Genomic DNA, 69,322 nt, shown 5'->3' with positions numbered 1-69,322 from the left:
AAATCAAAAGCACCTTTTATTCTAGCTATGTCTTCGTAAAACAGCAACAAAGGGGAAAAGCCAGCCATTCTGGAATTAATTGAGCGCACAAAATTCGTCGCGTCACACTCCAAAACAACCTTGCTGAAGCCCATTTCACTGACCAGCATCAACCCAAACTTAGCCGCAGCTACCTCAGCAATCTCCACCTCCCATCTCGCCTTTAGCCTCCTAACCCCCGCAACTAACACCCTACCAGACTCGTCCCAGAAAACCAAGCCCAGCCCAACTCCTCATCTTGCCACAATGTGAGCATCCGTATTCAGTGGCGGATCTCGGAATTTAAGTATGGGGTACGAAATTGGAGTTAAAAAAAAAAAAAAATCCGAGCATAATTTTTTTTTTTTTTTGCCAACTAAAACTTGAGTTTTTTTTAGGGGAACTAAAAGTTAAGTTATTAATTCATTTCAATATCGACATTTTAACCTTATACTCTATTGGAGACAAAATTTTATAAAAATTATAAATGATATTTAATTCAAGGAGTAGTTAAGAGATCATGTGTCTCATACAACCGGTCTCTTAGTGTTTAAAGTCTACTCGCCACAATTTTTTTCTAGTGTACCTAAGAGAGCGGTTGTTTGACAAATCCGGTCTCTCAACTTTGTAACTTTTTATATTTTTGAGAATGGGGGTATATTGTACCCCAATGTACCCCCCTAGATCCGCCCTGTCCGTGTTCACATTGACGCATCCTGGATGAGGAGGCACCCACCTAGCTTCCCCTACCTGCACCGTACTTCCTGATGGTTTGAAAACCACTTTCGCATAGGCAATGTAGTCGCTTACGATTTTAGAAAAGCTCGAGACCAGCTGTGTTGGGCCAACATCCTCGCTCCTATGCACCTTAGCATTCCTACAAAACCAGGCAGCCCACCAATGTACAAAACATACGGAGATCATCCCGACTAGTATGATTTTCCACCCACTCAAACCTGTCCGCGAATGTCCCTACAGGTGCCTCTAGAAGCAAGCCCAGGAACGAACTTTATGCCCATATCTCATGAGCGGCACTACACTCAAACAAGGAGTGTATTATCGTCTCACTCTCCATACCACACAACGGACATACGCTTGAGTCAACAATGTGTCTGAAATGTAAACGCTCTTTCACCGCCAAGCTCCCTTTGCAAGCTCTCCACACAAAATGTCGGAGTTTCGGAGGCCTTGTTACGTCCCATACCCGATTCCATAGATTCTCTTCCTGTGGCCCGTATAACGTCGACCAAGTTTGGTGATGCTGTAAGGTTATGAACAATATAATTCATGCGGAAAAACCATAAAAGGCAGGAATCCAAATTAATTTCCACATAGTCAATCAGCATAATTTAGTATACATACTATGTGATGCGTGCGTTCCATAGCTGCTCCCGAACCAAACAAGAACAAATAAAGGATTCCAAGTGTCGTCCCTCCGTAACCGACTAGAATATTCCCTAAGATTTTTGTGCACTCGAAAAACTCACAAATGTGATAGGCAATTAAATATTAAACTCTCCCTTGAATCTCTATTATATAAGCCAAGAGGGGAGGGACAGTTTAGTAACTACACTTTTCGTGTCCCCAAACAAAAATACCAAAATACTGAAGGAGGCTATAAAGGCAACGCTCAGGTAATCACCTATCAAACGAAGTCTAATCTCAAGATCGCAAGATTGAGATTGTCCTCCCATAAATCGGGATGAGATGCTTAAAAGTTGTACAAGGCCGCTCGGAGAGAAAGAAACTGTAAAATGCATGGCCATGCTCAGATGAATCATAGGCTATGATTATCTGTTTATTTGATCAGTTGAACTCTGAAACCGAGAAACACCTCTGGACGTAATAAGGATGACATCTCTTACCTTATGTTCAAGAGCAAGCATCGAGCGACAAAGGAATTAGGAAATGCACACTTGTCCCTAAGGACAAGTGGGAGACTGAAGGAAATAATGCCCTTGGTCCAAGTTTGCATTTAATGATAAGTCTAATAAATGTGGTTCAATATTAATTAAACAAGTTAATAATTCAGTGAGATCAAGTGACCTGATTGCCTAGCTAGAGGCCGCTTCAGTTCAAGTGGAATTAATGATATTAATGTTAGGTTATGATTCATATGACAAAACATAAATCATGCGGAAAAACCATAAAGCCAGGAAATCATATTATTTACACATAATCATTTAGCATAGTTTAGATGCATACACTTTGTTGCGTGCCCTCCCTAGCTGCGCCCGAACCGAACAAGAACAAGTCTTTAGGACTCCAAGTGTCGTCCCTCCGTAGATAGTACAGCACGCCCGGATCCGCCTTAAGCTTGACCAACTAGAATCGCCCTTAAGGTAGCTTAGGAATTTCGGCTATTAGGTGCAAGTGTATGGCTGATTTTTCTTCAAAATCTTACCTATAGAATACTTCAATTGTATCTATAAATTATGACCCAAGGCATCTATTTATAGAGGTATGGAAAAGGAACTGGAATCCTACTAGGATACGAATTAATTAAACTAGAATCCTAGTAGAACTCTTATTTAATTAATTTATCCTTTTAGGATTAGGAATTTAATCATATATCGAATCCTGGTAGCTTTAGGATTCGTATAGCACGTACACGAGCACCGTACGAGCACCGCACACTCGTGCAGGCCTTGCGGCCCACGCTGAGCGCACAACGCTCGGCCCATGCTGCTGCCTGTGTCCGCGCGCGCGCCCAAGGCCTTGGCTGAGCCTGGCCTTGCGCTGGGCCTGGTTGAGGCTTGGCGTGTGTTGGTGATGCGTGTGGCTTGCTGGGCGATGGCCTGGCTTCGTGCTGGGCCTTCGTCTAGCGAGCCTCGTCCGATGCTAATTCGTACGATACGCTTTCGATTAAATTTCCGATTCCGGAAATCATTTCCGATACGTACAATATTTAATATTTCCGATTCCGGAATTAATTTCAGTTTCAGAAAAATATTTAATATTTCCGTTTCCGGAATTATTTTCCGATTCCGATAATATTTCCGATTCTGACAATATTTCCGTTTCCGGCAATATTTCCGATTCCGGCAATATTTCCATTTCCATTAATATTTTCCGATACGTACCATGTTTCCATTTCCGGAAACATTTACGACTTGGATAATATTTATATTTCCGATACGATCCATATTTCCGTTTCCGGTAATATCATCGTTTCCGGAGTATTCATTTCTTGCTTGTGACGATATCAGCTCCCACTGAAACCAAGATCCGTCGATTCCGAATATCCATAGATGGAGTATTTAATGCCATTAAATACTTGATCCGTTTAGGTACTATTTGTGTGACCCTACAGGTTCAGTCAAGAGTAAGTTGCGGATTAATATAATTAATTCCACTTGAACTGAAGCGGCCTCTAGCTAGGCATTCAGCTCACTTGATCTCACTGAATTATTAACTTGTTAATTAATACTGAACCGCATTTATTAGACTTAATATTATATGCATACTTGGACCAAGGGCACTATTTCCTTCAGTCTCCCACTTGTCCTTAGGGACAAGTGTGCATTTCCTAATTCCTTTGTCGCTCGATGCTTGCTCTTGAACATAAGGTAAGAGTTGTCATCCTTATTATGTCCAGAGGTGTTTCTCGGTTTCAGAGTTCAACTGATCAAATAAACAGATAATCATAGCCTATGATTCATCTGAGCACGGCCATGCATTTTACAGTTTCTAGCTCTCCCAGTGGCCTTGTACAACTTTTAAGCATCTCATCCCGATTTATGGGAGGACAATCCCAATCTTGCGATCTTGAGATTAGACTTCGTTTGATAGGTGATTACCTGAGCGTTGCCTTTATAGCCTCCTTTTACGGTGCGACGGTTGGTCAACGTCAAAGCAACCAGTTCTCAAACAAGTAATCTCAAATCACTCAGGTATTGAGGATTTAGTGTCTAATAATTTTAATGAAATTTACTTATGACAGATTTTCATCTCTTACAGTAAAGTTTCATAGGTCTTTCCGATACTAGTCTTTCCAAAGTAAGTATCTATGCAAATGATTATGCCATTGCCATGTCCACATAGTTCAAGAAACAGAACTACTAGTCATCTTGCATTCTAGTCGTCTAACGTTTTCTATGCGTCCAATTTTATAGAAAACTCCGACCAGGGACCATTTCAACTTTTGACATTCAAGTTCACTTGATAGACATTTCTTAGTCACAGGACTGATCCTGACAGTCTATCTTGAATATATCGTCAAATTGAAGGGACTCATCATTTAATAAACCACAAATTAAATGGAAAAATGAATTCTATTCATTTATTGTGAATGATTAACCAATAATGTTTTACAAAGAATTAAACTCTAAAACTTTAAAACATTAAATAAGGACATCAAAGCCATTCTCCAATATGCTTGATTCCCATAGCTGCAGTGTGCGAGTTGTGCTTCGCCTGCGGCAGAGGTTTAGTCAATGGATCTGATATGTTGTCATCAGTTCCAATCTTGCTTATCTCGACTTCATTTCTTTCAACGAACTCTCGTAGAAGGTGAAATCTACGAAGTACATGCTTGACTCTTTGGTGGTGTCTAGGCTCCTTTGCCTGTGCAATAGCTCCGTTATTATCACAATACAGGGCTATTGGTCCTTTAATGGAGGGGACTACACTAAGTTCACCTATGAACTTCCTTAGCCATATAGCTTCCTTTGCTGCTTCATGTGCAGCAATGTACTCCGCTTCAGTTGTAGAATCCGCAATGGTGCTTTGCTTAGCACTTTTCCAGCTTACTGCACCTCCGTTGAGGCAGAAGACAAACCCAGACTGTGATCTGAAATCATCTTTGTCGGTTTGGAAACTTGCGTCCGTATAGCCTTTAACAATTAATTCATCATCTCCACCATAGACCAGGAAGTCATCTTTGTGCCTTTTCAGGTACTTCAGAATATTCTTGGCAGCAGTCCAATGTGCCTTTCCTGGGTCTGACTGGTATCTGCTCGTAGCACTGAGTGCGTACGCAACATCCGGGCGTGTACATATCATAGCATACATTATTGAACCAATCAATGATGTATATGGAATCCCATTCATTCGTCTACGCTCATCAAGTGTTTTTGGGCACTGAGTCTTGCTTAGAGTTATTCCATGAGACATGGGTAGGTAGCCTCGCTTGGAGTCTGCTATCTTGAACCTATCAAGCACCTTACTGATATAAGTGATTTGACTAAGTCCAATCATCCTTTTAGATCTATCTCTGTAAATCTTGATGCCCAATATGTACTGTGCTTCTCCTAGATCCTTCATCGAAAAACATTTCCCAAGCCAAATCTTGACAGAGTTCAACATAGGAATGTCATTTCCGATAAGTAATATGTCATCGACATATAATATTAGGAAAGCAATTTTGCTCCCACTGACCTTCTTGTATACACAAGATTCGTCTGCGTTCTTGATGAAACCAAAGTCACTGACTGCTTCATCAAAACGTATATTCCAGCTCCTGGATGCATGCTTCAATCCGTAGATTGATTTCTTTAGCTTGCATACCTTTTTAGCATTCTTTGGATCCTCAAAACCCTCAGGCTGTGTCATAAACACGGTTTTGACATCCATCTGCCATATTTCGTAATCGTAATATGCAGCGATTGCTAACATTATCCGAATAGACTTTAGCATTACAACTGGTGAAAAGGTTTCATCGTAATCCACACCGTGGACTTGCCTGTAACCTTTTGCAACCAATCTAGCTTTGAAAACTTCAAGTTTCCCATCCTTGTCCTTTATCAGTTTGAAAACCCATTTGCTTCCAATGGCTTGGTAGCCATCTGGCAAATCGACCAAATCCCATACTTGGTTTTCAGACATGGAGTCTAATTAAGATTTCATGGCTTCATGCCATTGCTTGGAGCTAGGGCTCGTCATAGCTTGTTTGTAAGTCGCAGGTTCATCACTTTCAAGTAATAGAACTTCATAGCTCTCGTTCGTCAAAATACCTAAGTACCTTTCCGGTTGAGATCTATATCTCTGCGATCTACGCGGGGTTACATCTCTAGATTGACCATGATTCTCACCAGATACTTCTAAAGATCTATGAGTTTCATCTTGAATGTCATCTTGAGCATTCTCTAGAGTTTGTTGTTCGACTCGAATTTCTTCGAGGTCTACTTTTCTCCCACTTGTCATTTTGGAAATGTGATCCTTTTCCAAAAAGATACCATCTCGAGCAACAAACACCTTGTTCTCAGATGTATTGTAAAAGTAATACCCCTTTGTTTCCTTTGGATAGCCCACAAGGATACATTTGTCAGATTTTGGATGAAGTTTGTCTGAAATTAATCGTTTGACGTATACTTCACATCCCCAAATCTTAAGAAAATATACTTTTGGAGGCTTTCCAAACCATAACTCATATGGAGTCTTTTCAACAGCTTTAGACGGAGCTCTATTTATAGTGAGTGCAGCTGTATTTAGTGCATCTCCCCAAAATTCTATTGGAAGTTCGGCCTGACCCATCATTGACCTAACCATGTCTAGCAAGGTTCTGTTCCTCCGTTCCGACACACCGTTCCATTGTGGTGTTCCAGGAGGAGTCAATTCTGATAGAATTCCATATTTTTTCAGATGGTCATCAAATTCATAGCTCAGATATTCACCGCCTCTATCAGACCGCAGTGCCTTAATCTTCTTGCCTAATTGATTCTCTACTTCACTCTTAAATTCCTTGAATTTGTCAAAGGATTCAGACTTATGCTTCATTAGGTAGACATAACCATATTTACTGAAGTCATCAGTGAAATTGATAAAGTAGCTGAAACCACCTCTAGCATTTGTACTCATTGGTCCACATACATCTGTATGGATTAAACCCAATAGTTCAGTTGCTCTTTCTCCAACTTTAGAGAAAGGTTGCTTCGTCATTTTGCCAAGTAAACATGATTCTCACTTACCATAATCCTCTAAGTCAAATGGTTCTAGAATTCCTTCCTTTTGAAGTCTTTCCATGCGTTTCAAGTTAATATGGCCTAATCGACAATGCCACAGATAGGTGAGATCTGAATCATCCTTTTTGGCCTTTTTGGTATTTATGTTATAAACTTGTTTGTCGTGATCTAATAAATAAAGTCCATTGACTAATCTAGCAGATCCATAAAACATCTCTTTAAAATAAAACGAACAACTATTGTCTTTTATTAAAAAGGAAAATCCCTTAGCATCTAAGCAAGAAACAGAAATGATGTTTTTAGTAAGACTTTGAACATGGAAACACTCTTCCAGTTCCAAAACTAGCCCAGAGGGCAACGACAAATAATAAGTTCCTACAGCTAATGCAGCAATCCGTGCTCCATTTCCCACTCGTAGGTCGACTTCACCATTGCTTAACTTTCTACTTCTTCTTAGTCCTTGAGAATTGGAACATAAGTGTGAGCCACAACCTGTATCTAATACCCAAGAAGTTGAATTAACAAGTGTACAGTCTATAACGAAAATACCTGAAGATGGAACGACTGTTCCGTTCTTCTGATCTTCCTTTAGCTTTGGACATTCTCTTTTGTAATGGCCTATTCCATCACAATAAAGACAGCTTGATGTGGACTTGTCCTTCTTTGATGTAGCATTGCCCTTGGACTTTCCACTTTTCTTGAACAGTCTCCCTTTAGCCTTGAGTAAATCTTTGGCTTCGCAGTCTAGTATTATCTCAGCCCTTTCTGACAAGGTGAACAAATTCTGCAACTGTTTCCTCTTTTGGTTCACTTAGGTATAGTTTCTTGAAGCGACCAAACCCACTGTGCAGTGAATTGAGCAAGATAGAGACTGCCATCCTTTCGCTTATTGGTGTTCCTAGCAGACTTAGGCGACCCAAATATGAAAGCATAAGATCCACATGGAACCTTAGTGGGACGCCTACCCTTTGTTTAGTGCAAAGGAGCTGAACATGTGTTTCTTGGACCTCCATCCTATAACACCTGTTGGGAGAACTAACCTTTAGACCAGACATTGATTCAATCAACTCATGGACGTTCAGGTCCCTGTCCTCCGTGCTTCCACGACAGATATCCCTCAGATTCTTGATGAGCGTAAAAGGTTCATAAGCTACAAACCTTCTAGCCCATTCATCAGGGATATTGTTCAACATGAGACTCATAACCTTTTTGAGATCCGCATCCCAGGCGGAAAATCTTTCAGGGGTCATGTCTCTGGCATAGTAGCTTGGCATGGGATGTAACAGTACATACTCAAGTCCATTGAGCCTGACTATTTCAATTATCTTAGCTTCCCATTCAAGAAAATTTGTTAGGTTCAGCTTGACCATAAGCTCAGAACCCATGATGATGTTTTGATTGTTGTTTGCCATAGTTAAAACTACAATTGAAAAGAATAAACAAATAAATAACCATTCACAGTTTCTCTTAATAAACTTAAATTCTAGCATACATGCATAATTCAATGTTCATTAAGCATTTTATTCAAGTTATGTGTTCCGGCAGGTGTGAATAAAATGATTCCAAGACCCTAAAATCCATTGAAGAATTAAGCACATTATGTATTTAGACTCAATTCCAAAATCTTTTAGGTAAGCAAAAGCCTTTTGCTAATAGTCTAGAAACTATTCTTGGTTGATAGGTACGTCTAAGAACTTATTAGGTAAACCTATCGATTTTGCCACGGCATAAAAGGACTCCTTACTTATATCGTTGAGTTTCACCAAAACTAACATGTACTCACAATTATTTGTGTACCTTACCCCTTTAGTATCGATAAGTAACACCTCGCTATGGCGGAAAACTAGTACTAAGATCGATGAAAAAAGGATATCCAAGTAAGTGTTATTTTGGCATGGCACCTTTTAACTCAATTTTTAAGTTTGGAACTTAAGGCTCTTACTATGTTGGTTAGATTTTAAGTGAACTAAAATCCTTAATCATGCAACATAATCAAGCTTTGATCTCATGCATATTTAAGACATATTTAAAAGCAATAAATAACTTAAAACATGTATAAGATAAATGTGATCTAGTATGGCCCGACTTCATCTTGAAGCTTCAACTTCAAAGTTCGTCTTGAAAATCTCCGTGGGAGGCGCCATTTTCTTCAAATAGGATAAGCTATAATTAAACTAATTACAACTATTTGATGGTACGCAGACCATATTTGAATTGAAAAACAATTTTGGTACTTTAGACCAATTACATTCAAATTAATGGTACGCATACCATATTTTCTATCCTATTTGGGCCATACTAGTCACTTCATAACCTGCAAAACAGTACATATACAATATATACCATTCACCCATTCATTATCATGAATGGCCCACATAGCTGGTTAGTAAAACACGTTATGCATCACATAAATATTTGCAGCAATTAATTAAGGGCACCAATAATCTACCAATTATTCAGTCCTTATTAATTCTAATCAAGTTGTTTAACCTTAAAGGATTTGTAGACCTAATCAAGAGTTTATGACTAAAAATGCTCCCACTTAAACCAATAAATTCATATGCTTTACTAATTTAATTATCACATAAAGGATTCAATAATGTATTTCTAGTCTAACCGGAAACATACAAATTTAATTAAAATTTAAAGCTCATATAAATTTATAATTGAATCCACTTATTTAATTTATTTTCAGTCGAACTTAAATTAATTCAAGGTTTTTTAATTTTAGTAAAATAATTAAAATAAATTAAAATTTATAATATTATAATATTCAAAATTAAAATCCAAGAAAACAATTTAAATTATTAATTTTAAAATTAATTAAAATTATATGAACTGAAAATCTCAAATTAAAATTTAAAACTTGATAATCGTAACATGACGAGCACTTGGGCTTGCGCCCAAGCCCCGTGGCTCATCGCAGCAGCAGCCACGCGCAAACGCAGCAAGCCAAGCCACGCTTGCGCGCGGCCTGCTCGCCCGCATGCATCGCAACAACCACGATGGGAGTGCTCGCTCGCTCGCGCGCAAGCAAGCCCTCCAGGCCACGCGTGTTGGTGCGCGGAGCAGCGATCGCTGGGCGACCAGCTCTCGCCCTAGCGCGCGCGCGCCTCTGCTTGTGCCATGCCTTCGCCCTTCGCCCATCGCCACAGCACACAGCACACACGCACAGGCTCCCTTGCCTCGTTGCTCGCTGCATTCGTACCGCATGGGCGGCGAGCTCCCTTGCTTGTCGTCGTGTGCCCGCACTATACAAAACCCCTTAAGGGTAACACGTAGCTTCCATTGCTTTGTGCGTGCAACATTAATGAGCGTTTTTATAAAAATTTAAAATTTTTTAATTCAAAATTAATGACAAATTAATAAAACATATTAATTTCATAATTTTAGGGCTAAAAATCGAAAATTTATTAATCAATTAATTTCCGATTAACATGGATTCAAATCTAGGTCATAAAAATTAAAAATTTAACATAAATTGACAATTTTTATGGTGGATTTTAATCATGGATACCTAATTAAATTATTAATTAATCATGAAAATCAAATCAATTCTAAATTATTCGAATTTCAACAAATTAATCATAATTACAAATTAGGTTGTATAATTAACAAGTCTAGGCATTCATAATTGTTAAACATATACAGTAGGTCAATCAAAAACTCAATATTTATCAACAAGAATCGCAAATACTTAATTTAACATCTTAAATTTACAAACTTTTGCGTTCGAAAAACTAAAACCTTCGAAAAGTCATAGTTAGGCTTCGAATTTGGGAATTTTGGGTTCGGCCGAAAAATATTCTTTTTATCAAAAATTTAGAATGCCTTTTACATGCGGAATTGACACAAAAATCACTCGATTTGGATGAGTAACGAAGAAACTGCCGAAAAACTGCGTACATATAATAAAATAAATGCAATTTGCAATTAATTAACAATTACGAAAATTAATCACCCCTTTTAATTCTTTGCAAATTTGTAAAATTTAACCATGTTTATGCAATTCAGATTATGAAAATAATAAGAGGCCCGTGATACCACTGTTAGGTTATGATTCATATGACAAAACATCAATCATGCGGAAAAACCATAAAGCCAGGAAATCATATTATTTACACATAATCATTTAGCATAGTTTAGATGTATACACTTTGTTGCGTGCCCTCCCTAGCTGCGCCTGAACCGAACAAGAACAAGTCTTTAGGACTCCAAGTGTCGTCCCTCCGTAGATAGTCCACAGCACGTCCGGATCCGCCTTAAGCTTGACCAACTAGAATCGCCCTTAAGGTAGCTTAGGAATTTCAGCTATTAGGTGCAAGTGTATGGCTGATTTTTCTTCAAAATCTTACCTTTAGAATACTTCAATTGTATCTATAAATTATGACCCTAGGCATTTATTTATAGAGGTATGGAAAAGGAACTGGAATCCTACTAGGATACGAATTAATTAAACTAGAATCCTAGTAGAACTCTTATTTAATTAATTTATCCTTTTAGGATTAGGAATTTAATCATATATCGAATCCTGGTAGCTTTAGGATTCGTATAGCACGTACACGAGCATCGCACGAGCACCGCACACTCGCGCAGGCCTTGCGGCCCACGCTGAGCGCACACCGCTCGGCCCATGCTGCTGCCTGTGTCCGCGCGCGCCCAAGGCCTTGGCTGGGCCTGGCCTTGCGCCGGGCTGGTCGAGGCTTGGCGTGTGTTGGTGATGCGTGTGGCTTGCTGGGCGATGGCCTGGCTTCGTGCTGGGCCTTCGTCTAGCGAGCCTCGTCCGATGCTAATTCGTACGATACGCTTCCGATTAAATTTCCGATTCCGGAAATCATTTCCGATACGTACAATATTTAATATTTCCGATTCCGGAATTAATTTCCGTTTCGGACAAATATTTAATATTTCCGTTTCCGGAATTATTTTCCGATTCCGATAATATTTCCGATTCTGACAATATTTCCGTTTCCGGCAATATTTCCGATTCCGGCAATATTTCCATTTCCATTAATATTTTCCGATACGTACCATGTTTCCGTTTCCGGAAACATTTACGACTTGGATAATATTTATATTTCCGATACGATCCATATTTCCGTTTCCGGTAATATCATCGTTTCCGGAGTATTCATTTCTTGCTTGTGACGATCTCAGCTCCCACTGAAACCAAGATCCGTCGATTCCGAATATCCATAGATGGAGTATTTAATGCCATTAAATACTTGATCCGTTTACGTACTATTTGTGTGACCCTACGGGTTCAGTCAAGAGTAAGTTGCGGATTAATATAATTAATTCCACTTGAACTGAAGTGGACTCTAGCTAGGCATTCAGCTCACTTGATCTCACTGAATTATTAACTTGTTAATAAATACTTAACCGCATTTATTAGACTTAATATTATATGCATACTTGGACCAAGGGCACTATTTCCTTCAATTAATCCATAGCTTACTCTTGACTGAACCCGTAGGGTCACACAAATAGTACGTAAACGAATCAAGTATTTAATGGCATTAAATACTCCATCTATGGATATTCAGAATCAACGGATCTTGGTTTCAGTGGGAGCTGAGATCGTCAAAGGCAAGCAAGTGAATACTCCGGAAACGATGATATTGCCGGAAACGGAAATATGGATCGTATCGCAAATATAAATATTATCCAAGTCGTAGATGTTGCCGGAAACGGAAACATGGTACGTATCGGAAAATATTATTGGAAATGGAAATATTGCCGGAATCGGAAATATTGCCGGAAACGGAAATATTGTTAGAATCGGAAATATTATCGAAATCGGAAAATAATTCCGGAAACGGAAATATTAAATATTTGTTCGAAACGGAAATTAATTCCGGAATCGGAAATATTAAATATTGTTCGTATCGGAAATGAATTCCGAAATCGAGAATTTAATCGGAAGCGTATCGTACGAATTAGCATCGGACGAGGCCTGCCAGACGAAGGCCCAGCACGAAGCCGGGCCATCGCCCAGCAAGCCAAAGCGCAAACACACGCCAAAGCCTCGACCAGGCCCAGCGCGAAGGCTAGGCCTAGCCAAGGCCTTGGGCGCGCGCGGATTCAAGGCAGCGGCGAGCTGGGCCTTGCGCTGTGCGTGGGCCGCAAGGCCTGCGTGCGGTGCTTGTGTGCCACTCGTGTGTGTTACTCGAATCCTAAGGCTACCGAGATTCGTCATATGATTAAATCTAATCCTAATAGATAAATATTATTTAATTAGAGTCCTAGCAGGATTATAATTAAATAAACTAGTATTCTAATAGGATTATAAGTCCTTTCCATAAACTCTATAAATAGGTGCCTAGGGTCACAGATTTATACAATCAATTGAAGTATTCAAAGGTAAGATTTTGGAGCAAAAAATCAGCCAAACACTTGTAGCCTATTAGCCGAAAATTCCTAGAACCTTAAGGGCGATTCTAGTTGGTCAACCTTAAGGGGGATCCGGACGTGCTGTGGACTATCTACAGAGGGACGACACTTGGAGTCCTAAAGACTTGTTCTTATTCGGTTCGGGCGCAGCTAGGGAGGGCACGCTACAAAGTGTATACATATAAACTATGCTAAATGATTATGTGTAAATAATATGTTTCCTGGCATTAAGGTTTTCCGCATGATTTATGTTTTGTCATATGTATCATAATCTAACAGTGGTATCACGAGCCTCTTATTATTTCCATAATCTAAATTGCATGAACATGGTTAAATTTTACAAATTTGCAAGGAATTAAAAGGGGTGATTAGTTTTCGTAATTAATTGCAAATTGCGTTTATTTAATTATATGTACGCAGTTTTTCGGCAGAATATTCGTTACTCAACCAAATCGAGTGATTTTTGTGTCAATTTCGCATGTAAAAGACATTCTAAAATTTTGACAAAAATATTAATTTTCGGCCGAACCCAGAATTCCCAAATTCGAAGTCTAACTATGACTTTTCGGAGGTTTAAGTTTTTCGAACGCAAAAGTTTGTAAATTTAAGATGTTAAATTAAATATTTGCGACTCTTGTTGATAAATCTTGAGTTTTTGATTGACCTACAGTATATGTTTAACAATTATGAATGCCTAGACTTGTTAATTATACAACCTAATTTGTAATTATGATTAATTTGTTGAAATTCGAATAATTTAGAATTGATTTGTTTTTCATAATTAATTAATAATTTAATTAGGTATCCATGATTAAAATCCACCATAAAAATTGTTAATTTATGTTAAATTTTAAATTTTTATGACCTAGATTTGAATCCATGTTAATCGGAAATTAATTGATTAATAAATTTTCGATTTTTAGCCCTAAAATTATGAAATTAATATGTTTTATTAATTTGTCATTAATTTTAAATTAAAAATTTTAAATTTTTTATTAAAACGCCCATAAAAGTTGCACGCACAAAGCAATGGAAGCTACGTGTAACCCTTAAGGGGTGTTGTATAGTGCGGGCACGCGACGACGAGCAAGGGAGCTCGTCGCCCGTGCGGTACGAATGCAGCGAGCAACGAGCTATGCGGCACGCAAGGATCTAGGCCTAGGCATGCGAGCAGGGCAATGGGAGAGGGCTATGACACACAGCAACAAGCACTATGCGTGTGGGCAGCAATGCGCTGCGCCACGACGCACCAAGCTCGCCAAGGGGCAGCAGCCACGACGCAACACGAGGCTGCGTGTGTGCGTGGCATGGGGCGTACGTGCGTATGGCTGTGCAGGCTATGTGCAACGGTCAATGGCACGGGGCATGGGCCTCGTAGCTCGATGGGGCTTGGGCGCAAGCCTAAGTGCCTCGTCTTGCAAACTATTGATGCCTTTAAGTTTTAATTTTAAATTTTCAGTTCGGAAATAATTTTAATTAATTTTAAAATTAATAATTTAAATTGTTTTCTCGGATTTTAATTTTGAATATTATAATTATTATGAATTTTATTTATACTAATTATTTTACTAAAATTAAACCTTGAATTAATTAAATTTTATTTAACTGAAAAATAAATTAAATAAAATGGATTCGATTATAAATTTATATGAGCTTTATATTTTAATTAAATTTGTATGTTTCCGGTTAGACTAGAAATACATTTTTATGTTTAAAATTAGTAAAGCATATGAATTTATTGGTTTAAGTGGGAGCAATTTTAGTCATAAACTCTTGATTAGGTCTACAAATCCTTTAAGGTTAAACAACTTTATTAGAATTAATAAGGACTGAATAATTGGTAGATTATTGGTGCCCTTGATTAATTGCTGCAAATATTTATGTGATGCATACAATGTGTTCTTACTAACCAGCAATGTGGGCCATTCATGATAATGAATGGGTGAATGGTATATATTGTATATGTACTGTTTTGCAGGTTATGAAGTGACTAGTATGGCCCAAATAGGATAGAACATATGGTCTGCGTACCATTAATTTGAATGTAATTGGTCTAATGCACCAAATCCGTTTTTCAATTCAAATATGGTCTGCATACCATCAAATAGTTGTAATTAGTTCAATTATAGCTGATCCTGTTTGAAGAAAATGGCGCCTCCCACGGAGAAATTCAAGACGGAGTTTCCAATCCATTTTCAAGACGGACTTTGAAGTTGAAGCTTCAAGATGAAGTCGGGCCATACTAGATCACATTTATTTTATGCATGCTTTAAGTTATTTATTGCTTTTAAATATGTCTTAAATATGCATGAGATTGAATCTTGATTATGTTGCATGATTAAGGATTTTAGTTCACTTAAAATCTAACCAACATAGTAAGAGCCTTAAGTTCCAAACTTAAAAATTGAGTTAAAAGGTGTCATGCCAAAATAACACTTACTTGGATAACCTTTACATCAATCTAGTAATAGTTTTACGCTCAGCGAGGTGTTACTTATTGATCCTAAAGGGGTAAGGTACACAAATAATTGTGAGTACATGTTAGTTTTGGTGAAACTCAACGATATAAATAAGGAGTCCTTTTATGTCGTGGCAAAATCGATAGGTTTACCTAATAAGCTCTTAGACGTACCTATTAACCAAGAGTAGTTTCTAGACTATTAGCAAAAGACTTTTGCTTACCTAAAAGATTTTAGAATTGAGTCTAAATACATAATGTGCTTAATTCTTCAATGGGTTTTAGGATCTTGGAATCATTTTATTCACACCTGCCGGAACACATAACTTGAATAAAATGCTTAATGAACATTAAATTATGCATGTATGCTAGAATTTAAGTTTATTAAGAGAAACTGTGAATGATTATTTATTTGTTTATTCTTTTTCTATTGTAGTTTTTACTATGGAAAACAACAATCAAAACATCATCATGGGTTCTGAGCTTATGGTCAAGCTGAACCTAACGAATTTTCTTGAATGGGAAGCTAAGCTAGTTGAAATAGTCAGACTCAATGGACTTGAGTATGTACTGTTACACCCCATGCCAAGCTACTATGCCAGAGACATGACCCTTGAAAGATTTGCCGCCTGGGATGCGGATCTCAAAAAGGTTATGAGTCTCATGCTGAACAACATCCCTGATGAATGGGCTAGAAGGTTTGTAGCTTACGAACCTTTTACGCTCATCAAGAATCTGAGGGATATCTGTCGTGGAAGCACAGAGCACAGGGACCTAAACGTCCATGAATTGATTGAATCAATGTCTGGTCTAAAGGTTAGTTCTCCTAACAGGTGTTATAGGATGGAGGTCCAAGAAACACATGTTCAGCTCCTTCGCACTAAACAGAGGGTAGGCGTCCCACTGAGGTTCCATGTGGAGCTTATGCTTTCATATTTTGATCGCTTGTGTCTTCTAGGAACACCAATAAGCGAAAGGATGGCAGTCTTTATCTTTCTCAATTCGTTGCACAGTGGGTTTGGTCGCTTCAAGCAACTATACCAAAGTGAACCTTGAGAAGAAACAGTTGCATAATTTGTTCACCTTGTCAGAAAGGCTGAGATAATACTGGACTGTGAAGCCAAAGATTTACTCAAGGCTAAAGGGAGACCCTTCAAGAAAGGTGGAAAGTCCAAGGGCAATGCTAAATCAAAGCAGGACAAGTCCACATCAAGCTGTCTTTATTGTGATGGAATAGGCCATTACAAAAGATAATGTCCAAAGCTAAAGGAAGATCAGAAGAACGGAACAGTCGTTCCATCTTCAGGTATTTTCGTTATAGACTGTATACTTACTAATTCAACTTCTTGGGTATTAGATACAGGTTGTGTCTCACACTTATGTTCCAATCCACAGGGACTAAGAAGAAGTAGAAGGTTAAGCAAGGGTGAAGTCGACCTACGAGTGGGAAATGGAGCACGGATTGCTGCATTAGCTGTAGGAACTTATTATTTGTCGTTGCCCTCTGGGCTAGTTTTGGAACTGGAAGAGTGTTTCCATGTTCCAAGTCTTACTAAAAACATCATTTCTGTTTCTTGCTTAGATGCTAAGGGATTTTCCTTTTTAATAAAAGACATTAGTTGTTCGTTTTATTTTAAAGAGATGTTTTATGGATCTGCTAGATTAGTCAATGGACATTATTTATTAGATCACGACAAACAAGTTTATAACATAAATACCAAAAAGGACAAAAAGAATGATCCAGATCTCACCTATCTGTGGCATTGTCGATTAGGCCATATTAACTTGAAACGCATAGAAAGACTTCAAAAGGAAGGAATTCTAGAACCATTTGACTTAGAGGATTATGGTAAGTGCGAATCATGTTTACTTGGCAAAATGACAAAGCAACCTTTCTCTAAAGTTGGAGAAAGAGCAACTGAACTATTGGGTTTAATCCATACAGATGTATGTGGACCAATGAGTACAAATGCTAGAGGTGGTTTCAGCTACTTTATCACTTTCACTGATGACTTCAGTAGATATGGTTATGTCTACCTAATGAAGCATAAGTATGAATCCTTTGACAAATTCAAGGAATTTCAGGGTGAAGTAGAGAATCAATTAGGCAAGAAGATTAAGGCACTGCGGTCTGATAGAGGCGGTGAATATCTGAGCTATGAAATTGATGACCATCTGAAAGAATGTGGAATTCTATCAGAATTGACTCCTCCTGGAACACCACAATGGAACGGTGTGTCGGAACGGAGGAATAGAACCTTGCTAGACATGGTGAGATCAATGATGGGTCAGGCCGAACTTCCAATAGAGTTTTGGGGACATGCACTAAATACAGCTGCACTCACTATAAATAGAGCTCCGTCTAAAGCTGTTGAAAAGACTCCGTATGAGTTATGGTTTGGAAAGCCTCCAAATGTGTCTTTTCTTAAGATTTGGGATGTGAAGTATACGTCAAACGATTAACTTCAGACAAACTTCATCCAAAATCTGACAAATGTATCCTTGTGGGCTATCCAAAGGAAACAAAGGGGTATTACTTCTACAATACATCTGAGAACAAGGTGTTTGTTGCTCGAGATGGTATCTTTTTGGAAAAGAATCACATTTCCAAAATGACAAGTGGGAGAAAAGTAGACCTCGAAGAAATTCGAGTCGAACAACAAACTCTAGAGAATGCTCAGGATGACATTCAGGATGAAACTCAGAGATCTTTAGAAGTATCTGGTGAGAATCATGGTCAATCTAGAGATGTAACCCCGCGTAGATCGCAAAGATATAGATCTCAACCAGAAAGGTACTTAGGTATTTTGACGAACGAGAGCTATGATGTTCTATTACTTGAAAGTGATGAACCTGCGACTTACAAACAAGCTATGATGAGCCCTAGCTCCAAGCAATGGCAAGAAGCCATGCAATCTGAATTAGACTCCATGTCAGAAAACCAAGTGTGGGATTTGGTCGATTTGCCAGATGGCTACCAAACCATAGGAAGCAATTGGGTTATCAAACTGAAAAAGGACAAGGATGGAAAACTTGAAGTTTTCAAAGCTAGATTGGTTGCAAAAGGTTACAGGCAAGTCCACGGTGTGGATTACGATGAAACCTTTTCACCAGTTGCAATGCTAAAGTCTATTCGGATAATGTTAGCAATCGCTGCATATTACGATTACGAAATATGGCAGATGGATGTCAAAACCGCTTTCTTAAACGGCGTTTTAACAGAAACTGTGACACAACCTGAGGGTTTTGAGGATCCAAAGAATGCTAAAAAGGTATGCAAGCTTAAGAAATCAATCTACGAATTGAAGCAGGCATCAAGGAGCTGGAATATACGTTTTGATGAAGCAGTCAGTGACTTTGGTTTCATCAAGAACGCAGACGAATCTTGTGTATACAAAAAGGTCAATGGGAGAAAAATTGCTTTTCTAGTATTATATGTCGACGACATATTACTTATCGGAAATGACATTCCTATGTTGAACTCTGTCAAGATTTGGCTTGGGAAATGTTTTTCGATGAAGGATCTAGGAGAAGCACAGTACATATTGGGCATCAAGATTTACAGAGATAGATCTGAGAAGATGATTGGACTTAGTCAAAGCACTTATATCAATAAGGTGCTTGAAAGGTTCAAGATGGCAGACTCCAAGCTAGGCTACCTACCCATGTCTTATGGAATGACTCTAAGCAAGACTCAGTGCCCAAAAACACTTGATGAGCGTAGACGAATGAATGGGATTCCATACGCATCATTGATTGGTTCAATAATGTATGCTATGATATGTACACGCCCAGATGTTGCGTACGCACTCAGTGCTACGAGCAGATACCAGTCAGACCCAGGAGAGGCACATTGGACTGCTGCCAAAAATATTCTGAAGTACCTGAAAAGGCACAAAGATAACTTCCTGGTCTATGGTGGAGATGATGAATTAATTGTTAAAGGCTATACGAACGCAAGTTTCCAAACTGACAAAGATGATTTCAGATCACAGTCTGGGTTTGTCTTCTGCCTCAACGGAGGTGCAGTAAGCTGGAAAAGTGCTAAGAAAAGCACCATTGCGGATTCTACAACTGAAGCGGAGTACATTGCTGCACATGAAGCAGCAAAGGAAGCTATATGGCTTAGGAAGTTCATAGGTGAACTTGGTGTAGTCCCCTCCATTAAAGGACCAATAGCCCTGTATTGTGATAATAACGGAGCTATTGCACAGGCAAAGGAGCCTAGACACCACCAAAGAGTCAAGCATGTACTTCGTAGATTTCAACTTCTACGAGAGTTCGTTGAAAGAAAAGAAGTTGAGATAAGAAAGATTGGAACTGATGACAACATATCAGATCCATTGACTAAACCTCTGCCGCAGGCGAAGTACAACTCGCATACTGTAGCTATGGGAATCAAGCATATTGGAGAATGGCTTTGATGTCCTTGTTTAATGTTTTGAAGTTTTAGAGTTTAATACTTTGTAAAACATTATTGTTTAATCATCCACAATAAATGAATAGAATTCATTTTCCATTTAATTTGTGGTTTATTAAATGATGAGTCCCTTCAATTTGACGAAATATTCAAGATAGACTGTCAGGACCACTCCGGTGACTAAGAAATGTCTATCAAGTGAACTTGAATGTCAAAAGTTGAAAATGGTCCCTGGTCGGAGTTTTCTATAAAGATGGTCGCATAGAAAACGTTAGACGACTAGAATGCAAGATGACTAGTAGTTCTGTTTCTTGAACTATGTGGACATGGCAATGTCGTAATCATTTGCATAGATATTTACTTTGGGAAGACTAGTATCGGACAGACCTATGAAACTTTACTGTAAGAGATGAAAATCTGTCATAAGTAAATTTCATTAAAATTATTAGACACTAAATCCTCAATACCTGAGTGATTTGAGATTACTTGTTTGAGAACTGCTTACTTTGACGTTGACCAACCGTCGCACCGTAAAAGGAGGCTATAAAGGCAACGCTCAGGTAATCACCTATCAAACGAAGTCTAATCTCAAGATCGCAAGATTGGGATTGTCCTCCCATAAATCGGGATGAGATGCTTAAAAGTTGTACAAGGCCACTCGGAGAGAAAGAAACTGTAAAATGCATGGCCGTGCTCAGATGAATCATAGGCTATGATTATCTGTTTATTTGATCATTTGAACTCTGAAACCTGGAAACACCTCTGGACGTAATAAGGATGACATCTCTTACCTTATGTTCAAGAGCAAGCATCGAGCGACAAAGGAATTAGGAAATGCACACTTGTCCCTAAGGACAAGTGGGAGACTGAAGGGAATAATGCCCTTGGTCCAAGTTTTCATTTACTGATAAGTCTAATAAATGTGGTTCAGTATTAATTAAACAAGTTAATAATTCAGTGAGATCAAGTGAGCTGAATGCCTAGCTAGAGGCCGCTTCAGTTCAAGTGGAATTAATGATATTAATCCACAACTTACTCTTGACTGAACCCGTAGGGTCACACAAATAATACGTAAACGGATCAAGTATTTAATTGCATTAATTACTCCATCTATGGATATTCAGAATCGACGGATCTTGGTTTCAGTGGGAGCTGAGATCGTCAAAGGCAAGTAAGTGAATACTCCGGAAACGATGATATTGCCGGAAACGGAAATATGGATCGTATCGGAAATATAAATATTATCCAAGTCATAGATGTTGCCGGAAACGGAAACATGGTACGTATCGGAAAATATTATTGGAAATGGAAATATTACCGGAATCGGAAATATTGCTGGAAACGAAAATATTTTCAGAATCGGAAATATTATCGAAATCGGAAAATAATTCCGGAAACGGAAATATTAAATATTTGTTCGAAATGAAAATTAATTCCGGAATCGGAAATATTAAAAATTGTTCGTATCGGAAATGAATTCCGAAATCGAGAATTTAATCGGAAGCGTATCGTACGAATTAGCATCGACGAGGCCTGCCAGACGAAGGCCCAGCACGAAGCCGGGCCATCGCCCAGCAAGCCAAAGCGCAAACACACGCCAAAGCCTCGACCAGGCCCAACGCGAAGGCCAAGCCCAGCCAAGGCCTTGGGCGCGCGCGGATCAAAGGCAGCGGCGAGCTGGGCCTTGCGCTGTGCGTGGGCCGTAAGGCCTGCGTGCGGTGCTTGTGCGCCACTCGTGTGTGTTACTTGAATCCTAAGGCTACCGGGATTCGTCATATGATTAAATCTAATCCTAATAGATAAAGATTATTTAATTAGAGTCCTAGCAGGATTATAATTAAATAAACTAGTATTCTAATAGGATTATAAGTCCTTTCCATAAACTCTATAAATAGGTGCCTAGGGTCACAGATTTATACAATCAATTGAAGTATTCAAAGCTAAGATTTTGGAGCAAAAAAATCAGCCAAACACTTGTAGCCTATTTGCCAAAAATTCCTAGAACCTTAAGGGCGATTCTAGTTGGTCAAGCTTAAGGCGGATCCAAACGTGTTGTGGACTATCTACGGAGGGACGACACTTGGAGTCCTAAAGACTTGTTCTTGTTCGGTTCAGGCGCAGCTAGGGAGGGCACGCTACAAAGTGTATACATCTAAACTATGCTAAATGATTATGTGTAAATAATATGTTTCCTGGCATTAAGGTTTTCGCATGATTTATGTTTTGTCATATGTATCATAACCTAACAAATACCCTATACAGTTAAACCCTAAACCTCCCTTCCAAACCCTATGATCGGGCACCTTCTCTCTCAACTCCATCAACTATCTCTCTCATCCTCTCCGCTTTCCATCTGATCTCCTCTAATCACCCGAACCTTAGGAGCGGAGCCAATTCAGATGGAAACCCCCTTCTTCTTCCGCCGATGACACCAGGTACCACCGCCCGCCTTAGCTTCCTCCAAGAAATTGCCTTCTTCCTCTGCCGCCGCCGCCACCAAGATACCCCCTCCCCGAGGACGACTTCGACGATGATACCACCGACGATTCACCGATGCGCACCATAAAGTCTTGGTAATTTTCATTTATTCTGTGTTTTTTGGAATTTTTTTTTTTGAAAAAGTCATCCCAGTTATGGGGTTTGATATACATAATTGGAAATTGATTGTTGATTTTTGGTATTTAGCATCTTTTGCTGATTTTATTTGATGAAGATCGATTAGGGTTTTTCATCATCCGATTTATGGGTTTCTGTTAAAATTTGGTAAATTTTATCATTGTTTGGTAGTGCAACTGTTTCTGTTTGATTGTTTGGGAATGCTGTCAATTTGATTGTACATAATTACTGGATTTTCATTAAAGAGCTTAATCAAATTGACAATCAGTATATTGATTGTACATAATTATAGGATTTGTTACAGAAACTGTTAATTTGATTGCTTAATCAAACTTACCTATGAGTAATTATAGAAACTGTCAATGCGATTTGATTGTTTAGGGATGCTGTCAATTTGATTGTTGATGGATAACATGATTTTAATAAGATAAATTTCTGCATAACTGTTTTTGGAGTATCTCGATCTTGAGGACTGTAGTCCTGCTTCTGCAAATGATGACAGCCTATACAAAGTGTACTTGGCCATGAATTATGCTTAAATTTTCAATTTTTATCATGTTCTTGACGGTTATAGATTGAAAGTTCATACCTTTATCGAGTTTCTTTTTATTCGTTGCCCGCTGGTGTATGCTTTCTGAATACTGTGCCTATTAGCATGTTATTCTATTTGTTTTGATAGACCATTGTCATAAGAGAAATTTGTTTTTTCAATATTAACCGAAGAGTCCTTATAAAAGTGGAGGGTGTGCTTAACCTAAATCTTTGAATTGTTTCAGGTGCTGTGTGTGCCGCTGTTTGACTTTGAGTTGAAGACATTTTGTACCTACGCAATATAAATTTTTATGGAGACCATTCTTTTGCCTCAGCGCACAGCCCTTGGTGTACATTGAGAATGATCAGTTGTTGCAAGTGTAAGTCGATTCTGTCTAAATGTCTAATCTTAAGGACATGTGACCTTCAGCGGCGACCAGCTCATATTTTATGTTTCGTAGAATAGGTCAACATAGACCCAGTAAAAGCATTGATCATAGCTCGATATACAGTCCGCTCGAAGTTACACACCCTAAGAAAATTAGTCATTTCCCTTACTGTATATACACCAAATTTTGACACATGACATAAAGAAAATTAGTCATTTCTCTTTCTTCTTTGAAGGTACTTCCCCTTATTACCTTATTCTTTTCAATTCAATGGCTTCCATTTCTTATTAATGGTTAGAATTAATTTAATTCATGTTATTTTAGGTTTATATGATATTTTATGGGTTGATGTTTGACTGTGGTTAAAATGCAGTATTTATTTGATGGTTGGATTTTACTTGGATGACAATATTGTTAGAACTGTGTATTTTGGTGATTATGGGATCATAATTTATACCTGAGTTATAATAGGAGCTGCACTACGGGTAAGTCCCGTAGAATGAAGAGACTTGAGAGATGGATCTGACCCATACAGTGACACTGCAGAACAAGGAAACTGATATTTTGGTGTTTGTGATTAGGTTAGGTGAAATTTGGCGTATATGATTAGATTCTTGATGATATTTGTGACTAGGTTTGATTAATTTAAAGTAATCTTTTGGGAAAATGACCTTTTTTTTATAGGTTCTTAGAGTTGAATGAAAAATTTGAGGTTAGAGATATGAGAATTGTTCTTGCACATGTCGAATCATCAAAAGGAGGTTGTTCTTTACACCAATATGAATCATAATGTAGCATTAACTTGGGTTATGATCAGGAAATGAGGGTCAATTAGAGAGAGTTTGATTTGAGGTATTGGGTAGCAATAATCAATGGAAATGGTGGAAGGAATTGAGTATCATTTTGGGTTCTAGGTGCTATTTTTAGAGTTACTCCCTCCGTCTCGGAATACTTGACCTGTTTTCCTTATTGAGCCGTCCCTTAATACTTGACATGTTTCTAAAAATGGAAATATTCTAACAATATTATATTATTTCTCACTCCACCCCTATTAACCCACCTACCCCCTACTCCATACAAAAAATAATTAAAAATTCAACCCCTACTCTCTCCCAACCCCATCTCTTACCCACCTCCCACTAACTACATTAAAATAATATCTCACTATCAACTACTACCTATTAAATTAAATAAGTCAATTCAAGTCCCTTAAACTCTGTGCCGGTCAAACCGGGTCGAGTATTCCGGGACGGAGGGAGTATATGACTAGATAGTAATCGAATTTGTTTGATTTTGATGGTTGATCTCTCAACTACTCAACTGCATTGTTTAATTTGATGTGATTGATTATTTGTTTTTACTGACTTAGTGACTTTCCAGCTTTATGATTAGAAATGTATTTTACACGCTTAAAAAGTCCTGGGATTTGTTTCATTTGGATCCATTAATTGATTTCTTCTATAATCTTTGAATGATATTCAAATGATAGGTTGGATTGTGTTGGTTATTCAAATAGTAGGTTAATGTGGGTGATGAATTATTATTTGCTATGTATTTTGGGCATGGTTTTTTTTTTATTTGTTTTGGATAATGCCATTAAATTTAGGATTTTTTGTGATTTACCACCTATAAAAAATCCAAATTTGTGTTTTACCACCTAAAAATCTCAAACTTTTATTTTACCACCTAAAAAAAGTGAAAAAAATTCGTTTTACCACCTTTTAATAGTAAAGTTAACGAAATTGTTATTGAACCCACTTCAACGGTTAGTATAGCATATCCCTTATAAAATTCCACAATGTTTTAAGCATGTTGTATAATATAAGTTTGTAATTTGATTAATTTGGAGATTTGAAGTGCAAAAATGGGTGGTGAGAATTTAAGAACAGTAAATAAGAAGGTGAAAAATTGAATGAGAAAGAGTAAAAAAGATAATCACATAATTTGGGTAAAGAGAAGCTTAATTTGTGGGCATCACGAACATTGTCGTTAGCTTTGCCTGTTAACTTACCGTTAAAAGGTGGTAAAATGAATTTTTATTTATATTTTTAGGTGGTAATCTAAAAGTTTGAGAATTTTAGGTGGTAAAACACAAATTCAGATTTTTTTAGGTGGTAAAACACAAAATTTCCTTAAATTTATTAAGAATTTAATAAATTCCATTGCAATGTTTGCTAAGAATGGTGTCGTGAAACAGATGTGACATCCGGAAAATCCAGAATTTGTTGCAAAAGTTTCGATTTACTTATGCAATGGTATTGAGTTGATGGTTTAATGTTGAGCAATTGAGTTGATGGTTTAAATGTTGATCAATTGGGGAAGAAGTCAGGTGTTAGGTTGGTGCTCTATTTTATGTAAACTATGAATTAGCATTGTCTAAATTTTAGCATATGGTCTGGTTGATTCAATATTACCATGATTAGTAGCAAGACCTTATATATCACAGGAGTTGGGAGGGTGGGGGGAGGCCAAAGGCGGTATTTTTTTTGAGTGTCAAAATGTGTTAGAAGTTAGAACTCACGACTATCAAACTCATAATTCTCAACATTGGAAGAGCTGGAAATACTGCATACTGTTAAGAGGCAACCTTATACTTCGACTTTAAACTGGTTATATTGATGTAGGTCCCTAAGGTTTAATTAATTTTCTAAATTTTTTAATTAGTTTTTGAATTAATTTTCTAAATTTTTTAATTAATTTAGTTGATGAATTAATTTGTCGAATTGATTAATAATGCTCATTAAAGTTTTGTAGATTTTTTTCTGACTGCTACTTTTAACTGAAACAGGAGCATCTGTAGAAACTTATTATGAAGTTTATTCGAAAAGTCCCTCTATTTCTAGGGATTGAGGTACGATTGATAATATCGACCCTCTTTATGAAGCAAAACCAGGTTGCATGGGTTGTCAAAATGATAGGGGAAAATGAGACCAAATCGTAACCAAAACACTCATCACTATACGAATTGTTGGCCGGGATCGTTGGGGTTCAAGTAAGTTTGGCCTATTATTGCAATAGATGGGGCCTGAAGAAGTAACTAAGACAACAAATGTCTCCAGAAGTCCAGATTGCTTCAATATCATGGTTGTATCATCTCCGTACCAGAGAGCTGAAAGTCATCTTCAGTCCTCTCTGAAATAGTAGATGAGCTGGTTGTGCTCATCAGAAAATCAAGCATGTGATTAATTGGGATGACTAAATTTTCTTAATTTGTTACTCTTATACTCTGTATTTTCCTTACTTATCAGTTTACATGTTCTCAAACTAACCAAAAGTAGCAGTTCTGTCAAACCAAACGGATTTTAAAAAATAATATTCTTGGCTTAATGATTTTTTTTTGATTTAGGGATTTTGCTCTATTGATCTTTTCCACTAATACATGTCAGTCAAAGTTTGGATTTCGTAAAACTTTATGCAATTTATCTAAATTCTCAGCATTTTGTTAATATTCTGATATTATCTCGCACGCATCGCGTGCATATAAGACTAGTTTAATATATTGTATGTACTGTATAAATTGTGATCATGAACCACATATTTATAGGGTGGAAAATAAAGATTTGTAATCCTACTAGGAATGAAAAACTAAACCTATTAGGATTCTAGTTACCTATTTCTATTAGGAATAATTAAATACCTAGAAGTCCAATTATTGTAGGATTAGGAAAACAACTTTCTTATGGCCCAAGTAACTTGACGCCTAAGTAAAGCGTGTGGGAAATGGGCCTTGGCACGCAAGCCATGCTTGCCGCCCACGTTTCCTTGCAAGCCACACTGCTTGGCGCGCTGCAGGCCACTCTTGGGCTTAGCCCATCGCTGCTTGTCGTCGGCCCATTGCAAGCCTAGCTGCCTTTGCTAGGCGTTGGGCTTCGTGCTCGGTGATGGCGCTGGCTCGTCGAGCTCGCGGGCCATGCTCTTCGAGTGATGGGCTGGCTCGCTTGTCGGTCTGTTGCTCGTCGAGCTTCCAATTCGTTTCCGATTCGAACAATATTTACGTTTCCGTTAATATTTCCGATTCTGACAAAATGTAATGTTAAGATATGGTATTCAATACTCCGTGATAGGGTACCAACCCGACTAGACCTGGAGAAATTGACCTAATCCCGAACCGAAGTTGGATGACTGGGTTTTGAGTTGAAATGTAATGGACTAAACCCTGAAAGTTAACATGCCTGAAATTGATATGATTTCCGTGATAAACTAAAGTACACCAAACTCTAAACTTGATCAGACCTGAGTTGAATGACTATCACGATTGTTGGCTACCTCTTAACCCAACTAATGCTGACCTTAAACACTAGCAGACATTGGCTAATGGCTACATGGATACTTTGCTAGCATGATTCAAAATCTACTAATTTACTCTTCTTTGGTGGTCTTGTATTATTTTTCTCATTATGGTTCATATTTGTTTGAGCCTTGTACTGGCAAAAGTGGAGGACATATTGGTAGAGGTGTATATACTCCCTCCTTATTTTAAAAAATGACACAACCCTTAAACTTAAACTGGGCAGAAAGTAAAGACATGTGATATTGGTCTAATGTATAGATCCTAACGTTGTTGCTCTATTTGTTTGCAGACGGCGGGTTTCGAGATTACAATCTGCCCAAGTATAGAATTTACAGACATACATTGAACAGGGACACATCCGAGTCGGTACAGACTCTGTGACAGACCCAACCTTCCTTGTAACTAGGAATATGGAAGATTCATCCAAGATAAAGACGAAAGTAGTACAATATAACAACAAATTGGATGACTATCATCATCTTATGCAGTGAGCAAGAGTCAAGACGATAAATGGGAAATTAACATCGTTAAGTGATAAACGAGGAATTCATGGAAACTTATAATCGTACATTGACGTTTTTTGACAGGAAGACCAAAAGCTTACTGTCTAGACTTTGAATTATCTGGACATATACTTGGTGAAATGGTTCACACATGTTAGTTGCTTGATCTAGTTGGTAAAGAAAGAAAAAAGGTTTACTGATTGAGACTTGATTGATTGCAGGATGAAATATTAAAATGCAGGTTATTCAATTCACCAAAAAATGGACATTGTCATAATCTAAAAACCACTCAACACTTGAATTGTACATCGAGATTACAATCTGCCCAAGTATAGAATTTACATTTATATTTTATAGCCGCCTGCACAAACTAAACTCTTGACAGCACCAGATAACACATCAGCGAAGGCACGGGGCACCAATAACATCAAGATTACAATGTTGCATCATAAATTGTACAGTCTCTTCTGGTTCGGCTGCAACAGAGGCGAGCCATCTGGATCAACAGACGCTGAGAACAACTAGCAGGTGACGAGCCATCTGGATCATATAAAGCAAGAATTTGCTGTCAGAACTGAAAGATGCTCCAGTCCAGCATCTGTGTAGACATCACTAGAATGGTCAACAGGGCTACACTTACAAGAACAGGACTAAAGTATATAATAGGAAACAAGGCATTACATAGAGAGTCTCATTGTTCCTGATGCATTCCAGTCCCTGCATAAGCACCAAGTAGTCAAAGTTAGCTACATATATAATAAAGCCTTGATAAAGAAACCAAGCAAATTAAAATTCATCTATCAGAACATACCTGTAGCAGTTAAGATCGTTCTAAGAACATTAGATTTCCTTACTAGTGACGGTAAGACCACCCTTGGTAATGCTTATATTATCACTCTCATTAGCTTGCAAGGTCAGTGCCTCAACAATCAAAACAATGCCCTCCATAGCATCAACGTCTTGCTGTTTCAACAAGTAGACCTAACTTTAACAAGGCTTGTCTATTCTCCTGTATCTTACAGCAATACATCAGTAGATTGAGCTGCTCGTCGTTGGACTTCAGATCATCTCGTAAGCGCTGTATATTTAAACCAGCCAAAAAGTTAAACAACTGTAATTTCAAACCATACTTCTCGAGTCACTCAGAGGTTTTCACATGATAAGGTGAGAACAAGGCATTAATAGTGTGTTCACAATATGTCAAACAGACAGTTTACCAAGTGTGTCAGAAGAATCTATCAAGTTCTTATGTTCAATACAATACAAATCTTGCCTGGTTTTTTTTAGTAAAAAGGTGCAAGGACAAGTCCATTAGCAGCACATGGAATAAATAAAAATAAATAAGCACATCCGAGTATAAAAAGCCATATTAGCATACAAGTATAAAGGTTAGCACACCATCATTACCCCCATTGTTTCAAAGAGGCTTCCGTAAGAAGCGGGGTAAGGTGGGGTCGGGTGTAAGCTACCTTACCCCTACAATTGCAGAGAGGTTGTTTCCAATTGACCCAAAAACGATTATGGGACAACGGAAAGACCATCTTTTACTTCATGGAAAGGAAGCTTAGAGGTTTTAAGAGCCATTTTGATTTAGTCCATTACATCCCACAACCGAAAGAACAAATGAATCTTTGACTCCATCGGAAATGGACATAAAGGTTGACGTTTAAGAGGTTGACGCTTGAGTTTTTGAGTTCGTTTGAGGTGGATAGAAATGGTTATAGGGACATCACTGTTGTGTATTTTAGATTGATGAATCAAGATGTCCGTTTGAGTATTAGGGGTTTTGGTAGGATTTTTGGCCTATCAACTGAATCAAGATGTCCCCATTGTTTTCTTCAGGTTATTGGGTTTTACTATTTTTGGGAGGGATGAGCCCCAGAATGTTAAAGGTACAAAATTTCAGATTCTGGGTGGGTATGTGCTTGAGGGGGAGGAAAGATATACGATGAACTTGGCTCACCACATGGCTACACATTTCAAATCGGTGGCCATTAGTCCATATAAAACTCGCATCACTCTGGGTGGGTTGATCACCCACATTGCCATGGCCACTGTTAACTTTGTTGAGGCCAATTAGGTCCCGGTCTTGGGGAGTAACTTGCTTAACTTTAACGTACTTTGCTTCACTCCGCCGACTACAGGCGAGCACCAGTTGCTTCGCCCGGGTGCCATGTATTGGATGTTTGGGCGAGACAGGCTTTTCACCTTGCCTGACGACAGGGCCGCACCCGCTTTCAACCTGGCTAAGCACATTACATATATGTGGGTGAGCACATTGCTCCCATAGCCCAGCAGCAGGACCCTCCGCAGCCCGAGCCTGAGCCTCAGCAGTATGAGCCCGAGCCTCGTACTTACTTTCGTAGCGGGCGCAAGGAGAGAGTCGGGAGACAGCAGGGTAGCCCAAGTGTAGAGTTAAATAGTAGAACTTTGTCGCCCACTGCGAACTCCCTCTGAAGAATGTGACTATCGTGTCATCGCTTAGTTTTTTCCTTGTAGACACGGGCACTGTCATAGGTTTGCAATCTAAACTCATCTAACTCATTCAACTGTAGTAGCCGCTTCTCACCGGCTAGTCTAGCATCCATGTTGAGTTGTTTGATCGTCCAATAAGCCTTGTATTCATCTCTACCGGCAAATGACATGCCGTACACTAACCGATACGGGGAAGTACCAATAGATGTCTTGAAAGCGGTCATATATGCCACAGAGAGTATCATCAAGCTTGTCGCTCCGATCCTTCCTAGACTTCGCCACTACCTTCTCAAGTATATATTTGATCTCTCGGTTGGAGACCTCAATTTGCCCACTCATTTGAGGGTGGTAGGCTAGTCCGGTGCGGTGATATACCTCATATTTGCGCAGGAGCGTTTCTAAGTGCTTCTCATGGAAGTGTGAGCCTCCATCACTGATCAATGACTTCGGTACTCCAAATCTGGGAAAGATGATCTTTTTTAACATGGAGATGACTGCCTTAGCATTGTTAGTAGGTGAGGCAATGGCTTCCACCCACTTAGACACATAATATACAGCAACAAGGATATACAGATTACCCTTGGACGATGGGAATGGTCCCATGTAGTCTATCCCCCACATATCAAAAACCTCGACCTTGAGTATTCCATTTTGTGGCATCTTATGCCCCCTCGAGATAGTGTCGGCCCTCTGGCACGCATCACAAGCCATAATAAAAGCTTGTGCATCCTTGAACATCGTAGGCGAGTAAAACCCGCACTTACAGTTTAGCATGAGTTTTCAAGGGTCCATGGTGCCCTCCATATGACGAAGAATGAATTCTGTTAATTATACCATGTACCTCTCATTCCGGAATACACCGTTTATACAAACCATCTGCAGTGTGAGAACAGATGTGGATCATCCCAAAAGTAGAATCGAATATCGTGCAGGAACTTCTTTTGTTGATATGTAAGATCGACGAGTTCGCCCCACAATGTAGTTCGCATAGTATGCGAACCATGGTGACTGGCTGGCAAGTGCAAATAGGTGATCATCTGGAAATGAATCATCGATCGGTGTAGACACTTTACCATCATCATATCTCAGTCTAGATAGGTGGTCTGCAACCACATTCTCAGCCCCCTTTTGTCGCGGATCTCCAGATCAAACCCCTGTAGATGTAGTATCCATCGAATAAGCCTAGGTTTGGCTTCTTTCTTAGAGAGTAGATACTTAAGGGCCGCATGGTCAATGTGGATTATCACCTTGGACACAATCAGATAAGTGTGGAACTTGTCCAAGGCATAGACTATGGCTAGAATCTCCTTCTCAGTATTAACATAACTAACCTGAGCTTCATCTAAGGTCTTACTAGCATAGCAGATAGCATGCAAGACCTTTTCCTTTCTCTGCCCCAACTGCATAGTCACTTGCATCACACATTATCTCAAACGGGAGATCCTACTCGGGAAAACGGATGATAGGAGCCGAAATCAGTGCCTGTTTAATCCTGTCAAAAGCCTCAAAACAAGCATCAGTAAACACAAATGGGGCGTCCTTGAGGAGGAATTGGGTTAGTGGTTTAACAATTTTAGAAAAATCTTAGATAAAGCGACGATAAACCCCGCATGACCAAGAAAATTTCTAACACCCTGGAGGGGGCAATTGTTCAATCACTTGGACCTTACCTCGATCTACCTGGAGGGAGCGTGTAGAAGGAAATTGAGGATTGTTTATAACAGTGATATTTATTTATGAAAACCACAACAATTGGGCTTTAAGGCAAAAAGTGGATGAAAAGTAAAATAAACGAAAACAAAATCGACAATTTTAATACAATCTTGCAAAGCGGTGTTAATTTTCAGAATAAATTAATGCTTTAGTAGTTTCACAAGAAACTAGCAGCAGAGCATTAGTCGCAAACCCACTAACTGAAGGAGGAGGAGCTAACCTGGAGACGGTATGTCACAATCATTGGAGGACAATCCCTTGTTGAAGCAGTAGCACCAGCAGGTAGCATGGCCGCAGCAGCTACAGTAATTGAAGATTGAATATTCGCCTTCTTCCACACTTGCACATACACTTGCTCAACACTCAGATCTAGTGATATGATATTCCCAGCAACAAGCAATTCCATTCTATAATCATTTTCTACAAGTCCTACCATATCCAACTGATTGCAGATTTTATTTTTCTCATCACGCATTAAAAGACCAACCTCAGGACTGGAATAAAGAACTTTGGTCATGGAACCCCTGATAAATTCTTCCTGAGTGTGAGCCTTGTTAAGAATCACTAAGTACACAGACTCTGGTTTTGATGGACAAATTAAATTGCAAAGCTGCTCCAAGATAAACTGCATAAGATACATTTCAGGGGAAGACATTTCATCAGTAAGTTGATTACATGGGTTAAAGAAATAATGCTATGGGAGGTTTTAGGGAGGTGGATATTCCTTACCAAAGATGTTTGCCCTTTCTTCTCATCTCCGTGAATTTGCAAACCACAGATACAAGCATGTATGAACTTTCGCCTATTCTCCCTGCTTTCCTACTTAAGGCTGTCCAAGAGATCTTTCAACATACGATTGCAATCACTAATTAGCTTTGTCTTCTGTACCTCCAATCACCAAATAACAATCAGGGCTTCCAGAACTTCGGAGAACAAGTCGTCTCGCATAAATCTGACATGGAGAAAAAAAAACACTAAAGGATCAACAAAGCAAGTTATAAGAAAAATTTCAAAAGATTGTAAGTTTTTTTTAGCAACCTAGCTCTGGTGTTTGGTATCTCCAAAAATTTCCCAAGAAGCTCTATTAATTTGTGAAGTATAAACCCTTGTGAAATATCGATATGCAGGCTCCTCTCCAGAGATTCAATATGATTGACTTCTTGGGTAATCAACTTGCATATAGTACTTAACCATCCCCTGGCAGTAAGGAATAAGCGAGGATCTTCCGTCTCTATCATCCTGAAGAGCAAGTCAAAATATTCGACAGCATTTTCAGCAGCAGAGAGAGTCGAGGGCAACCATGCCATTAACAAGTTCAACAAGCGGTAACGTCTGGTTGAACTCTGAGCACAGAGCAGGTTAACCAACATACACATCTCTGATCTTATTGACTGCGAACAAGCACTTAATATAAGTCCTAAGACCCATGACCCCAGTTCAAATGATGACAAATTACTCCGAGAACAAGCACGGCGCGTCCATCTTAGCCCATACTTCAAAGCTAAGAAATCAAATCTTTGGGGTCTTGACTTGTGGCTGGCAGCTCTTGATGCCTGTGAAACTTTGCACTGTCTCCTGACAAAATCAAGACATGATGCTCCCCTTTCCCATTCTGAATAACTCAACAATTGAATGTCCTGAGTCTTTTGCGTACCATTCCAGTTTCTGTCCACCAACTCCGATGTAGACTTGCTCCCATCGAATCCAAGGTACCAGGAACATCTGAGCTACTATCATCTTTTGAAGGTTGAAGATGAGAAGATTTTCCAAACCGTTTCTTTTTCCAGCAAGTCAGGTTTAGGAGGCGTACATGCCTGAGATACAATACTCAGGCAAGAAAGAATCGCATGCTCTGATATGACTGGGTGATTCGAACCCACTTTTATTGAAGTGAATAGCAACTGAAAAACAACATGTAGCCTCGATTCCCAAAATTCATCAGTTGACGAACAAACCTCTGATAGCAACAGCATTTCTTCTCGGGTGGCCACGGCAATGTCCATGGATCTATGATGTTCAATGCAGTACAAGACTTTCTTCTGGATCAGATTATTCAATTGACTAACAGCATTCATACCACCCTCTGAAAAAGCACAAAGAACAGCTCTTGCTTGCGAGCGAGCTGACTTTGGACCTTGATGAATGTTATTCTCAAACAACTCTGTTAATATGCCAAACGCAACAAGCTGTTTCTTAGAATTGGGATGCTTCGAGAGGAGTTGTAATATCTCAAGGCACTGGACAACCAAAGTAGTAGCACGACCGTAGCAACTGCTAGGTGACCTGGAAACCACAAATCTCGAAGGTTCTGTAGTGTTAGCATAGTGTTTTTGGTGCAAATAATTCATCAGAGCTCACAGAATCAAAGGCTGCCTTGCACTTTTCGCCGTAGAGTACACCAAGAAGTGCGATTTTACGGTTGATCTTACAAGAAGGTCCAGGTAAGGAAACCATCTTCTGCTGGACAGAATCCTTTTGCTGTGAGTCTATGTCACTTTCACCAATACTGTATACTATCTTAAGTAATGGTTTTTTGAAGCCCAAAAGTTGTTGATACCTCCTATTAGCATTTTCTGATTCAGATTCTGTCGCTGCAAGTCTTCTCTTCATATCTTCATCATCTTACATGTTATCAAAAGTAAAGCTGGGTTTGGCCATGAAGTGGAACTCAAAACGGCCATATTTGCTGTAGCCACATTCATTACACAGAAATGAGTCTAAACTCTCATAATTGATATTACGACATTGTCTACATTGATATGCATTCTCATGGCAGTTGCTACATATACCGTGCCGATCGGTAACGGGTCGGCTGCATCTTGGGCATTGCAATGGCTCCATTGATGAAGCCTGAAGATTTTCGGAGAAGGAATCAAGTTCAATTATGAAATTGCAAGCAGTAATTGGAATAGGAAAATCTACTTTCAGCTCCGTCTGATTAGCTGCGAGGTGGCAGCTTTTGGCACGCTTCCACAAAGACCAATTATTTTTTAACTTCGATAAGTCGTCACAGGTCTATTATTGTAATACAAGTTCAAAATCTTCACAGGTTTGGACTTCTGAGCATCATGCACATTCATTTTAACAGATTGGATGGTGTAGCTTCCCGTACACTTCACTATTATACAGTTGTCTGTGAATTTAAGGCTCTCCAGCTTCATCCTGCTCTAGGGCACCTCAGGAGAGCTACAAGAAGCACAAGGCTCACTCTCAAGATAATATCCATCAAACTCCACAAGACCACTAAGTGTGTTGTATACACGGGAATTGGGATGATTAGCTAGCAATTCATTTTGTATATGAAGAGTGTCATAAAAACACTGGATGACCTCAGAAATCAAGCATTTAGCTGCTTTGAGCTCACATCAGGGACCTTGCCAAGCAACCATGTCAGCAATTCCACATACTCGGCAATGTTTGGTTCATACATTGGCAAACAATTCACTTTCTCCAACAGCACCCTCAACATATTCTCCTTAAACAACTGCTTCCCATGCTGCCAGATGCCATGAAGAACACACTTTGCTTCAGCGCGTACAGCACTTGAATTCCACTCCAGGAAGAAGCAATCAATGAACTGTCTCAGGACTTCACCATCTTTGTCAGTGAAGATGTTGACAGCCACTTCCATGTCCAAGCAGGATTTTTCGGAACCAGAATCCAGTCCATCATCTCCTTTCTTTTTCTTCTTCGAATCTTGCGACTGTGCAGAAGATTTATTTAAGCCAACTGCAGCATCCCCTGATTCTGCTTTCTGAGAAAAATTGCTCATATCCTTTCCGGAATAGAAAGCCATTTAAGCACCTGAATAACAGACTCCTCTCCAAGATAGAATATCCACTTCAACAAATGAGGCGAAACATCTGCATGCCGCAAACAATACTTTTGCCAGTTTCTAGGTCGTGCAGCAGCTACTTCAGCCATGGTGCACAAGCATTTGATTATTTTGACACTTCTCTCATACGGAGCAGGATTCTGAAACCCGCCAGTCTTGTTTACATGTTTGTGCAATCTCTTTAGTTCACCGGAGAACTGCCAGGAGTCACGAACACTGTAATAATGAGACTTGCTTCAACATAAATGCAGAAAGAGTCTTCTAGCATACCTTCTAATAAAAGTTGTCTGGGGATTATTTATATAATTGCAAAGAACATCATAATATCCTTCTAATTTCAAGTCTTTGCTGGAAGATATCTTATACACCTTCTCTGTTTTGTCATGCTTTTCAGGACAAACCAGACTGTAGACCAGACGAAAAATGTTCTCCAACAAGAGTCTATGGTAGTCAGCAAAAATGTCTACTCGGTGGGCTTTTGCATATGAATCAGAAAAGAACGGGGAAAAATTGCCTGCTGGTAGCTCCCTTCGAACACTTAAAAGAGCCCCGCACCCAGAACCAGGGTGTGAGTTAGATGAACTTTCATGATTACCAGCTGACGACTTGAAAACATGAACCAGCTGCTGCAAAATATCCATGAGATAATTTACAAAAGATTGTTGGCGAAGAATATTACAAGCTTTGAGCAGCTGTGAAGCAAAGTCGTTCTTGTCTTGGTTGCTTGAAGATACTGCAGCAGCAATTCAAGTAGACAATGGATTTGGAGTATAGCTTCTATCAAGTGCATCAGAAGAACCACCAGATTTTGGAACAGAGCCATCGCTCCCAGGCTGGTGCCAATTTCTTAGCATTAAGGTAAAGAGCATGAAGACTAGGATTGTAACTTCACCACATGAAGATCGGCTTCTGGCCACAAACGGTTTCTTAAGATTAATCTCATCAAGGAACCACTTTAATCAATTTCTCCAGATGTAAGCTATCAGGGTTCGGGTTATGTATAAATGGTCCACCAACAGCAGAAGACAGCCGATAGAAAAGTTGCATGACTGGAATAATTCTAACACCGGATGTTGTCTCCATCCAGCCTCTCAACTGTTCTAAGAGCTCAGAAAGAAGCAAGGAATTTACAGCTCGCTTTGATGCAGAGATCGAGACAGGTTCCAGAACCGAAGGTGAGAAATCCTCAAGCTCATTTGGTTCTAGCACATGGATAGATGGTGTGGAATTTGGCACATTTGTGTTTGATGAAGTTGGAAAAATTCTTGAATCACTTAACTCACCAGCTGGGAAATGAATTTCATTGCCTTCTCCTCCTTACGTCTCCGCTTCTATTGGGATTGCCGTCATTGGATGATCTCAGGAATGTGGTGGAGGAAGCCATCTAAATCTGAGCAAATGGTGCAATGCCACCTTCGCCTTAGTATAGGAACAGTGGAGCAACAATATTGTACTGAGGATGTAATAGAATCTTCTTCCATCATGACCTGTGCATTGCCTACAGATGCGGTCACTGCATCAGCATGAGCAGCTGCTGAAGTAGCATTGTCTACCGCATCATCGGTAGCCAACAAAGTTTGCTTTGGGAATGGAACCTGGAGCAATCTTGAAGATATCGCCAGGCTACTCATTGCTTGAAGAGAAATATGTGAGTATTTTGAGCTTAAAAATAGAGCCGAGATGACAAAAAGGAAAAAGAAAATCATTTACCTGCTTGCTGTCTGGACAGCCTCATTAGGGGAAAATAATAGTTTCTTTAACAGCAAAACTGCAGCTGAAACCGAATGTCCACGTGGATCCTTCCCATGTAATGCCAAACATTCTGCGTAACAGTAAATGAGTTCCACAGAAGATATAACAATATTTTTCATGGTTTGTGTGTCTGGCTGCTCTATCTCCAATATTCCTCACAAGACTTGCATAAGCCCATCTACAACTTGAGAACCTGCAATACGAAAACAAATTTTACACTACCAAAGAGCAGGCTGCTACTAAGCTTGAATACAGATAATTTTGTATGACCATGAAACACTTAATTCTCAATATCTCCAAGCTAAAGTAAAAAAGAGATGCACAATGAAAGTAGTGGTATTTAAAATAAATTTTGTGCCGTCAATAAACTAATCAGGCAGCAACTCGGTGAGGACCATGACCGTGAACTCAGTGAGCATATATTATTAATATATACACCCGCATCCCAGTAGAGAAGAAAATTCTTTAAATAGCAGCAGAAAGTTGTAGCAACTGTAATAAATACAACAAGGAGGATATTAATTACTATTTAACAAACTAATTTAACATTAACAAGAGCTGTATTAGAAACAAAAAGTGACTGAAGGGGAAAAGCTAGACAAAAAAGGCCAATTTGTAAAACTAATTTACTCCAGATTTTATGCGTCCAAGAAACAGAAAATAAGCTACACAGATTTGTAGAAATTAAGGAATTTTAAATATAGCCTATCACGATTTCTTGCCTTTGGCGGCCTCTAACCATCACATCAAAGAAACATAACTCTTATTGTTCATATAAGTAGAACTCCGCAGGTCTGATACACATCTCACTCCCCTGCAAAATTTTACAAGCATAGAGGAAAGTCAGCATCTAAATAATTCAGGGGTTGTTCAAATCAAGTGGCATAGTTTAAGTTACATTACACTTATGTGCTTAGACTTGGGAAATATAGCATGCTAGCTGGAGTTGCATACTTATATAATATAGTCCCTCTGTCCAATTGACAAGGTCATAAATCACACTATTTTAGAATGTACAGAGAAACTTGATACTCCTTGTCTCCTTTGACAGTCTATCCAAACACCAAACCGTAAACTGTAATCCTTTCAAATTAAATAACAAGAAACTACTCCCTTACATTTGATATGGGGGCGTCATTAGACCCAGAGGGAATTCAGAAAATATAAAATGGGTGTCCAAAATTTAAAATGACTTTAATTCCAAAATAAATTAAAAATTAAAAATTAACTAAATTTTACTCTGTTAAAAGCACCGGAATGTGAATGCCTTGACAAGTCAACCATGATCAAAACAACAATTTATATTAATCTAACGAATAAAATCAACACAAACATTTTATCCCAAAGGGTCAAACCAGGAATCATAAGCATAAAAAAACAAATTCACAAAAAAAAAAGTACCACAAAGGGCCATAAACTAGATATTATATGTGATGTGAGATAAAATAGCTGAACAACATGGTCCAATAAAAGCATGCCATGTGTCAGGCATAGTGCAGAATCAGCACTGTGACTTTCGCTTATTCTGCCACCGTTGCCTTATTCCCTTAGTTTTAAAAAGCCAAAGCGCACTGAAGCGCAAAAGGGCCCTGGAGCTTAAGCGCAAAGCGCAAAGTGAAAGCGCACGCTTTTCGTAGGCGAAGCGCACCCACAAAGAAATAATAAAATTTCAAAAGTTCAGAAAATATGGAAAGAAAAGATGAAAAAAAAAAGAGAAATCAAAACTGTGAAAGAAAAATTCAGAATCCGACGGGAGAAATCCGGCGAGAAGGATAGAGAAATCCGGCTAAGGGAGAAAATTGCACTAGGGTTTTCAAAAACTTCCCAAATATTCGCTTTTCAAAAAAAAGAAATCACGTGATACTTTAAAAAAGAAGATTAGAGTCACGTGGCTTTATTTTTTATAAAAATGAAGGGTCTAATGTGCCCAGACTACAAGAAGCGCAAAAGCCCTAGGAAGCGCAGAAGCACCGAAGCGCTAGGAAGCGCGCGCTTCTTGTATGTCGCTAGGCTTCGGCTGGCAGAAGCGTTTTGCTGTGAGCTTCTGAGCTTCCGAGCTTTAAGCGCAAAAAAGCGCGCTTTTTAAAACTAAGCTTATTCCTAGTTTGCTTTCCTAAAGCCATCGAATAGTACCCGTCAAATTCGACCCCTGATGGGACACTTGTCATTCCCAAGATGACTAGCCAATCATCGGCCTTCCCCATTAGGATATCCCTAGAATGGAAGCTCTATAAATACCCCCGCTTTTCAAGGAAAAGGGGTTCGATTTTGATACATTGATAACATCACTATTCATGAATTGATTTTGTTCTCCCTTCTGTCTAAACAATTTCTCTACTCCAAAACTTAATACTCCCTCTGTCCCAAATAATTTTTACACTTTCTATTTTTATTTATCGCAGATTAGTTTTTACACTTCTATTTTGGAAAGACCCCAAAATTATTTTAATGCATCTCTCTTCCCACCTATGAAACACGGGTACCCCTCCCAGGCACCGTTTTCCGTACCGGGTACGGATACGGGACGGATTCGTCTTGGATTCGTACCCAAAACGAATCTGGGAAGGTGGGTACGGCGGCAAGAATTGGGTACGGGTGGTATGCAAACGAGTACGCGATGGATACGTTTTTGGAGCTTGAGAAACGTACCCAATCAATTTATGAAATTTTAATGGGGCAAAATCAGATCCAAGGGTTTTTGGAGAATTTCAAATTCTCTCACTTGAACTGAAAACTCCTTCAAAGTTCTTCATTGTTCCTTGTCGCCGATCTTCTCGCCGATCGTCGTCGGCAGCCATTCCAAGTGCTCGGCAGTCAGTCCAGTCATGCTCGAATTTTTCTTTGCTCGGTTTCTTGTCCGATTTACTTTTTTTAGTTGAAGGAGAAGGTGAAAAGTAACGGTTGTAGAGCATGAGTCATTATTCATTAATAGTTGTACAACATATTTATTTATTTTTCTATTTATTTTTTTAGTAAAGTTGTACTTGTAGTGCTGCAACCTTCTATTCTCTCTAATAGTCCAGTCCACCTAATATATTTCTTTTTTCTTTTTCTGTTTTCTTTTTGACCCTCTATATATTTTAATATTCTAAGAAGGTGCAAAACTTATTATCTAATTTTAATGTTTTTTATGCAAAAATTATATGGAGATTTATATGTTGAAAAATATTTAAGGCAGTATTATTTATTAAATGCATTATATTTATTTACTTTGTTTTTTGCCAAATTCAAGCCGTACCCGTTTTCGGAAATTTTAATTTTTCCGTTTTCCGTCCCCGTACCCGTATCCGTCCCCGTATCCGTATTCGTGCTACCTAGCTTCCCACTACCAAAAGGTTAGGTCTCACACTTCTCACATTCAATTAAAAATATACTCCACTAGCTTCTAGCATATCTACTTTTCAATAAAATAACCCCACTATCTCATGTTACGTCTATTTTTTTAAATAAAATAATATTTAATAACCAAACAACTTATCTCCTAAAACTATGTGAGGAGAAGTGTAAAAACTAATCTGTGAGGAGGGAGTACTTATTTAAGCATCGGAGAGAATATTTCGAAAGAAATATTCTTGTTTTCTAGGTGACGCGTTGGACCGTGCACTCCGTGGAAGCAAATACCTCCTCTTCAGAAAAACCCGGAAAACTCCCACAACATTTGGCGCAGTTTGTGCAAAGGTACGGTACTGTGGCAGAAACTCAGCAGCCCAACTACATGACCCCAAGTTGAGATCGACCACGACATCTCAACCGAAGATCAGACGACATCGTGAAGACTTAGATCAAGGCCCTCGTCTGAATAACGTTGACGGGCAACCACACCCTAATCATGACCCGATCCTAGCATAGATCACTTTGGGTCGACCTGGATCTGATAAGGTGGGTTATTCGCATTTTCATTAGACGATTCATTATGAGGACCAGCAGGCTTTGTCCCACCGCTTCTTCCATCTAAAAATTCATCAAAAGGGACGGCTTCTTGGTGTGCGCTTGGACCTTCTTCCAACAGAACATCACTTAGTTCACCAACAAACACCCTTATGGATCTCCCTCCATCCGACAAAGGGTTAACTCGTCAGACAAAGGATCTCCCTCCCTAGCATAGATCACTTTGGGTCGACCTGGATCTGATAAGGTGGGTTATTCGCATTTTCATTAGACGATTCATTATGAGGACCAGCAGGCTTTGTCCCACCGCTTCTTCCTTCTAAAAATTCACCAAAAGGGACGGCTTCTTGGTGTGCGCTTGGACCTTCTTCCAACAGAACATCAATTAGTTCACCAACAAACACCCTTATGGATCTCCCTCCATCCGACAAAGGGTCAACTCGTCAGACAAAGGATCTCCCTCCCTAGCATAGATCACTTTGGGTCGACCTGGATCTGATAAGGTGGGTTATTCGCATTTTCATTAGACGATTCATTATGAGGACCAGCAGGCTTTGTCCCACCGCTTCTTCCATCTAAAAATTCATCAAAAGGGACGGCTTCTTGGTGTGCGCTTGGACCTTCTTCCAACAGAACATCACTTAGTTCACCAACAAACACCCTTATGGATCTCCCTCCATCAGACAAAGGGTCAACTCGTCCTTTAAGTCTTAGACCAACGATATTAGCTGACTTTTGTATCCTCGCTATCATATACTGCATAAGATACACAATAGGATGTCTGACTAGCACGTTGAGATGTCCCGACTCTTTGCCCCAATAAAGACGTGACGTCGAGTTATGTGGCAACATCAGGAGAAACCACATTAGACGCTGCCAAAGAGGCGGCAAGAACGCGAAATAAAAAATAAAAAATAAACAAGCAAATCAAAGAAAACAAATTACCTTAAAAAATAGCGATGACGGTTGGCGTATTCAACTAAGGGTGATGAAGGTTTGAATGCACCGGGCAGCGGAAGTTGAGTTGAAACTCTCGGCCTCTTCCAAGCACAAAAATCCCAGAAAATCTCGTTGTCTCTGACTTCTCTTTGCTTTCTCTCTCTAAGTAGTAAGGAATGAAAAATCACAAACTTCTCTTTGCTTTCTCTCTTACAAGCACAAAAATCCCAAAATATCTCGTTGTCTCTGACTTCTCTTTGCTTTCTCTCTCTAAGTAGTAAGGAATGGAAAATCACAAACGTAAGAAATGGTAAACTTTTCAGCCCTTATATGGAGGCGCAAAATTAGAATTGGAAGGGTTGACCACGTGTCTTCTTTTCTATGGTGCGCATGAATCTCCCTCCCGAAGTTGAACCGTCAAGCAAAACACTAGCAAAAGATTTTCCGCTATTGCCCTCCTTGATGGGCAAATGATGTGTGATAAATAGTTGGACAATTGTCAAATAAAAGGCATGGCACGTGTCAAGCATAGCGTACACTCATTCACTTATTCTGCCAACGTGGCCTTATTCCTAGTTGTTTTCCTAAAGCAATCGAATAGTCCACATCAAATTAGCCCAAGGCCCAACAAATGTTACTTATTGTCAAATGACGTGACACTCGTCATTCCCAGGATGACTAGCCAATCATAGGCTTTCCCCATTAGGGTTTCCTCTAGGATGGAGGCTATATAAATACCCTACTTTCCGAGGAAAAGGAGTTGGATTTTTTATACTCCGTACATTAATAATGTCACTATTTCATGAATTGATTGATTGATTGCTCTCCCTTCACTTTAAACATTTTCTCTCTCAAAAAATTAATACTTACATAAGCATCAGAGGAAGGAACATAGTTATTTTGTAAGTGACTCGTTAGAACCGAATACCTCTTCATCAGCAGAAAATATACAATTAAATCAAGTATTTAAATAAATTTAACCACTTAATAACTCAAACACTAAAAAGTTTATTCAATTCTATATTCGAATTCACTCAAGTTTCTATTTATAAAATACAAAAAACCTAATACTAAGATTAGAATCAAAATTAATTCATTTATACTTGAATGGTAAGACTCAAGAGGCAAGCATATTGTTGAATAGTGACACTCAAGATCGACGAGAAGTTTCCGGTGACGTAGCCCGGAGTGGCAGTGTGTAAGGGGGGCGGCAAAGGATCCGAGAAGAGCATGTTTCAAAGAGAGGGAGAAATGAGATTTTTCTTTATTTTTTGTCTTTTTTTATTATTTCCACTATTAAGTTAGAAATGCTTCCACTTTCTCTTGCTCCCAATATTTTATTTTAAATAGCCTTTTTTCATTACTTTTACTTTCTCTCTCTCCAAATGGGGACCATAAATATAGTATTCCTTCTGTTCTTAAATGTTTGCCCTCTCTTTCCTTATATGTCCCACATTAATCCACATTATACCCTTATATCACAATTGTAATTTCCATTTCGTCTCAAGTAAATATCCAAGTAGTCCACTTGTTTTCTGATTAAATTCCAACTCCACCTACCCACATTTAATTGTTCAAACCCCTTAATTATTTCTCTCTTCTACCCACATGGGTTAGATTCCTTTGAGATTCATGTGACAAGTGTCTTTATAATGGATTATCCTAGATTCCAAAATGGACTAACAATATGAAAATAGAGGGAGTATATATTTTTCCACCCTAAGAGCATGTACATTGGTTGGCTCTTCAAAAGAGCTCTTGCAGGACTCTCCCCTCTCTCTCTACCACTATCTCTCTACAAGACACACTCAAGAATTCATTCTTAAAAACACCCAACATTGGTTGGTTACTCAAATGAGCTCTCCATTATCATTTTTACCATTTGGTGGTCCACAATTAATTGTGTTTTTAACCAAAGTTACTATCCAATTTTCAAAGTTACTCCTCACTTTTCAACAAGAATAAACTCTTGAAGGGCTCTTGACATTGTGTAAAAACTAGCCCGAGTTAACAAGGTTTTGGAGGCTGGCGATACGAGATATCCCGAGTTGTAAAGGTGTTTTTAAAAACGGCGAGATCTCGGCCGGTTCAACCGATCCAAACGAATTTTGTCCGCATTAAACGTTATAAACCTCACATCTACTCGGTTTTCAGCCGAATTCCCCATGTTTTCGTCAAAAGAAAGGGAAAAAGAAAAGAAATGGAGAAACTCCATTGAAATAGAGTAGAGAACTCCATTTTCAAATCTAAAACAAGAGAGGAGAGAGAAGGTAGATAAAGGAATTCATTTTAATTATGTCACGTGTACGGTTTAGGGGAGGGGGACTAGGGTAGGTAGTGAATGGGGCTGACATGAGGCTTCTTTTTAAATTTCAAATTCCTACGCGACACGGTCCGCGACTAACGCATCATTTCCGTTACCGAGACTCCGCGACCGATCCCGCGACCGTGACCTATACCGCATTTTTTATCTATGGCTCTTGGGCAAGAGCTACCTTGAAGTAGCTCTCCATGAAGAACTACTCAAGAGCCCCTCAAGAACCCCTTAAGAACCCCAATGTTGGCCAAGAGATAGTTCTTGTTGGAGAGCTACTTGGAGAGCCACTCCAAGAGCCCCAATGTACATGCTCTAAGTGGGCTACATTCTTCCTGATTATTTTTAAAAATAATGGGGTCCATGTGGACCCCTTGAGGTCTACATGGGTCTGCCCCTGATTTAGACTTGGTTATCGAACAGAGTAGCCTAATGGCTATATGGTTAGGGTCAAGTTAAAGTGGTTTATATTGGACATGGCTCTTACTTAACAAGGTCTTTATTTAACAAGGTCTTTATTGGGTCAAACTAATAGCCTAATAATTTTGGAAATTAAAATAGTTATGATATACTCTCTCTATATCATTATGTTCTTCCTATTTAGAATCTTACAACAATTTAGAATTTGTTGGAATCTACTAATTCATTCCTAATATATATGAAAAACATTGTCATGTGGACCTATAAAAGAAGAGAGGACGTAATAGTTTCAATTGGATTTTCTAATATGCCCTAATTACGTGATGGGTGAAGATAGAAATTACAGAGGCTAAATGGTTATTTTGTAACTAATGTCATATCTTATTTATGAGAGGTTGAGAGTTAGCCAATGTGATGACAACTAGTTCCAGATGGGTGGAACATATAACTTGTCACCACTCGTTTGTTTTGTTAATGAAGCTGTAAGTTGATCTTTAAACTTCAATTCAAAAGCAACGACAGAACAACCAATAGAGGAAGAGATGCCCAAAGTCATACCTAGTGATACCCGGAACACGGAACGTTGCCCTGTTCCGCGTCCCGGGTTCGCTCGTCCCGGGTTCGTTGCGGATCTCGTACCGGTTCGTCGAAGGCGGCGTACCCGTTATATGGTAGGGTTGATTTAGTTTTTGGTGTTCCCTGTAGGTAGAAATTTGAAGCTTTATTTTTTGTTAATGGTGGTGGTGTTGAAGAAAACGTTGGAGGCCCATTGAAGAAGATGAAGGAGACGTTTCTTCTTTCTATGTTATTTATTTTATTATATTTTTTGGCAAAAGATTCTGCATTTATTGTAATGAGTTACAGTTGTTAGATTGCACAGATAATGATAGTTGTGGCCCCTTCATATTTACTTCTTTATATATTAGAGTGTTTAGACTTTAGACTTTAAAGGAGACTTCATCTTTATGACAGTGGACCCTTCCCCTTTTATCATTCTTTTATTATTTTTATTCTCTTTTATTTATTATTATAGTTGCGTGCAACTAGCTTTTACTTAATTTTCTGTAATTTTGTATTATAAAATTAAAAAAAAAAAAAAAATAACAAATTAACACAACGTTCCGGGAACTTTGAATGGAGAGTTCCGCATTCCCGTTCCCGTACCACGTTCCCAAACGTCCCGCGTTCCATGTAACATTGCTCATACCTTCTCAGCAAAAAGTTCCTCTAGAACTCGATTAATCTGCTTGTCTTCAGCGACCATTGCCAATGCCATACTGACTAACTCATTTGACAGCACATAATCACTTATTCTTGAAACTGATGGGTGGAATAAGTGATTATGAGAGGTTGAGAGTTAGCCAATGTGATGACTAGTTCCAGATGGGTGGAACATATAACTTGTCACCACTCGTTTGTTTTGTTAATGAAGCTGTAAGTTGATCTTTAAACTTCAATTCAAAAGCAACCACAGAACAACCAATAGAGGAAGAGATGCCCAAAGTCATACCTTCTCAGCAAAAAGTTCCTCTAGAACTCGATTAATCTGCTTGTCTTCAGCGACCATTGCCAATGCCATACTGACTAACTCATTTGATAGCACATAATCACTTATTCTTGAAACTGATACCAGGTTTCTGGTCCTTAAATCCAGGACTTCACTGAAATTATAGATCGGTCTGAAGCTTTCTGCATTTCACGTATCCATGAACTGTGACCAAACCCTGGATGCCGTAAGATGGATGACTTTGTATCTTTGCAAGGAAAACGCTTCGACTGCAATGAGAATAAAAGAACCAAACAAAAAAATAAAATATATATCTCATCTTTCCGACCAAAGGATTGTTAGGCTCCGTTTGTTTCAACAGAAAATAATTTCATAGGAAAATGATTTTCCATGGAAAACGATTTTCAAGGGAAAATATTAAGGAAAAGTAGTTTTCCTTTGTTTGTTTCTTTATAAGAAAAATTATAAAGAAAAAGAACATAGAAGTGTGGAAATGAGAGGAGAGAAAAGGAAATATAATAGATTAGAGTGGAAAATGTGGCATTCCTTCTTTTCAAAAGGAAAGTTGGTTTTCCCCTAGAGAAAGTTGTTTTCCAGCTTTGGGAAAATTATTTTCCACCCTTAACAAACAAACAAAGGAAAATGGGAAAATCATTTTACGGAAAGGTGTTTTCCATCAAAACAAACGGAGCCTTAATCTATTATGAGCATAAAAAGCCATGTAGTGATCAAAAGCTAGTATCTACGAAAACTTGAAACAACATTCTGTTAAGGCCAATCAGCAATCACACGTTCACCCATAAGAAATGTATAATAATCATCTCTGTATATAAGAAGTTAAGAGGAACACAGACGGAGGTCAAAATTACAGGCAATTGACATTATATGGAGTAGCAAATAAGCCAACTAGATTATAGTTTTTGATGCCTTAGAATACTAAGGAAGACAATAAGTTACTGGAATCAAACAGATTCCTAACATTTTAAAATGTTAAGACTGCTTGGTTTTACTGCTATTAAACTCATACATATATTAAGGACTTCCTTTAAAAACAAAAAACTGAACCGAGAGCACTGAAACAAATTGAGTAGTTACAGGATTTGTGTTTTATAGACCCACTAGAAATAAATATAAACTCATGAAACGCCCAGTGAAGTGCGCAAGACTGCAAAGAGGTCCTGCATTTAAAAGATTATTAAAAGTGTGTTAAATATGGGCTTGGGCCGCACCCATTAGAAGGGGAGTGAGTTCACTTCATATACCAAAGAAGGTTCCACCTTAAAACCATATGTCAACAAGGGGGGTAGTGGACACCTCTCTTCTTTTTCATGGAGCCAGATCTTAACAAAGCGTAAGCCCCAAAATTCCAGTTCAATCGTCTACCCACATAACATAGAAATGTTCTTCATGAACCCCCCCTTCCTGGCTAAACCTTGGGTATTTTTTCGTTAATTAACTTAAAAGGAATGTAATGAAACTCCCATCTTTTCTTTCGGTAATTAGTTCAAGCTCTCGGTGGGTGACAGAAAGTCCAGTGTTTTTCTCCAAGTGAATCACTCTATATTTATCCTCTTAGAAGTTGAAAGTTTCTCTAAACATCTCACTGATATACGCTTGTATTTTAGCACCACATTGGCTCATTATCAGTATATTGAACCAGATTTCACCGAGACTTGGATCTACCAACATTTTATCTAAAGCAATGGTTTTCTTAAAATTTAAAAATATCTTTTAACAGCTCAGTTACGTACGCTTTCTTTTTAACACCAAAGTGGCTCATTTTCATTAAACCAGATTTTCACCAAGACCTTTGGAAGTATAGGACCAACATTTTGTATGAGCAAAGGTTTTCTTTCCAATGAAATAGAAAACGACTTACTTGAATATCTCTTATAAGGAGCAATGTGGCTAGACACCTTGAATCTGAATGTACAACTGAATCCTCCAAAGATCATCTGCAAGAATCAGTATATGCTGGCTTAGAGTTAGTATTCAATTATTGGGTAACAAAATCAACAGATGTAGCAAATAAAATTACCAAGCAGTGATGTGTTTAGTGTTTACACTCGGTTCCTAAAAGAGTGTGGACACACATTTTTCTTGTCCAAATTTGATCTTTATCTTATGAAAGACATGAATTTATTCATCATGTGAAACCTATATAGTTTGATATTAAACTACTTTCACACTATTCTTTTCAATTAGCTTTACTAAAATGTCTTATAAAATAAATGGTCAAAATTTGATACGGAAAACCAGGATGAACACGTTCCAGGGACAGGGGGGGTTTAAAAATTATCTTTTGAACTGGTAAGCACCAGTGTACTATAGTTGATCAACATTTGGTGACAGTTTGTCTATACGTCGATGATTTCTGCTGAATTCTGTTTCACTCTTCCTATTTGACATTTTCTGACTTCTGACCTTGTATGTGCATATATCTGAATTTTGAACCCATAATAGATTTGTTTATTTGAAGTAATTTCTCTAGTGACAATTTGTCATGGGCCGATAGCTTCTAGGATGGAAGAGCACAGCAAGTCCCATATAAGACAACTCCCATGCATGTGTGTGTGCTTCTACTAACACACATAATTTGGTGTTGGTTGGTGTCATTGCGTGTGCGTTCCTCTTAGTAGTGTTTTATGCATGTTTCTTATGTGGGGTAGGCGAACCTAAATCTAACCTCCGTGATTAAGGTTACGGAGATTTAGGCACCACACGGCATAATAATTTCTTCAAATCCATGCTTGTGAAAGAAGCCAACTATCTTCCCATACTACTTAGAGATTCATGAGATGAGATAAGAAAATCTTAATGTTGGGCTACCTATAATCTATAAATTCAGACCTGGCCCTTTTCTTGGTTAGCTGGTTTAACCTTTGCCTTACCTTGACCTTGACCTTGACCTTGACCTTGACCTTGACTTTGCTACTATGATCCTCGCCTAAGCTCATCCTCAATGTGCTTAGTTCTTCCAGGAACCACTCGATTTTTAGCAATGTGAATTGCAACTTGAATGCCCCAATGCAAGGTGAAAAGTTTAGATCCAGTAATCTCGTGCTCTTCAGGCATTTTAACAACAAAGTTTCCTAAGAGGCTTCTGTCATTGTTGTAGTTGATATAAATAATGCAAACCATCCTGATTCTTGATAAAAAAAGATATCTCAGTGCTTGTAACATGCTCACCTTTTGATAGCTGCCCAAGTGCACAACTCAGAAGCAAATACTACTAACAGAGATATCTTGAACAATGTTATCAACTTGTACAACGCTTGATTAATCAATCAATTAGCTTATTATTCTTGGTATTCTTTTAGCACCCTCATTGATATGATCATCCTGCACAATTAGCAGATGCACATTGGTCATGGCTCTCTCCATTCGCTCTCTACCACTCTCTCTCTAAATAAGTGAATAGCTGTCCAAGAAAAGCAACTCAAGAGCCACAAATGTTGGCCAAGAGCTAGTTCTTTTTGAAAAAGTCTTGGAAAGTCACTCTAAAATGTACATGCTTTTATATGTGCATATAGTCTTTTTGCAACATTTCATTATCAAACAAAATCTGCTGCAGGCCTAAACATTGTCTTATATAATCACCGATACCCAAAATTCCAACCATACTTATGTTGTTTTCTTATTCTTCAGAAACACATTTCACGCCTTCGTCAGAATAGGATGTACTCATCTTCAAGCTGTAACCAGGATTTAATGCTTTCACCAGTTTCCTTCTTCCTTTCCTAGACTTGTTCATAAGATAAATATACCGGTGCCGCATACCAACCAAAGGATGATTTTCTAACAAACGATCTTTCACAAACGCTTCTCTAAGAATCACTGTCTGTGTCTTATTCTTATTCGAAACATAAAATATCCCCGGATGATGAACAATTGCCTTCTTAAACCTCAACCCAAAACCCAAATAATCCCCCAATCTCAAGATATTCCTCATTTCCGTCTTTTTCGAAACCAAAAGACTCAAAATCTCATGGATCACAGCCACAGTCCATTTCTCAGCCTGATCGCTTCGAGGCGCTATATGAAACGCATCCTCATAAGGTGAAATGTAAGGCAAACATTGCCACGCATCAATCCAATCCTTGACCTTTTTCTGCAAATCAAACCCTGGTGAAAATTTCATCGGAAATTTTACAATCTTCCCCTCTCTACACTCCAAATAATCCCCAAATTCCTTGTTCAAAATCGCTGGCACACCCAATTCCTTCCTGCACTTAATCAACTCCAATCCAACCTCAAAATCCACACAATTATCAACACCCACATCACCAATTTTACTAGGATTCAACTTACACAACCTAAAATACTCAGGAAAATACGAAACGAAATCAAGAAGATAATTATCAGGCAAGCCAAGATCAAATTTCAAATCATCAAGAATACTAACAGGAATCCTACAACTTCTAGCAATCATTAACAATCTGACTAACCTATAAACCGCAGATTCTTTCTGCGAACTAGAATCATGAATCTCTTGTTCTTCCCTGTGAAGAGTGATAAACTGAGGGGTGAGCTTGACAAGGGGAGGAGAGAGAGTGAAGAGAGAAGGGTATCTTTGGAAGAAGTAGAGGGAAGTTGTGTTTGAAGGGAAGTTTAAGTGAGGTTTATGGAGGGAAGCGACGGAAATGGGGAGAGAGAGAGAAGAAGAAGAGAGGATAAGGTTTTTGAGAGAGCAACAATGGCGGAGGTTTATTTCACGAGAGACTGTAAAATCGAGGAAAGGGTCGCGCATCCATTTGATTCTGGCGTCGATGAAGGTTCGCTGAAGTGTGAAACGTGTGAGGAGGTTTGATTGTTTGATGATGATGGTAGAACAGAGAGAGTTGGAGAAGAACATTATTGGGGTTTTGGGGTTTTGAAAATTGTCACTTGTTTTCGTCTTTTTCGCTCACAAAATAGAAGCAATTTATGCGGAAGAACTTATACATGAACAAATTAATGGCGAGGAAAAAGACGAGGAGGTTGAATGGAGTGTTGACGGTGAGGAGGAAGAGACGAAGTGGCTATGTGTGTTGTTGCGGAAGAGACGAAGTGGAAGAAACTATGGACGAGGAGGAGGTTGAATGGAGCATATTTTGAACCCTAAGTACAACATGGAGGCTAACTGGCAACTGCATTAGGCCCTGTTTAGTGGGGTTGGCAAAAGCTGACCCGATCTGATAATCCGACCCGAACCTGATCTGAAAATAGCGGGTTTGGATTGAGATTTTCGACCCGATTAAGTAAATGGGTCGACACTAACCTGACCTGAAGTTAAATGGGTTAGGTTTGGGTTGAAAATCTCAACCTGAAATCAACCTGTGTAACCCGATTATTTATATGGGTCAAAATCAGGTCGGGTTGACCCGACCTGATAACCTGAAAAAGTTTAAAAAAATAAAAATTTTAAAACAGAATTTAGTTTAGAAAGAACAAATTTTTTGTAAAAATAAAAAAAAAAAAAAAAAAAAAAAAAAAAAAAAAAAAAAAGAATACAAGGTAGCTCACGTAGCTTGATGTTTGATACAATAATGGGCCAAGCCCAAAATTACTTTCTTTTACCCTAAATTATGATGCACTACTTTCTTTTACCCTAATTTCTACTCACCACTCTCTCACTCTCTCGATCAGTCAGTCTTTCACTCTCTCTCTCTAAAAAGTTAAGCGCCGCTTCCTCAGTTCCTTTCATCCTCTGCTCAACGGCTCAATTCTTCGGTTCCTCTTCATTCACTCGGTAATGTTCTTCACTCTTTATTTATTTCCTTTGATCTTCTTTCTCTAATTTATGCTTTTTTTTTGTTTTATTCGATTTTATATATGTTGATATTTTCGATTTTGTTTTTCTCGATTTTATTTATGCTAATATTTTTTATTTTTCCGATTTTATTTTCGATTTTGTTTAGGGTTTATGGTTTTTATCGATTTTGTTTAGGATTTTATCGATTTTGTTTAGGGCTTTATCGATTTGGACCAAAGGCCCAAAATCCAAATGATTTGCATATCTGTTTTATTTATTTGAAGAGTAGTGCATGGTTTTGCATCTTAATTCAAGAGTTTTTTTGGATTATTAATTGAATTTAGAGTAATTTTTTGGATATGAATGTTTATGTAAGAAAAATTGTCTGGATTTGAATGTTTATGTAAGTATATTTTCGTCGATTTGTATGGTTTTATGAATGAATAAATTCGTGGATTTGTATGTTTGTCTAAGAATAATTTCGTGGATTATAATTTTTCCGATCTAATTTTCGTTTCCGTTTTATTTTTAAAAATGCTAATATTATTATCTTTTGTTATGTTCTCTGTGCAGGGGAAATTTTGGCATCCTGTTATCACAAAGCTACGAATGGAGGATGCAACACACTACATTTTAGATTTTTAGATATTTTTCTTACTTTGGATGTATTTAAGTTTTACATGATTGTTCGATCATTGTAATATAATTCTAATATCTAGATCCTGCACTTTTGTTTTGGTTTTATGTTTATGGTAATCACAGTCGTTATTTTCTCAAGTTTTTCGTATATCAGATCTAATGAAAAAAGGGTTGATTAATATTGTTTTCTCGAAACAAACAGGTTAAACAGGTTAAATGGGTTCGGGTTGACCCGAAATAAGCAAGTTAAATGGGTTAAACTATTTGTATAAATTTAAGTTAAAATAAATCAGGTTGAGCAGATCAGGTTCGGGTTGACCCGATAAGGGGCAGATCAGGTTAGGGTTTAGATTTTCAACCCGAGTACTTAAACAGATCAGATTCGGGTGGGGGTCTTCAACCCGTTTATGTTTGACCCGAACACAAACCTGACCCAACCCGACCTGATTTCCAACCCTACTATTTAGTTCACCTTATTTATCTTGATCTGATCGCATCTTATCTGATATGATCTGGTCTGATCTGATCTGAACTTATTTTTTCTGATCTGATCTGATCTAAATTTATTTTTTCTGATTTGATCTGATTTGATTCTTCACAATTAAGTTTAAACAAAAATCTACATTTATTAATATTAAACGACTTACGTATAAATAAATGTTACACAAATTTATAATATTGTTATTATTTATTTGACTTTGCTCATGATTTAACTATTCCTTATATTAGATAGACCTAGACATGATCTAGATAGATCGGTTATGATTTAGACATATAAGTTCTGATCTGGACATGATTTGTACAGATGAGTTTTGATCTGGACATAATCTGTACAGTTCAGTTTTGAGCTGGACATAATCTATACAGACCCGTTCTGATCTGGACATGATCTGTACAGATCAGTTCTGCTCTAGACATGATCAGTTCTTATCTAGACATGATCTATACAGACCAGTTCTGGTCTAGTCATGATTTGTACAAATCAATTCTGATATAGACATGATCTTTGCAGATCAATTCTGATCTGAACATAATCTGTACAGAGTCGATATCTAGACCAGTTATAATCTGGACATATCGATTCTTATTTGGACATGTTCTGTACAAATCGGTTTGGATTTGAACATATTGGTTCTGTAAGGATCGGTTCTGATGAAGACAAGATATTTGCAGATTTGAACATGATCTGGATATGATCTGTACAAATCAGTTATGATCTGGATATTATCTGATCCTATCAGTTCTGGTCTAGATATATAATGGTTCCGATCTATAAAAATCAGTTCTGATATGGACATGACCTGATCATATCGTTTCTAGTCTGGACTTAATGGTTTTAATTTGAACATAATTAATTTGAATGTTTTGTTTATGTTTTTTTATGCCTTAAGTAATAGATTTTAATTGCACTGACAACAACATTCTTTTTTATAAAAAAAATAATGGTAATAAAATATTAAATATAATAACAATGATATAAATATATACCAATAATAATAATAATAATAATAATAATAATAATGATAAATAATAATAATAATAATAATAATAATAAATAATAATAATAATAATAATAATAATAATAATAATAATAATAATAATTGATGTGGCCTAAAAGAACGCCACCTGGCTGTACCATTAAAGCCCAGAAAGAAGGCCCAAAGGCCCATCAGCAAGCAAATCTCAAACCCGCATGCACACGCAGGGCCAAGACCCATCAGTGGGTCATGGGACCCACTTGCTCAGGAGGAGCCCCATTCCGCTATTTCCCAAAAAGAAAGGCCCAAGCGCTTAAGAGGCCCACCAGGTCTAAACCAAGCCCCAAAACTTAGCAGGACACGTGTCCTGATCATGCATATCATCCAATCATGCAGGACCAGTTCCCAAGAAACCCTAGCACTATAAATAGTGCAGATCCCTAGGTAAAATGGGCGATCAATTCATTCCCACCAACCAAAAACTATATTTGCTCTGCCTTCTCTCTACAAATTACTTATCTCTCTAGCTTATACTTACTTAAGCATCGGAGGGAATATTCCTACGGGAATATTCTTGTTTTGCAGGTTGCCAGAAGTTCGTGCAAGGTCATCTTTGATACCTCCGAGGAACGCGTGCCACGTCAGCACCGTAAAAGATCCCACAACATTTGGCGCCGTCTGTGGGGAGGTACAGTGTCATGGCCGAACTACACTCTGACAGAGAGTACACTGGTGAAGGAGAAGAGAGACGGCCCCTCGAAAGAAGCCAACGACACATAGAAGAAGCCAATCGAATCGCAAATGCAGGAAACACACCGCGACGGGTGCAGGAAGTTGAGGTGGTTGTAGAAGAAGAACCAATGACCGAGGCATCTCCGCCAGGCGGCCATCTAAGTCCTAGCGTCCGAGACGCCGTGCTAGATGAGAATCTAGATTTGCCGGTCTCGGTAGGGTCCCTACGCGAGATCTTAGCAGGATTCCAACAACAAATGAATCAGACCTTTCGACAACAGATGAGCACTACATTGAAAGATGAAATTCGGAAAAATATGCTAATCTACAGCGCTGAGAGGACGGCTCCATAGAGACCCCTCAGCTTAGGCGTCAATCGGATAAGAAGAATGCCACTCAGATCCAACGTATGGAGGGCTGGAGAAGGTTCTCGTCCACAAGCAAGCAGGGGAGTCAGCCCTGTGCCTGAGCACTCGGGAGACGGCCGCGACCCCCCTACTTTCTTACCTCGAAGGGACCCGGTTGTAGACACCTACTTTTGTCCCCATTCCCGAAAGGGAAGGTTCGATGATGAGAACATAAATCTCCACTTGGCAACGCATCTCCTATAAAATAACGAATCTCAATCGCCCTTTTCATTTCACCCGAACCTGCTATTTATAGAAACCTGCTAAAAATAGTAACTGTCGTAACGGGTAGTTGCTAAAAGTGGCAAGACATAAAAGATAGAAACCTGTCAGAATTAGGTGTTGCACTCCAACATAAATCCTAAAAGAGATAGAATTTGCAAGAGGAATCCTATTCCTAGTATAATTCGAAAATAAGAGTTACGTATTGATTAAAATCCTAACGAACCTAGAGTTTGTAACGGGCCCAGACGCATTCCATCATAAAGTTAATACGCACTAAAAGACTCGGATAAGTCTCAAACACTCCGGATTCTAAGAGTCCAAATCTGACAAAGAACTCGGCCCAAACATCATTTTCAACGCCCAGCCCTGGGCGCTGAAATTGCCTGGATCCCATTTTCAACGCCCAGAGCTGGGCGCCGAAATCTTTAACGCCCAACCCTGGGCGCTGAAATTACCTGGGTACGTGTTCTCTCCTAATTCTTCTTGGATTAGTGCTCTAAAATTCTATCTTTCCACGAACTCTTTTCTATAAATACAGCCCCAAATTCGACGTGAAACAAAAACACACAATTTATATTCTGAGTATTGACTCCAACCCCTAAGCCTAAGCCTCACGCTGCGAAATTGATCCCGCGTTCTGTCGCAATCTATCCAAAAATCGAACAGAACGTATCCTGTCCCTTGTAGCTGAAGAATTAAGCCCGGAAACTTGAGATTCGTTAAATAAAAGGAGAAATAGCAAAGCCAAAGTGGTTAGTTTTCTGAGAACCGTGACGCACCTCTCAAGGGTGCGTCGTAATGTGTCCCTTCGCATGATTTAATCGCTTTCCTCGCCCTTTTATAAAAATGTTAAACTATTAAATCTGATTGTTCTATCACGCCTAATAAAGATAATATCTTGGGAAATTGAACTATCATGCTAGGTCCCTTAAATCAATCTAAACAAGATAATCGCGATCGATCTAGTATTATGTGTTGCATATTGTTAAAATCAATTCAGATTAGTTTAATAGTTAACGCATGTCCCTTCAATTATTTATGTTGAGCTAGTAAGGATATCCTGCCTCTGGAGTTATCGAAGAGCGAGTACTCCTCTCGGTAGTTACAGTCCCCCGAACCCTCAATCTCTACCCTGCGGGTGTACGTTGAGAGATCCCCACACCAGGGATCACAAGGGAACCTATGGCCGTCGTGATCAAACATAATTGCACTCCCTTTACGTCACGATAACCGGGTTTTGTCAGTTTTTCTCATTGTCGTTAAAAACTGAATGGCGACTCCTATATTACTAGTCAATTGGGTGTAAACTCACAGGAAATCCAATTACACTTGATTTGACAAAAAGAAACGTCACGCCCACGAGGGACGAGGTCACGCATTAGCCTCGTGCTTTTTCGACCCCCTCACACCGGTCATACGACCATCGTCTAGGGGAAGCCCACCAGCCGTCTTACGGCCTGCCTCAAGGCGTCAAGAACATTATGAAGTTGAATCTGAACTATCAGACACCGGGTCCACTCCTGTGATGGAAGACCCGCCATTTTACCCCACTACACGTGGACAGACCCAGATGACGCCCAACAGAGTAAGCATGCGCCCCCGCCTGCTATCCAACCGCCGTGAACCAACTTATCATATTCAGCAAGGGTTTAACAATCTGACGCTAAGGCACATGAGTACCCCTTTCTCTGACGAGATCATGAACGCCCCGAAGGAGCCCAAGGTAAAAACTCCTACAATTGAAGCTTATGACGGGACCACCGATCCTGATATGCACCTTGTCGCATACCGCCATCACATGTATGTTCAAGGAACCAATGAAGCCACTTGGTGCAAATACTTCCCAGCCACGCTCAAAGGAGTAGCGTCTAAATGGTTTGAACAGCTACCCCCAGGATCAATTGCCTCTTTCAACGAACTACAAACTTTGTTCTCTACAAGGTTCATGGCACACAAGGAAGAAAGGAAAACAAGCATGCATTTGGGACGGATCCAACAGGGGAAAGACGAGTCCCTAAGAACCTACGTGAAGCGTTTCAACCTAGAGGTCGGACAGATCCCAGACTTGCCCGATGGCGTCTCCTTTGATAATTTTATCAGGGGATTGAAGAAGAGATCCTTCAAGTTTGATCTGGTTAAGAAGAGTGTAAGGACTATGGCTGAAGTCCTGGATGAGGCTGAAGCATTTATCCATGCAACAGAAATATGCAGCGCGTCAAAGGAAGGAAGGATTGGAGAACAACAGACTCCTCCGGAAAGAAGGATAAAGTGGACCGAAAAGCCCCACGAGTGAATGGCACATGGGCCCTCTCAAAAGAGCATGATACCAATTCTCCTGGGCACAAGAGAGAACGACCGCAGGAAAGGGAATATTTTGAGTATAACACAGATCTCCTCACCATACTAAAAGACGTTGGGACAAGGTTTGACCTTGATCGACCTTTCCCCATGAAATCTCCTGCTGAGAGTCGAGATCCCAAATTATATTGCCAGTTCCATGAAGACATAGGACATGAAACTAAGAATTGTAGAAGCTTGAAAAGGGCTTTAGATGGCCTAGCCTCCAAAGGACACCTCAAGAACTACTTACAGAAGAATGCTCATGGCTTTGGAAAAAACCAATACAAAAAGAACAAGTCACCTGCCTCACCTACCAAGGGACAGCACAACGACGGAGGATGTGTAGCCGTCATATCTGGAGGACCGGCCGCTGGAGGACCCACCATGAGAGGACAGAAAGATTATGCTCGCCGCTTAGGACAAGTACTGCTGTCAGCAAAAGCACCCATGGATCCATTCCCAAGGATAGAGATATGTGAGTCAGATGGTGGACGGATAGCCACTCCGCATGATGATCCCCTTGTGGTCGAATTCAAGATATCTAACATGAGGGTCAAACGCATTCTAATAGATACGGGAAGCTCGTCCGACATAATGAGTCTAGAATGCCTCAATCGCCTAGCACATGACCCCAAAACCATCGAAAGAATTCACTATCCCATCATTGGTTTCGGAGGGAGCATCATTCACCCTGCGGGCGTCATCACTCTGCCGGTTCGAATTGGGGATAGGAAAAATGGACGAAAGATGGAGGTGGACTTCCTAATTGTTAAAGACTTAACTGCATACAATGTCAGCTTGGGACGACCCACCTTAAACAAGATTAAAGCTGTAGTCGTCACCCATCTGATGCTTTTGAAGTTTGTGTGCAATGATGGAGTGATAGGCACCATACATGGAGATCAACAACAGGCTAGGGACTGTTATCTGACGACCCTCAACCCATCAGCATGGAAGCAAGATTCAACCGAAGTCAGAGGTAAACGAAAGCATGAAGATGAACCTCAAGTCGCCAAAAACTAAACCCGTCCAAATAGAAGCGGTCAAGATTGAAGAAAGTGGCTAAAAATAGAATATCATTAGGTTAACTATTGTACTCAGAGCCTACAAAACGGCCTAGCTATTGTACTCAGAGCCTACAAAACGGCCTAGCTATTGTACTCAGAGCCTACAAAACGGCCTAGCTATTGTACTAGAGCCCACAAAACGGCCTGTAAATGCCCGCCTAAGACGCGGTGAATTTAGCGTGCAATATAGTAAATTAATATTTTCTTATCTGACGAATACAAGTCTCAGTTAAACCTTTAAAAAAAAAGGAAACACTAAGGGGTGAAGAAACTCACCAGAAAACAATCCCTAAATAGTGGCGTCAATATCTACTAAATAAACAATACCCAGTGCTAATAAACACAAAGGGTTCAGACGTCCAACATGACGCCTTCTCTTCGGAAGGCGCCCAAAAAAGAGAGAAAGAAGACTCAACAAGAGCAAACATTCAGACATAAGACCTCCTCCTTGGATGGCGTCTAAAAAGACTAATCGTTTGACGGCCTGAGAAGTGGCCTAGATTAGCGCCTCAAATTAGGCTGATCACCTAAAACACTGAGGTTTCCGTCCAACAAATGGACCCAAAAAGAATTCCCAAGAAATCAGTAACGAACTGAAATGGAATTAAAATAAAATAAAGTGCACAAAGGCACAAAATGTTTATACATAGCGCTCAAGGCGCAAACAAACCAAATCAAATAAATGCCCAAAAGGCACCAAAGTTATTACAAACGCCCACGACGTCATTCAAACCAACCACGAGAAAAGCTGCTCAAGGATGAGGGGCGATAGAACTCCCGTCCTGGACGTCTTGGCCTTTAGGGGAGTTCACCTCGTCCTCCTCTATGTCCTCCTCCCCGTCACTAACGAACTCAGGGGGATCTAAGCCTAGGCGTCTAGCCGTCGAAACAGCCATCTGGTAGGAGATACGGCGTTTGAACCAGGAAAAGTCTTTCCCGTCCATAGACTGATCCCACGCCCTTTGGGCACTCTCCAAAATGGACTCCTCGCCCAACTTGAAAGAGCTCGCAGCCTCCTTGCGCACGGCCTCAATCTTTCCCTGCATGGCCTTGAGCTGACCCTCAAGGACGTTCACCTTAGAAGAGAAATTAGTCACCCGCTCCGAGACGGAGGAGTGCTCCTTTCTCAGCACGGCCAGCCTCTCCTCATGCTCCAGCAATTTCTCTTTATAATTCTGGGCGTCCTCCTCAGCCTTCCTCAGAGCTTCCGTTTCGGACTTAATCTTCTTGTCCGCGTCCAAGTTGATCCATCTGGCTGTCTTCTCAGCATACTGCTCATGATTCTCAATCTGGTCCTTGTGCTTGAGCATCTCATTATGCATATCAAAGCGGTAGTTCCTACTCTCGGCACAGCGGATGAAAAGCTGCCGAAGACAAAATAGAGTTAAAAAAGTATATATAATAATAAATACAGAGATCCAGGAGTAAGTGTCTCACATCAAGGACGAGGGACTGAATGGACCCAAAGAACCCCAAGTAAATCCCGGGGAGTGACCTCACATACTCCTCAGGAATGGCCGCATACACGTCCGCAAGGATCTTATCCTTCGCCTCTGAGCTAAAACCGTCAGAAGGGGGGATGCTCGCCACCTCGGTCCGCCGCATCCGCTTGAACATCTCAACTGAACCAAACGTCAAGTTATCAAACATCATGCAAATACCGACTTGACACAACAGATTAAAAGTATAGAAACACTAACCAATTGGCGAAGCTGCAGGAGGCATGGAGGAATTATCAGTGGAAGGAGCTTCAGCTTCCTTGCCTTTACCCTTGTCCTCCTTGGACGAGGTGGTGGCGTCAGCAGCCTCAGCCTGTTCAGCTGCTACTTCGCCAGCAGCCGCTCCGGCAGCGAAATCCCCTTTGGTGTCCACATGGGGAGAGACCTCCTTTTGCTCAAGTGGAGGAATGGACGCCTGGTTAGGAAGAACCTCTCCCCCAGCTAGGGGAGCAGACGGTTTTGGTACCGACGGCTTTGCTGCAGCATCGGCCGTACCCATCTTCTTAAAGAAGGGTCGTTTTGGCTTAGGAGCCTCCGTCGAAGATGCAGGACGCTTCTTCGTAGCTGACGAAGTGGGCTCCTAAAAAATGTAAGGAGTCAACGACCAAATCGAAATCAGAAAAGAATACAGAGGCAAAAAAAATAATAAAATAAAATAATAATAATAATAATAAAAGATAAAAAATACCTTGGCGACGTCACCAGAGGCACCCTCACCGGACTTCTTGGAGGAGTCCTTTTTCTTGGCCTCGACGGCCTTGAGAATGTCCTCAGTGTATACCTCGGACAGCCAAGCGGGTACGTCCACTACGCCCTTGTCTTCGGAGGATAGACGATCCATGGAAGAATCTACAAAGCCAAGGGTTAGTAGAAGAAAAAGAAGAGCGATGTTGAGTGAAAGTCTATGGAAAACTACCTCTACTCAAATAGGAACAAAGACCAACGGCTGAAAGAAAGACTATATTGGTAAACTGGCCTACATGGGGAAGCCAAGCATTAGGCACCCAGGCATGGCTCTTTGATGACGGCCGATACATCTCGGCCTGGAACAAGGGCTTTACTAGTCCCCATTCCCTTGACGAAAGGCGAGGGAAGGCGTCATCTTTAGATAAATAGCAGGGCCGACGGTTCCACCTAGAAAGACGCCTTGAAAGAGAGAGGTCTTCCATTCGAACAATAGACCACTTCTTCCTCCACCAAACCCAACTAGAAGTCTTACCCACCACCGTCTTATATCCCCGACGGCTGTAAAGGGTGAACCATCCCTGGGGAGAACGAGAGGAAGGGGCAATAACTACAAGACGAAGGAAAGCAGGAAAGGAAGGGGTGATGCCGCTCAAAGCGCATTTGGCAATAAATCCAAAAACGTTTGCCCAAGAGTTAGGCGTCAATTGAGCAAGGCCAATATCATACCCCTCCAAGACGTCCATCACAAAGGGATGCAAAGAAAATCTAAGACCCAATCTAAAGGCAACAGTATAGACAGCTATCTCTCCCTGAGAGAGTTGGTCCACGGAATCATGGGGTCGAGGGCTCCTAAGACTAAAACCTGGGGGCAGAAGCAGAAAATGCTCAAAGTCACGTCCCTGCTCCCTCAGGTACCTTAGCCATTTCATGCTGGGAAAGATGTCAGAAGGAAACAAATTGACATCCTCCTTTCCCCGGACCATAGGAGGAAGGTTTTTTGCAAACTCCTCGTCTGAAGAGCTAAAGGAGTCATCTTCAAAATCCTCGCGTGGAACATGGGGACGACAAGCCACATTCTTCCTTCTTCTAGGAGAATGAGCCGTTCTTATAGCCCCGTCTCCTGTATTACGAGAGGAACGGACTCCACTCCTACTTCCTTGGGACGGGTTCGAAAAAGGAACCCTATCGTCCCCCTCTCGCGGTGCAGCCCATGCACGCACGTTGGCTGTTTGTCTAATTCGAGCCATGCCGTCCTGCATAAGGAACAGGACGTCTGACTTTAGCAAAAGAAAGAAAGAGATGGGCGTCATAACCTCCAGGACGCCTCCACAGGAACACTATAAACGATAAAAAAGAGGGGGCCCATAAGCATGCAGAAAACAAGAGTTTAGATAGAGAACTTACCAGAAAATGATCAAACTGATGAGAAGTCTTGGCAAATCTTCTAAATCCTCAAGAACACTGAACAAAGAATCCAAGAACACTCAAACGGAAACACAAGCAGATCTTTGTCAAAACGAAATTCGCTTTCTCTCTCTAAAGAAAATTGCTCCGAGGTAACAAAAGAAAAATGAAAGAAGTTCTGAAGGTTTTAAAGGAAAACCTGAGCTCTAAAAAGCCCTCACACGTGGCACTCCCTCCGATCAAGCAGCCTACCCCACAGGGGAAAGGGGCATCCTCCTTGAGGGGAAAATGATGTGGCCTAAAAGAACGCCACCTGGCTGTACCATTAAATCCCAGAAAGAAGGCCCAAAGGCCCATCAGCAGGCAAATCTCAAACCCGCATGCACACGCAGGGCCAAGATGTTAGATTATGATACATATGAATAAACATAAATCATGCGGAAAAACATAAAGCTAGGAAACATATTATTTACACATAATCATTTAACATAATTCAGATGCATACACTTTGTAGCGTGCCCTCCCTAGCTGCGCCCGAACCGAACAAGAACAAGTCTTTAGGAATCCAAGTGTCGTCCCTCCGTAGATAGTCCACAGCATGTCCGAATCCGCCTTAAGATTGACCAACTAGAATCTCCCTTAAGGTACTATATATTTTCGGCTAATAGGGCAAGAATATGGCTGATTTTTCTACTTAAAAATCTTAGCTTTTTATTGTTTGAATACTTGAAATCCTCGATGTAAATATGTGACCCTAGGCACCTATTTATAGAGTAATGAAAAAGGACTTGGAATCCTATTAGGATACTAATTTATTTAATTAGAATCTTATTAAAACTCTATTAAACAAATTCTATCTTTATTAGGATTAGGATTTAATCATATGACGAATCCCGGTAGCCTTAGGATTCGAGTAACACACTTCGAGTGATACGCTAGCACCGTACGCAGGCCTTGCGGCCCACGCACAGCAACAACCCTTCTCGACGAAGTCCATCCCGCAGCCCCGCGTGCCGAGGCCGCTGCTGGGCCTGGCCTTTGCGCTGGGCCTGGCGTGGCTCGGCTGTTGCGTGTGGTGCGTGTGGCTTGCTGGGCGATGGCCCGGCTTCGTGCTGGGCCTTCGTCTGGCAGGCCTCGTCCGATGCTAATTCGTACGATACGCTTCCGATTAAATTCCCGATTCTGGAATTTATTTCCGATACGAACAATATTTAGTATTTCCAATTCCGGAATAAATTTCCGTTTCAAACAAATATTTAATATTTCCGTTTCCGGAATTATTTTCCGATTTCGATAATATTTCCGATTCTGACAATATTTCCGTTTCCGGTAATATTTCCGATTCCGGCAATATTTCCATTTCCAATAATATTTTCTGATACGTACCATGTTTCCGGTTCCGGCAACATCTACGACTTGGATAATATTTATATTTCCGATACGATCCATATTTCCGTTTCAGGCAATATTATCGTTTCCGGAGTATTCATTTCTTTCCTTTGACGATCTCAGCTCCCACTGAAACCAAGATCCGTCGATTCCGAATATCCATAGATGGAGTATTTAATTCCATTAAATACTTGATCCGTTTACGTACTATTTGTGTGACCCTATGGGTTCAATCAAGAGTAAGCTGTGGATTAATATAATTAATTCCACTTGAACTGAAGCGGCCTCTAGCTAGGCATTCAGCTCACTTGATCTCACTGAATTATTAACTTGTTAATTAATACTGAACCGCATTTATTAGACTTAACATTATATGCATACTTGGACCAAGGGCATTATTTCCTTCAGTCTCCCACTTGTCCTTAGGGACAAGTGTGCATTTCCTAATTCCTTTGTCGCTCGATGCTTGCTCTTGAACATAAGGTAAGAGTTGTCATCCTTATTATGTCCAGAGGTGTTTCTCGGTTTCAGAGTTCAACTGATCAAATAAACAGATAATCATAGCCTATGATTCATCCGAGCACGGCCATGCATTTTACAGTTTCTAGCTCTCCGAGTGGCCTTGTACAACTTCTAAGCATCTCATCCCGATTTATGGGAGGACAATCCCAATCTTGCGTTCTTGAGATTAGACTTCGTTTTATAGGTGATTACCTGAGCGTTGCCTTTATAGCCTCCTTTTACGGTGCGACGGTTGGTCAACGTCAAAGTAAGCAGTTCTCAAACAAGTAATCTCAAATCACTCAGGTATTGAGGATTTAGTGTCTAATAATTTTAATGAAATTTACTTATGACAGATTTTCATCTCTTACAGTAAAGTTTCATAGGTCTTTCCGATACTAGTCTTCCCAAAGTAAGTATCTATGCAAATGATTATGACATTGCCATGTCCACATAGTTCAAGAAACAGAACTACTAGTCATCTTGCATTCTAGTCGTCTAATGTTTTCTATGCGTCCATCTTTATAGAAAACTCCGACCAGGGACCATTTTCAACTTTTGACATTCAAGTTCACTTGATAGACATTTCTTAGTCACAGGACTGGTCCTGACAGTCTATCTTGAATATTTCGTCAAATTGAAGGGACTCATCATTTAATACTAAACCAAGATTAAATGGAATATGAAAATACATTTCATATATGATAAATGTTCAACCCCAATGTTTTACAACCATGGGCCTCAAACCCATCTTTAAAACAGTTCATGGAATTCAAAGCTATACTTGTTTTCCAGTGCTACAATGTGAGCGTTGCTTCTCACTTGTTGCATAGGTTTAGTTATTATGCTTTGCCAATCTTAATATCCTTTCATCAAATGTTTTTCGAGATAGGATGATAAGATCTTTTGAGTATGTTTATCTTGTGATCTAGTTTTTCTTGCTACAATGGTGGTTCTACACATTTCGCAATGAAGAACCATCAAGTCAGTAAACATGTGATCTACCCAAGTTCAGTGAAGAACTCTTTAACATAAACAACCCTGTTTTATTGCTTCTTAGGCAATAAGTACTTTTACTTCAACTGTTTAGGTTGCTAGTGATGCTTTGTTTGGATTTACTTATCCAAGCAGTTAACAGATATGTGTAAGACTTTCCAGCTGTATCTTTGGAACATAGAAATTAATATTTTAATTTCCCACGCAACAACTCATGGTCTCCAACCCATGTTGCCATTTTCAAAACACGATGCTCTATAGCTCGTCCTTGCCAATGGTTAACTCCAAGGGAATCTTGCTTGATCCTTTGCCAGTGTTTATGCGTGTAGCATCAATATTTAGCATATCTTTATTTCCTTGAATCATGAACTATTTCTATGTACCTTTTCAAGTACCATAAGTTTTTCTTGATCTCAATCTAGTTGATCTTCACTTAGATCAATAGAGACTGGTATATGTTCGTCATGCCTAAAGCCATACGATACGTTTTTGGCGATCCTCATATTATATCATACATGATAAATTCTTTTGCAAAATAATTCCCAATTGAATTCTATTCATGTGACTTTAGCTCATCTAGTTTCAATAGATACTAATTCCAGCTAAATTCTTTGACATATAATATAGGTTAAGAATCTCATTTAGACTCTTTGATGTTTAACTTAGTAAATGCTTATACATAGTTCAAAACATCCTTTACTTAGATTTATTCATATGGGTTGAATATCTCCAATGGATTCTTTCGTGTTTGATTTAGTAAATGCCATTACTTAATCCAAAACAATATCATAAGATCTTTGTAAATAGATCTTAATACCCAGTATGTACTAAGTTTCGCCTTGGTCCATCATTGATGAATAATTTCAAACCTAAGTCATTAGCATTTGAATGTTATTTCACAATAGAGAGATATGTGTGTGATACACATAGGACCATTAATGTTTGTTGTTATGTGTGTGAATAATGTCCGTTTATTATTCACACACATATCTTATACACATAGGACCGTTTATGTTTGTTGTTCGCCTCGAAGACTTTCGAGGTCTATTTACTCCCACTTGTCATTTTGGAAACGAATCTCCAAAAGGACATCATTTCGAGCAAACAAACATTATGTTCTCAAAAATTCGTGGTAGAAACAATACCCTTGTATCTCATTTGAATAAATCACAATGAAACATATATCTATACTTGGTCCTTAGTTTGTTGAATAACAAACACTAAGCTCCCATTGAGTTTAGGAACTTTGTAGATATATTATGAAAAGATATTCTGAATTACTTTTCAATAGCTTTGACGAATTTGGTTTAGTTTGGTGGTAGTTGAGCATGTTGTTTTAGAAATTATAGGAAAAGTCTTTATGATTCATTATTGATCGAATCAAGTACTAATTGACTTCGATCATTCCACTTAGATATGCCATATCTCATGGAGCTAGATTGTGAAATTACAACACACAATCATTGATGATCATTTTTGGTCTCAAGCAATCATTAACATGATCTATCCTAGATCTTTATGGTTTCTTACCAAGTGGGATTTATGCTTCTGAATCTTTGAACTAGCCAAACAGATTCAAACTTATATCACATTGAGTAAATAAACCTATATTCACTCAATTTGTGTGAAATAATAAAGTCATAAAACCTTTCTTTAGCTTTGAACTCTATTGTCTAGGCGTTCTAACAATAGTTCATATCTTTTGTTACTTTCAACAAGTAAGACTAGTTGTCTTAAATTGATCTAGAAATCAATGAACTTTCAAAAGTCCATCAAAATAGAGCTTTTGAATGTTAACTTGTTCATATGGTCTAAGAAACAATGCCAAAGATTAGTGGAACTCAAATCAAGAGGTTGATTTGAACCTAGTAAAGTTCTTATTGTTAAAGGGTTGTTTGTTTTAATCAAGGATATTGACTCAACCCGTAATTGACCATTTCATTCAAATAAACAAACAAACATTGTTTTTATTTTTCTTGAATGTGAGTCTTTCTGTGTTTGAAAACAGAAATTTAGGTATGCTGATTATGGAACAAAATAACCATTAAGTTCCAGCCTTTGAAAGGACTTAAAACAAACTAGATGACCCTACAACTAATGTAGCATTGCCATGCTTCATTTCCCACTTGTAGGCCATTAGTGTAGCCTAGCTTCCATTGTTTGAGTTATTACCGAAGTAAGAAGCGGTATATGATACCAAGGAAGTTTGATTGCTAGGTCACTTCTCTTTAAACATAAACTTATAGGTAGAAACGGAATTGTAAATTCCTTTCATTTGTTCCTTTGTTTTCCTATTTCTTGTACCCTTTCCAATAGCCTTAAGAATTGAATTCTCTAGTGTTGACTTTTATACTTTGTTAGACATGTCCAATGTCACTCCAACAAGGTTCTTACCATTTTATGTTGAATATTCTGTTTCAACTAGATGATCTTACCAGAAGCTTCTAAAGTTCTCTAAGCATCGATCTATTCGAATGTCTAGGGGCTAGACTCATTCGAGAATTAAATGGACAAAGATATTAGATTGTTAACCATTGGTAAGGCTGAGCGTTTAAACTCAATGCTTTATGATCTCAATACTACATTGTATTTTGAATTCACAAGCACCAATCGGTTTGCCATTCGACTTTGATACTCGAAAACAACCATAAAAGTCGCTAAAAGAAACGTACATTTTAAATTGCTCACATCTCTCATTTCCGTGAATCGTTCTTAGATTCACTACCAATCGAGGAAATTTACTGTTACCTTTCTAAAAGGATTTATTGCAGTGCAAGATATTTAATTATAAACAATAATTAAAACATACATTGAATCATGCAAAGTCTAAACATTTATCATGAGTAATAACTTGAAAATT

At 39.2% G+C, this 69,322-nt stretch overlaps 1 protein-coding gene and 2 long non-coding RNA genes across 21 annotated transcripts; 2 read left to right on the top strand and 1 right to left on the bottom strand.

The window, feature by feature from the left end:
• The first annotated feature begins 22,464 nt into the window (after positions 1–22,464).
• LOC110775957 (uncharacterized) lies at positions 22,465–27,072 on the top strand. Its single transcript, XR_002529922.2, has 3 exons — positions 22,465–22,764; positions 23,584–23,718; positions 26,516–27,072. It is a non-coding gene; the product is annotated as an uncharacterized lncRNA (long non-coding RNA).
• Positions 27,073–28,700: 1,628 nt separating this feature from the next.
• LOC110775955 (protein WHAT'S THIS FACTOR 9, mitochondrial) lies at positions 28,701–52,456 on the bottom strand. Of its 19 annotated transcripts, none has more exons than XR_008924467.1 (11): positions 51,813–52,445; positions 50,256–50,706; positions 49,244–49,319; positions 47,065–47,633; positions 38,255–38,489; positions 33,748–38,177; positions 33,439–33,661; positions 32,930–33,334; positions 29,333–29,599; positions 29,203–29,238; positions 28,701–29,119 (listed from the first exon to the last, which is right to left on the bottom strand). XR_008924467.1 is itself a non-coding variant. In XM_056833605.1 (11 exons), exons 1-2 carry the CDS (start codon positions 52,217–52,219, stop codon positions 51,002–51,004), a joined length of 1,086 nt encoding a protein of 361 aa, XP_056689583.1. In that variant the 5' UTR covers positions 52,220–52,456; the 3' UTR covers positions 28,701–29,119; positions 29,203–29,238; positions 29,333–29,599; positions 32,930–33,334; positions 33,439–33,661; positions 33,748–38,177; positions 38,255–38,489; positions 47,065–47,633; positions 49,244–49,319; positions 50,256–51,001. The 19 variants fall into 19 exon arrangements, 17 of the variants coding, with proteins under 17 accessions (XP_056689583.1, XP_056689570.1, XP_056689576.1 ...); XM_056833605.1 differs by having other exon boundaries at positions 50,256–51,680; positions 51,813–52,456; XM_056833592.1 differs by adding an exon at positions 43,130–43,285 and having other exon boundaries at positions 50,256–52,455.
• Positions 52,457–52,492: 36 nt separating this feature from the next.
• LOC110775961 (uncharacterized) lies at positions 52,493–53,875 on the top strand. Its single transcript, XR_002529924.2, has 2 exons — positions 52,493–53,095; positions 53,672–53,875. It is a non-coding gene; the product is annotated as an uncharacterized lncRNA (long non-coding RNA).
• The last annotated feature ends 15,447 nt before the right edge of the window (positions 53,876–69,322 follow it).

This window comes from Spinacia oleracea, chromosome 6, assembly GCF_020520425.1.
Source record: "Spinacia oleracea cultivar Varoflay chromosome 6, BTI_SOV_V1, whole genome shotgun sequence".
Classification (NCBI taxonomy): Eukaryota; Viridiplantae; Streptophyta; class Magnoliopsida; order Caryophyllales; family Amaranthaceae; genus Spinacia; species Spinacia oleracea.
Note: the sequence above shows the minus strand (reverse complement) of the source record. Positions and strands in the feature narration are given on the sequence as shown.

What these genes read in the sequence shown, in the direction of transcription:
- LOC110775955 (XM_056833596.1), bottom strand. Translation starts at nt 52,219, where the DNA reads ATGTTCTTCTCCAACTCTCTCTGTTCTACCATCATCATCAAACAATCA.